The following is a 60,948-nucleotide window of genomic DNA, read 5'->3' as shown; positions in this document are numbered from 1 at the left end:
AAGTGCATTTAAAGAAGGCATCTTCCCTTATGTTAACACATTCAGTACTTAACCCCTTTAGAGCAACTCCCATTTTTGGAGGACTGGGTCAAAGTGTTCTACCTGATTCTGTACACAGTAACATGAACATGGTGAAAACAGACAATGGAAGGATTTTTCTCCAAATAGAAAGAAACATGGAAAAGGTCACAAATCTCACTTTGCAGAGTCCTTCAGTTTTCTTTCTTTGTTTTTAGCTGCCTTTCTCCACATGCAGCAGTCATCCTCAGGGTAAGGTGACAGCAAGAACTTCCCACGCTCCTGAAATGCAGCTGCTTCTGCTCCTGACAAAGTCCTCGAGGATGATGATGAGAGACTGGGCAGTCACCAGTTTCCAGTGGTCTGGCACAGAGCAGCTGAGTGTCAGGCTTTCTGCTTTCCCCAGTTAGAGGTGCCCAGATCAATGACAATCACAGAGGACTGTTCAAAGTGCTGAGCTGGAGTGGTGACACAACTGTCCACTGTTCTGTGGACACAGTCAGTGGCTGGAATGAAAATCCAGCAGATTTTCTTGTCTCTTGTGTTCTAGAAGCTTTATTTTTTTTTTTTTTGCCATCTCTCTTGGCAGAAATCTGTCACTTGTATTACAAACAATGCTGCCACTGAGGGAGTGATGCTTCTCTTGACACATCTCCAGCCGCCCAAACTGTTGGCAGACCTTCCATTTAGGCAGGTGCTCTAAAAACAAAATAACTTATTTTTATAAAAAAACAGACAAAAAGCTTCCCCAGAAATAATCATTCCTAGCATTGTTTTTCCTACATAACCAGTGGAACAAGCTGCAAAGCTATGGAAAAGACATATTCATGCTGCTGAGAGAGAACTGACTGGGGCAAAGTCCTGCCTGGATACCCAAGACACTGAGGGCTTTCTGTCCTCATGCCACAGTCTGGAAGTGCCTCTCTGTGCAAATGGAAAAAGTGGTCTCTTGTTAACATCCCCCTCCCTTGGGAAGGGATGTCAGTGTCACCTTGGGTTCATTTTAAACTATTTCAGAGAATGAGGTGCACAAAGCCCAGCTGTGGCCAAGGGAAAACAGCTTCCCCAGGCTTCTCTCCTCACCAGAGCATCCTGCCCCACTGACTGGAATGGGTGTCTGCAGAGACTAACCCCCCCAGGATGGAGTTACTCTTCTTTACAATCTGCCTTCCTCACAGTTTCCAAACTCGTTTTTTTTTCTTTTTAACAGCAAAGTTAGTTTCAGTAATCTCATCCTGGTTTGCAGTATTCAGGATTCTCACTGCCCATGAAACAATCTGACCTTCTTCATAAGGTGCCAGAAACAGAAGTACATTTACAGCAGTATTGAAAAGCAAGATGCTGTGGCACACCACCCCCCTGGGTGCACCTCCCCAGTGCCTTACCCCATCTACCACATATAACTGGCTTGAAAATACCAAATGATGATTGAATAAGGCTAGAATTTCTCCTAGAGCCCATCTTTTGTACCGAAGTAGTACCAGCTTTATTTCTAAGTAATTTCTGCCAGATTTTCTGTTAGGAAAAAACAATCAAAAAAACTGAACTGATGGAGACTTGATAGCTGGACAAACTCTCTGCCTCAGTGCTCAGCTACCATTACCCTCAGACATATTCATCTAACATCTAGCTTAAATCTCCTTTGTTAAGTCTGTTGTGCCATAAGTGCAGTGTCAGCTGGGTTAGCACAATAACTAACTTGTCCCATCCTCTATAAAAGCACTCTGAACAGAGTTGCTATTGTGTCCTCAATCAGCCTGGCCTTCTCAGCCTAAACAGACATAACCAATCTCTCACCAGAGATCACATTCCCTGGATCATTCTCATTTCTCTGGTATTGGTCCAAGTTGCCCTTAAATTGGGATGCCCAAAAGATGGCCCTCAGAGGTGGGACAGCTTTTGTCATCAGTGAGCCACCAAAGCTGCTGTGCCACATCCTCTTCCACAAGTGGTGTGGAGACATGTCAGGGAAAAGACAGCATGTGGAAGTCTTTGCTTTGTTCTTTGTGAACAAATCACGCTACAGCAGCCTTCAATACAAGATAAATATTTACTCTTATTTATGTCACAGAGGTTTTTTATGGGCTCAGTCCAGGGATCTAATCAAGAAGGGTATAAGTAAGTCTGGAGAAGAAAAAGTTGACCTTAAATTAACTGCTTTTGTTACGTTAATGCAGTTCACAGGAACAAAAGGAGAAAATGTCTCTGTTTTAAGGAGAAAATCCATCCTCCTCCACAGATTATGCTCTGCAGGAGGGAGTGCAATGCCTGTTGATGTTTAGCAAACACAAATGTTGGCTGCAGTCTGGAAAATAACTGACCATTAACCCAGTTTCCATGACTGCCAAAGAAGTTCCAGAAAAGATTTTTTAATTTGAGGGTCATTTTGCTTCTGCTTGATGCTATGAATTGGGTACATTCACAGCATCTGCTACAGCAAACTATGCTTTAACTATTACAGTTTTGGTGAAACCACAGTATTTTCTGCCTTTTCTGCTGACTTGTTTTCTCCAGTAGAAATTACCAAATGAGATATAAAATAGGCAGGTATTTCACCCTCTCTGTACTCTTGCAAGTCCTCTGTGCTAGTTTGTTTTTCCAAATCTCTCTTTTTTTTACCCAATTTTTATTTTTCCCCTACTATAAATAATAAATGAATTAGTAAACCAGCTGGCCTGAAATACTGCAGTCTTGCTTATAAAAATATGAACATGGTGAAGGTCTGAACAGCACTTTTTTTTCTAGGAAAGGAGAGGGGTTTTTTTTAAAATTGGGTGTGTATAGGCTCAGGTTCACACACATGAAGCAAGATCTTCTAGGATGTACTGCCCAAAAAATGCTTCAGTTTGTATCATCCAGCAAGTCTAATCTAAAGGCTTGTGCTGAACTTGAGTGCTGAAGCTATGAAGTTAAGTTGCTCTTGAGACAAATAAAATAATATATTATTAATACTTACAGCTGAGTCCTCCTTGGTCTTCATTTGGTTGGACATCTGTTGAAACAAATGCATGGGTTTCAGCATGCAGGATAGATAACCACAGTCTTCAGACAAATGAGATTAATATTAAGGAACATCCACTAAATCTGAAGGTTCAGTGTGCTAAATGTTCTGTAAAATGCAGTCCAATATTCTATTTGCTTACAACCCAGGCTACCATTTCAGGAAGGATAGGTTTTGGGATTGAAGTGATTGCCTTCCTCCCTATCTTGGGACAAAGTCCTGCCTCACTCTTGGGTTGTTTCTGAAGGAACAACATGATTTCTACAAGAGCTGTTGCAGATCCTGGACAAGATCACTACCCTGCTTTCCCCTGATCTTTTCTGAGGTACCCAGGCTTGCTGGCATTGAGGAAGAGGGCATGGACTGAAAACTTGGATTGTCTTTGTCCATGAAAAGTGTGGTTGTCCTGGCTCCCTTAGACATTAACTCCTGGATAGCTGCAAAGGGGCTTAGAGCAAGTACTCAGGTACATTGGCAGACTCAGTCTGGTTCACAAGATGTCTTTTGGAGCTTTTTAGAGTCACACATGGACAAATCCAGCTACACAGGAGTACACATGTGACAGTGAGACAAGCTACATTTCTGCTTGATCCCAGTGGGATCCTGACCCTTCATCATCCAGCCAGTGACTCTAGAGCTCTCAGGACTGAATTATGCTCTGGTTTCTGCTTCAAACTGTGCTCAGCTGAGTGAGCTACTGACCCCAGTCCTGTTTCATGCCATCTGTCCAGAAAGAGCCTGCAGGGATCACAGCTGACACACCATGGCCTGAGCAGGCACAAAGTCTGAGTTACTCTCACATCCAGAAATTACTTCCTGTGAGGCTCAGACACAGGAGGAAAAAACCATAAAGAATAACATATCCTGGGGTATTACATTTCCTCCCCAGTGCACCCCAAGTTTTTAAGCATGGCGTGATTTCCTGCTGCCATGTGCAGGCAGCTTAGTCATACTTTATTTCTTCCTGTTGGAAAACATTAAGTACTTTGGCAAGTGAAAAAGAATTCTTAAAATTTGGTCATGCAAATGAAGTGTCTCGTTACCTGTGTACGACACTAGATTAGAGGACCTCCTCCTCCACAGCCAGCAGATTAAAACAGTTAGAAGACCTATCAGAATGACAATGGCAATGATGCCAGCTGCTTGAGCACCTCGTCCTTTTTTTTCTAGGTTTTTGTCACTGTCTGTGCCAGAACCATTGCTTCTCTTCTGCTGCGTGTCTAGAATAAAATAGAAAAGAATGTAATAAGGTGTAAATTTTCACATTTTATACCAGGCAAATATTTCACCACATTTTGCATGCATAAAGAAATTCGGAAGGACTAAAGATTTGTGCTATTCATATCACTGTGATTCTGGTGATTCCTTCTGGGCAAGACACATCTCCAACTAATTATGTCTAAATACCAGTTTACTCTTCCCTGTCATCTTATTGCATCCATCCTTCTTTCTTCCTTTTTCTTCTTTCCTTACAGCTTTGAGAGACTGTATGTTTGGGCTTGTATCTAGACTCAGTTGAAAATAAATCTATACAGAATCTGTAATGTAAATCTGATGGTATTCAGAAAGATGGGTGAAAACCTGTTTCCCTGAAGTTAGTGAAGAATCTTCTTCATTCATTGCTGCAAACTGAAGGTTTCAGATCACATCTCTTACTCTTTCAAGTGTGATGGTGAGACTTTGAAAAAAACCCCAAAAAATAGTAATAAGAAGGTCTTTTCCTTCAGAAGACAATATGACAGAGTGCCATTAGGAAACTAATGATGAGGTTACTTAATTTTCCTTTAATTTGGGAAGGAATTTTAATTTAATTTCCTTTAATTTTCCTTTAATTTGCACCAGGGTGCAGAGACCTGTGAGAGAAAGATGTGACTGGAGGCAGGACCAGGAACAGCAACGAGATCAAACAGCCACCTCCAGATCAGCCTTCCCACTCCAGACAGATTCTCTACACAGCTTTCTGGAAATAATGAACTGCAGCAGTGGTACTGTAACTATAAGGTCTTAATAGCTTTTTTTTTTAAAGTAACTTTCTGGTTTTGTGAACAGATGAGTGACTAAATACTTGCTTTTACTATTAATCATCACATCAGCAATAACCAGCACATTATACTAGTGCTATTAGGTACATTGTTCTATTGAGCTCGTATTGCTCATTTGCTGCAGACCTAGTTTAAGTCGTGCACTGTATTAAATTGAGTTTTGGAGACTGAAAATTGAACTTGGAAACTAGGCAGAGTAAAAAGCAAATCTGAGTGTTGCAAGGCCATTGGGTAAGGGGTCAGAAATCATGGATCTGCTCTATGGTGGGCCCTAAAAAACAACCTGATTCCCCAAACCATCATGTTCCTGAGGAACTAAAGGGTAAAGCCCAGAGACTGCCTCAGATGCAAGAGCTTCTCAGTGCTGTTGTCACAATACACTTGCTGGGGTATTCACTTCAGTGTGGAAGAATTAAACATCAAGTCCATGGCTAAGCATAACTAGAGCTTGAAACAAAGCCTGGGATCTTCTCAGCACTTTTTGGAACTACTGAATTAATGCATAGCCCTCGCTAGTGCACATCTACAGACAGAGACACACTAGTTGATGTTCCTGCCATCTAGAAAACGTGAGGCCACATGAAGGGACTTACAGTTGGCTGATAGATTTTCCTGCAGCATCTCATTTTCTATGGAGCACTCTATTTGCATGTTAGAAGTGGCTTTCACCCTCAGTGTGCTAAAAACGCTGAAAGTGCCATCGCTGTGGGGTGTGATCTGTAGTTCTGATGGATTCAGGCGACTGTTGTTCACTTTATTGATCCAGTAAACTTTGGGCTTTGGGTATCCATTGCCAGACCTGCAGCTGAAGGTCACCTCCTCTCCAGTGCTGCTACTGTTTCTTATTGGTCCACTGAGTATTGGTTGGCTGTAACTTGCTGCAGAGTAGGAAAAAAAAAGCAATAGTTGTTGACATTTTGAAACATACTGACAAGACAAAATTTTGACGTGGCTTCTGAAGGAGAATGGCTGGATTTCTCAACACCCTTATGACTTGAAAGGGAAACACCTGCAGATTTGGTCTGTATGCCAGAGAGCTGAGAGGATCACTGGGAGGGCAGAAGCTTAAAGCCAAACCCAAAGGAAGAAAGGACCAACTTAAGCTGCTGTCACCCAGTCACATGCAAGAGCCCTCATATCCATGAAAAACAAGAAGAAAAGAAACAGACGCTGAGTAAACATTTGTTACATGTATTCTCCAATGTTTGCATTTTCTGTCTGTAACATTTAAATTAAGCAGACTTCATCTCAGGAAAGGGCAGAAGTCTGTTTCAAAGTTAAAGGTGTGCTTAAATATGACATTGAAATAGCGTGAATTTGAAAAGCGGAAATGAGAATTTGGGCAAAGTGACACAAGTTCTTACCTGCTAAACTGAGAACCACTTCTGCCTGGTGAATCACTTGGGTATATTCAGTTTTCTCCTGTACCACACATTTGTATGTATGTTCATCTCTCTGGCTGACATTTAGTAATAGCAGAGAAAAATCACCATTTTCCAACCTATCCCAGAATAATTGAGTCCTGTCTTTAAAGTGAATGCACTGATTACTGTTATTGTCTTGGCCAGAGATCAGTGCATGTACAACTGAACACTTTCCTTGATCATCATCAGCTAATTGCCAATATACCCGTAGATTTTTTAATTGCAAGTCTCTTTCGTTATAAATGCAACTTAGTGTGGCGTTGTCTCCAAGTTTACTGATGATGTTCTTCTTCTCTAGTGCAATAACTACAAGATTAAAAGAGAGAGAGAAAAAAGGGAGGTTATGTGGGGAAAAAAAGTAACTATTTTCAAGTACATTCTACCACATATAGACTCTAGTACTAGTTTTATAGCAGGTGGGTGAGTGTGCTCGCTTCATAGTCATTCCTACCCCCCAAATTGCCAGTGGCTAATTCTCTTCATGTCCATTTGTCTGTGCATTGTCCAAAGGGACCTCTTCCCTGAAGGCCAACCAATCTTAATCATTCCCAGCCCCATGGATACCCACATTTCACTTTGCCCACTGACTGCAGACACATGCTTTAATAATCACTTCTTTTTTTTTTTTTTTTTTTTTTAATTAAGAAAAATGCCAAATAACTCCACTTAAATCACAAGTGGAAACATTGATAAGAAAGAGTGCTGCCATTATTTTGAGACCAACATAATTAAGAAGGGGAGTAGAAGCAGTGTTTCTCAAAGCTGGCATGACAAAGCAACCACATTTTACTGCTACTGTTGGTGGCACCCTCTCAACAAACACACTCAGCTGACAAATCAGCCTGCCTAGATACCTCCAGTGACACATTCATTAGACATTTACATCTTGAGGGTCACTTGACCCAAAGTCAGGATCGTATGTGGCTTTCAGAACACATTTCCTGCCTTCTAGACATGAGAAAGGCATCCTCAGCTCCAGGTGAGCAAGGTAAAGGTGTGAGGTGGCTGACAAGTGATGCAGACAGCACAGGTCAGTGAGTCCCACAGGGCTGGGCAGCTCTGGCCACAGCCTCCCTGCTGAGGATCCATCACCTCCAGCCCAGCAGCCAAAACCTCACTGGTGCAACTGGTTGGTGGCACCAAAGCAGTGTATGCGTTGTAAGTGTCAGGCTGGGGGGCAAGAGGGGGCCAGGCATGGGGCTGGATGGGAGAGATTACAGCTGGGGGAAGGGATTACGTGGGTGGATGATTTAGGAAGATGAAGGAGTGAAGGTTTGGAAATGTGGAAACAGCGTGTGGAGGGAGGTGACAATGTTAAAGGGGGACCTGTCTTTGTGAGGGTGTGGGGGTGCACTGGACTCAGAAATAGCTCGTCTACACAGCTGAGTTGGGCACCCTGCTCTAAAAACACCACTGAGGCAGACACAGCACTTGCAGGGAGAAAGGCAGGATGTTTACCAGGCATGTAAACCCTGTGCGGTGGGACTGGAAGTAACAGGCTTGAACTGCAACACAATTTCTTGGCTCAGACTTTGGGAAACCACTTGGAACAGCAGGAAAAGTAATGCCCTGGCACAATGAGTGCACCTCCATCACTGGGCAGAAACAGGCCAGCCAGCATCTATTGAGACTCAGTCTGGTACAGTTTGTCATGATATTGGGGCCAGGGAGTTTCCTTGGTGACTTTATTGAGGCCCTTCTCAGTGATTAAGCAATAACAGAGGAGAGAACTCTAAAAACATTTATATATCATCAGGTGATGTGATTTAAATCTACCTTTGTTTTGCAAGGGATATTTTAGAACTGTAGTAAAATTATTAATAGCAGTAGTAAAATTACTAATACTGGCTACTTGATACCATGATGCATAATTCTAGCCTTGAGTATACAAGCATGTTAGATCTGCTTATCAGCAGCTCTTATTAATCCACTTCTAAGGCCTTTTGTTGACAGAGATAAGAACACAGGGAGGTCTCTGAAGCAAGCAAAGCAATCTGAGCATCCATACGGTCCCTTGCTGTTCTCTGCAATGAAACTGATAGAAATTGATTGTTTCTTCCTTCCCTGATGCATGTCAGAGAAACATTTCACACTGAGGAATTTTTCAATATCTTGTAGAAAACACACAGAGGTTTGTATTGTTCATTTTACAACTACTTTGTGCGTTTGGCCGAACATATTAAAGGGAGAGCAGTTTAATTTTTAACTGAGTTTTTCTGAACTTACCAGCTCTCAGGATATGAAGGAGCAGTAACAGAAATCCATACCTAAGACGAAAAGCAAACAAGTGTTACAAGTGACTTTGCATCTCTGTTGTTTAAATAAGCAATAAACCCAATATTGAATGTTTTAATATAGTGGCAGAAGTAGGTAAATTAGGTACTGCTCCTGTGTAATGCCCCATTAAGTATTTGCATTTTTAACAGCTGCAAAACTTCTGTTTATACAAGTCAGCAGTGGTTTGGTGGCCAAGGCCACAAATAGCAGCAAAATGCACTAATATTGGAATCAGGGCAGAGGGCATGAAGCTGGTGTTGTGCCTGTCTTCTCTTGTGAAAGAATCAATGGGCTTGCTGGACAAACAGGCTCTGGAGCCTATCTGGGTCACTGGGAAGGACAGTGGCTGCACAGGTCAAAACCCAGGTTCTCCAATCTTTTGCTGAAACTCAAGGAGTTATGGTTTTATCTGGTTAAAGGACAAATAGCAGCTGACCATGCTGCCCACCAGCTTATGCACTCAGTAAAAACGTGTAAACAGGAAACCTGCTGATAGTGGAGAGCTGTGCAAAGGTTTTTGCTGGAAAGAATTTGGTGTGTTTGATTACTCAGGAGGGGCAAATCTGTGCAGGAGTTACCCCAAAGGAAAGGATGCCATTAGAAAACCCAGTTTAACCCATCTATAAAGGCCAAGTGATTTAACTTTCATCCCATGGGGGTTTAAGGCACATAAATGGACAGCACTTCTGTATGAGTTACTTTAAAATAGCCTTTAGCCACCACATCTAGTTACACATTGTGCTCTCCTTCCTCCAGACTGCTGTAGGAAGGGAAAGGAAAGAATGATGGAAAGGTTTTGGAATGTGAACTCTGTGGCTGCAGTTGCTCACCTTGATATTACCCCAGGTGCAATAAGGTTGCAAAGCTGAGCTGGTGGGCGGAGTGACAAGAGCACTGGCCTGTTACCAGCATACCCAGCTGGCCTTTGGCAAGCAGGCAGGATTGTGAGGCCACACTGCCTGGGTACAGCTGGCTCCCTTCCCCTGGTGTTCTCAGCCCTCAGCCAGGCCCAGCACTGAGCCCAGGGCTGGGGCAAAGCGGACAGCTGCTCCCAGCAGGCCGTGTCCACCAGAATGGAGCTCCAGGGTCTCCCACCCACATTGGGAGCTGCCATCCCTCCAAACCAACCCTGCCCTGCCTGGCCCTCTTCCCTCCACACCCTAACCTAAGCTCACTCCCCAGCAGCCATTTCTCACCTTGCTGTGCTTTACAAAACCCCCTCTCTTCCAGGCTTCCTGCCCTTTCCCCACAGCTTCAGCTCCTTTGTCCGGCCAAGCATAGGAATTCATACATCACTTCCCAGACACAGCTTTGATTCTGCCCAGCTTTACTCCTACCTCCTGCCTGGGAACAACCTGGGGCTCCTCTGCTGCTGCAGAGTGTCTCTAATTCCCACCTGACCCCCAAGAAAATTATCATCTTCCCAAACATATTCAGCTTCCCATGCAGAAAGCAGAAGACATTCCCGACACAAAGTCTACCTCTGCTTGAAGCCCCATTTCCGGAGACTGAGCTAGAGAGACTTTAGGGGTGAACCAGTCTGAATTGTATTACTTTTTGTATAAAGAAAACACTTTATTTTCTTTTTATGTGTCCTTTGAAATGATTTGATAGATGAAGCTTGAAAAGTTTAAGTGGATGCCCAGAGTGGAAAATCTCTGCTCTATTACTTCAGAAAATCTGCAGCCAGTCTCAAAGAAAGTCTCCCAAGGAAGCACACCTAAACATTCTGTTCTGTCTCTGACAGTGGCTTTTACACATGGATTTGTATTTTATTCCTGCTGTATTTTTTTATACTGTGCAGGAGTCATCACTTTTGTGCCAGCCTTGTAGACATTTGTTTTGGCAAGCTCAGCTCATGTAGTCCTCAATCTTTCTTAATCCCATGTCTGTGTTTGCTTTATTATTCCCCACCCAAATTGGAAGCCATGGATATAGCAACTCTTTTGAATTGAACAAAACCAGTATCTGACTGATCTTTATGGGACTCCCTAGGGAATTTCCCATGGTAGGCATTTCCTAATGCCAACAAACATTTAGATTTTCAACCAGAACTGATTCTCATATGTATTTATACAAAGTGGATTTTGATTTCTTATTTTAATAAGTGATGCCACAGTCAAGGTTGGACAGGTCCAGAGACACCTCATCCTCCTACTTGGAGGAGGTTGCAGCTGTGGTTTTGTGGGGGCAATGTCAACCCACAATGTTCCCCTGGAATAGCTTTAATTCCAAGCTTCTATTGGAAAAGGGGAGAAATGTTCTGCTGGCAGAGAAACCTCCTTTTTGCCCACTACTTTCACTCAGCTCAGCTAGTGTCCATCACACTAGCAGTGAGCTTAATTAAGTGCTGGCATAGCTGCACTACCTTCTTAGGTTCTTGCTTTCTTAATTTTTAAAAAACATTCTAATTTTTTTACTTTTTCAATTCTTTCCCACACCTTCCTCTTCTGCAAGTTTTTTAAAATGCCATGTGAAACAGGAGAAAGTTGCACTTCCCCTTACATATACATTCTTGCTGGGTGAGATGATTCTTCCTACCAGCACCTCAACTCTTTCATCGCTACTCATCTCAGAGCCATGGGATGTTGCTGATGTGACACATTCTAGCCAGGCAAGGAGATATCCTGATGCTTGCAATAGCAACTTCGGGGTCTTTGCTCCACTTTGTCCCCTAACCTTGTGGCGACACGGCTCTTCCCTTACCAGCAGGTGCCCTAAACAGGTCACCTGCGGAGCTTTCCTAACACCTGCTGTAAAGCAGCGCTACCGTGGGCTACTCAGCCCAGGTGAGTCACGTCCCATCGCAACCCTTCAGCTGAATATATCCATAAAAGGCCCGTTAATTGCCTGGAGCCCTCGATGGCCGCGGACGGACAGGGGACCCCTGCCCGGGCTGACGGGGGGCTCTGGCAACACCCGGCTCCCCCCGCCCCGGGTCCCCGCCCGCTCCCGCGGCTCCGGGAGCGCTGCCGGCGGCCGGGATCTCTCCGCAGCCGGTCTGGGGTCCGGGGGCCGCCCCTGACTCCAGTTAAGCAGCCCAGCCCCTGCCGGCGCTTTCCCTGCCCGCGGCAGCAGCAAAGCTCGCCTTTCCCCAAGGGGGATGCGCATCCCTGCCCGGGAAGCGGCCGCCGTGTCCCCCCGCGCCCACGGAGCGGGACCAGCGACCCTTCCCCCGCGGCCACCACTCACCCTCGCGGCTTCATCGTGCCCGAGCCGTGCCGAACCAGCCGTGCTGAGCCGAGCCGAGCCGAGAACCAGCTGCCCGCCTCGGGCCGTTCCCTTTTCCCTCCCACGCCTCCTTCGCCGGGGATTTCCGCCTTCCGAACGCCTGGTGCGCTGCGCAAAGAGGGGCCCGGCGCAGCCCATCCTGGCGGTGCCGGGGCTCAGGCACTCGCCCATCCCCACTGACCGCTTCCCAGAGCCTCGCTGGTGCCGCTGGATGGGGGATCCCGGCTCCCGCAAACCCATCCTCCCCGGAAATCCATCTCCGCCGCGGGGAGGACGCCGGTCCCCGTCAAGCGGGACGCCCCTCACCGCTGCTGGGAAGCACTGGGGAGCCAGGCCTGGGCTGCTTTTGCCCTGGCACGGAGACAGCAGAGTCCTCTTCGCCCTGCGAGGCGCTGGAATCGGTCCCGCAGCCCCGGGGGAGGGCAAGGACTGCACCCGGTGCGCTCCGGGATCTCGAAGAATCCTGCCTGGGAACTGGGAAAGTTGTGTTTCAAAGTACATTAGGTGTATGTTTGCATAAATAGCATATATATTCTATATTTATATTTTGTAAATAACTACATGGGATTTGACAGAGAGCACAAGCGCACCTGGAGCTGTCGTAGGTGTGTTGGTGAGGGGGTGTTTTAGCACCACCCGGCTGTTTGCAAGCTGCGGTTCTCGGTCTCAGCAGTTTCGTTTTTGGCTCCTCATCAGTGGCTGTGTTTGCCTTCCTTGTTGTCAGGAGCTTCAACCCAGCTGGGACCCCTTTGCCAAGGGGAGCGTTTGTGGCACACAGCACAAAGCTGCCACAGCATCAATGGTTAAAGTCTGCCACGCTCATGTTTTATTTTTTTCTTGATTTTAGTCACCCCGGGAATGCAATTTGTGCACAATGAACATGAAACTCTGGGGCTGTGCAAGACCCGCAGGTCTCAGCGCCATTTCCGCTGCCAGCCAGCAGCAAGAAGGGGGATTTCAGGTTTGGGTCTTAAAGCTGACACTACTTCAGCCTCTCTGTGTTTCACTGATACCTGCACATCATTGATCAGTTTGGAAAGGTAGGCTTAAATCTGTGCTAAATTTAAAGAAAGATAAACATTCCTATGGAATTATGCCCTGAATCAGAACATATTTGCAACGGCAAATTCATATCTTTCACTGAAATATTTTCTGATGGGATATCTTAGTTTGGGAACTAGTCTTTTGATATTTTAGGTGTTGTTTTAATAACAGGCATTTGGTGAATGGGGATGAGCATGGAATCAGTTTTTTGTGGCTAAAAACTTCCTGACTTTAAATGCTTGTGACTTTATATGTGGATTTTTAGAGTTCTGGATATAAAATTGTTCTTACTAAGATGCATAGTTTGAGTGAAGTTTTCTGCTGTTCTTTGCAATGGTTTTTATCCTGCTTTTTTTCATACATGATAAGAGCAGCCTATTACTACACATATGTCCCAATTTTGGTGGAAAAGAATTTCTCAATAAGCAAGAAAGGCGAATATGTCTCCATAGCCAAGAATCTCTTTAGGATTTGGAAAGGTCAGATTGCAAACCTCTTTGCTGCCTGCATCAGGGTTTTGAATGTGCATTGCCTGATGAATTTTTAATCTGTAAAGCAACCTTGTCTTCTATTTCCCTTCTATATGATGTTCATGAAGGCCCAGCCTTAGGCAGGTCCTAAGTTGCCCCTACCTGCACAATTCCTCAGAAGACTTGAAATATAAGGGTATTCTTCTGCCAGTGACTCTATTCCTATGGCACACATTAAACAACCCTGTGGTTAATAAAAGCAGGTTCTCAGCGACAGATCATTGCCATTACATATAGGATGTTTTTTGGGGAGTGCTTCCCTTTTTCTTCCTGCACAAGCAAAAAAGGAGAAGCAGCTGATATGGTTCCTTGTATTTACACTGAATAGCATACAATAAAAATGTATTTTTATTCTTTTGGACACAGATTTGTTAATATGACATTTGCTACCAATAAGTCAGGGTATTTGACTCAGGGTCAAAACAGAGACCTCAGTGACATGATCTTTGCCCTACAAGTATCCCATCAAAGATAAGGTGGGCAATAACAGACAGGGATGTTGGAAAAGCCTATGTGAAAAGTTTTCATCACATGTGGCTCCTCATCCCTACCACCATAAGCTTATAGAAAGATTCAGACAGAGACAGCTGAGTTCCTAGAGTGATTTAAAAAAAAAAAATGTTGACAGCTGATTTGTCCTCTCTTTTGTGTGCAACACTTTTTCAACCCTTTTTCTCTGCCTCCACAGAAGCTAACAGAAGCAGCAAATGGAAGGAGGACATTGCATCTTAATAGAGGGTGAGGGGAGAACAGTGTACAAACACAAATTGTTTCCTTAACTAATGGAGACAGTGGAATAAAACAGCAAAGCTGAGTGCTAAGAACAGTCTGACGATGAGGGAAAAGATGCAGTTGCAGTACTTTGTGATTCTGAGGAAAATAATTTGACAGAAGTGGATTAACTAGGAGGAAATAATTGTCTGACTGTTTGCTCTCTAGCTCACATTTTGTTGTCACACCAGGCATTCAGGGCATTGGCCAAAAATATCACTTTTAACACCCAAATTCCTAGACTGTTCCATGCAAAAGAAGTAACCTGTAGCCCTGTAAAACACATGTTTTGAGAAAAACGTGCTCTGTGTGTGGTAGCAATGGCAATCCATTTATTTATACCCAGAGAAGGAAAGTACTGTATTGTACTTAGTTACATTTCTAGAAAGGAGCACTGGTATTCACAGTTCTTTATTAGTTGTGCATGTTGAGATTTCCTGTTTTAGGAATAGCAAGGGAATAACTAACTTGGCAATACTTTTCCCTGCTCACTGTGTGTGGGCATGTTAAAAAAAAAAAGAAAAAGGATTGACCACAGTATGTCATTGCTGAAAATGTCTCTTGAGCCTCTTGTATTCAGGCCATATTATCCTGTGTGGAATGATTCCAAAGAGAAGAGTGCTCTTGCTGTCTGAATTGCCTTCTGCTCCTTCGCTCCCTTCCATTTTTACCGGATATCCTTTGCTCTGATCTTTTGCTAAGGACACTCGATAATGCATCAAAGAATCTCTTCGGGCAGAGAGTTTACAAGTTTCAGGGTTCACAGGTTCATTTAGAGTGTGAAATGCCTTCTGGAGAAGGATTACTTTCTTTTGCCCAGGTTCACTACATTAACTGTAAGAATGACAAGAGAGGGAGCACAGCTGAATAAAGTCAACCTCAAGCCAGAGGCAGGTGCCTTCAGCTGAGGAAGACAAGGAGCAAATTGTCTGAAACCATCCAGCAGAAGTTTTTCTTCTCCAAAAGGAATTTGTTAGTTTTTAGGACAACTTCTTCAGCATGGCATTTCTGATCCCACATAACACACAGGGCATTGGAAATCCTCTGAGAAATTAAAAAAAATCCATGACAGCTAAGCCTGGATCCCAGTGACTGGCAAACTCTCTACAGTGAGTATGGAGAGGGAGTTCATGGTGCATGCACTGGCTGCTCTCTGGTTAGAACTAAAGCATAAAGGTATTTAGAATCTATCAAAACTAATTTCAAACCTCAGCCTTCCCAAACTGTGGTAAGATTAAGTCCATAAAATGCCATACAATTAAGTTCTATTTTTGTTTCTGATCATGGTGATCTTCTGTGAGGAGAGCTAATGAAATGTTCAGAGAAAATGCATAAGAGCCATTGTGGCAATATCTGAACAGGTGAAACATTTTTCAAATGCAAACACAATTATGTAAAGTCTCAAGACTAATATTTACTCTAAGAACATAAAATGCAGCATAGGTATTTGCTGTGCAAATCAAAGATTTTTGTTTCATATCTCACTGAACATCAAGAGTTTTAAGATTCAGATTAAAAGAAAAATATTCTCTGTCATTTTATAGATATAATTGTAACTTGCTTATCATCATCATTATGTCAACATTGCATTGTTAAAGTAAATGAGCTCTGATTTGGAATTATAAAACATATTAAGCATGGGTTTGGAAAATGATATTTTGTTTCAAGTCTAAATGGGCCTTATAGAAAGCTATTTTAAGAACAGGTATAGTAAAAAATAATCTTAATACTATGTTAGAAAGCAAATATGTATCTGTCCTGCTATAAGCCATTGCCATGAAGGAAAGAATCTAGCAAATTTTGGAAACCAATCTCTGATATGAAAATATTCCCTTTTGAAGAAAAACACAGCTGTATTCCTGGATACATTAGTATCAGAGCAAAACAGTGACCATCACATACCAAAAATTATGTTTTAATATTGGGTTTAGAAATAAAAAACTTAGAAAAGTGTTTATTTCTCCTCATAGCACAGTCAAATAGGAAACCATGTAATGCAACAGGATATGATACGGGTGCCAAATAGTGAGAAATGGGAACTGAAATCTGTATGACTTAATGCTGTTTATTGAATTATTTGATAAAAAATAGTACTACTACTAGGATTTGATGAGAACTGTAGTTTCATCTTATTGTAAAAAGCTGGTTTGGCCCTTAAATAACTAAAAAAATTCCCTCTGATACCACTTGCAGTAGCTGTAGGGTAGTGTGGCATTTGGGCTTTTGAAAATGTGGTTGCAGGACAGATGAGTGGTTGGGCTGAATTCCCCTAACAGCCCTGCCTTTCAGGAGGTGTAGTGGTAAGGATGTTAACATTGATTCCATAATGGGTTAGGCAGGTCAGTAGCTGTCAGTACAATGAGTACAGGTGGGGCTGTGAATGCTGCCTGGTTGTGTGTGTGCCATGCCATGAAACACAGCCATGGATGTGCCACCTCTTTCCTCTGTTCACAGCAGGACAGGGCACGCCCCAGAAAGTAAAAAATGAGCAATATTGCATGGCTCATCAGCTGGTGATCAGCTGTCCAGCATCTTCCTCCAGCCCCTGGTGCTGAAATTCTTGCACCACTGATTGCATAGATGTAATATTTTGTAATGTTTTAGTTCTGACTTTCCCAGCCTCTTTACTTCTTTTTTTCCTGGCGCTTATCTGCATCTAATATTGCAATATGGCCTCTTTGTTCTTTTTCCATTACTGATGTTGGTGTGATGTAATGCAAGTGAGCTTCGGTGGAGCAGTGAACGCTGCTTGTACCAGTTACAGCTCAGAGAGAGAAGTGGTTTTTATTTCTCAGCTTTGTTTGTCTGATTATTGATTACCACTTTATTTTGCCCCCTTTGAGAGAGAGAAAGAGAGGAAGGAAGGATCTGCCTCAGAGCTGTAGGTGCTCCTGTGACAGGTGAAGGCAATAATGTGATCTTTGTCTAGACACATTCCAGAGATAATTCACTCTGACTTTCATTTCTGAAGGAGAAATTTTGAAGACTCTGCTCTTTTGTAGGAGAAGAAGTCATGATCTGCCAGAACTTGATGATATTTGAGATGAGTTTTTGCCTTTAATGATGCAGAAATAATTTTTCCTGGGGTAAAGAAGGATGTGATCTGGCAGGGTGTCAGCTGCTCAGCGAACTCTGCCCATTCTGATGTTACTTCCCTGAAATACTCCAGAAAGCAGTGAAAAGGAGATGAACTTTGGCACACATCTGCACACTCACAGGTAATTCTTGCCATGCAGCTGGTGCCCCAAAGGTCTGTACACCAGCTTTCCCCAGAGCAACTTTCTCATTTGCCCAGACCAGATTGGGGCAGTTGCTCTGGTACCCAGGGCCACACACTGAGCAGGGACAGGCAAGGGAACAAGGACTTCTGCAGGGGGCTACACTCTCCAAAATCTCTCAGAGCCCTCATCAGCACATTGTGGCCACCTCCAGTAATGTGCAGCTCTGAGTCTGGGGACTCTGCCCAACCCAGAGCCTGATCCCAAAGAAGACTGGGATCCCACTGTTTTGGGCAATTCAGGAACATGGGCTACAAGCTCTCAGCAGCAAGAGGCAAGGAGCTGTCACACTGACCCTTGGGTGGTCATGCTGTACAGCCAGCTCTGTGAAGCAAACACTGACTCCTGAATTTGTGACAGCTGAGGGGACCTTGCTCGAGAGGATGCTGGACACCCCTGCTCTGCCATCTGGCTCCAGCCCTTCAGCTTCACCAGGCATCAGCATTTCTGGGAACTGATGTACCCACAGCTCCTGGGGCAGTTGGTTTCAGCCACAACACTCCCTTTGCTGCAAAGAACAAAAAAACCCCCCCGAATTTGCTTTCTGAACATGCTGCACTGCTATGATAAGAAAGCTGGCTGGCCCCCAAGGCTGGAGACTTCTCTGCTGCCTCCACCCAGGCTTCCATCAGATCTCATCCTTCTGAACCCTAAAGCAGTAGCAGAGGAAAGAGCGGCTGGAGACTCCGGCATATTTGCTCCCACGGGTCCCTCACTCACCTCCTGTCTTGTTTTGGATCTGTGTTTGTTCTGGTGACTTTGCAGAGGCCAGAGGACCATTGAATCTGTTATTTTGGCTCCTCTAAGCCATCAGAGTCAAAGGCCCCTGAGCTCTTCAGCAAATGCTTGGCTAGAGCATCGCCTCCAGAAGGACCCCAGGTTTAACCTACAACCCCAAGACAAACACATCCACATGGATCTGTTACGTCAGTCAGTGGTTCCTTTCCAGACCTTATTGTTCTTACTCTTAACAACTTCTTCCTCACTCTCCCATGGCAGTGGCCTGGATTTGCTTCCAGTCTTTGGTTTCCCTTCTCGTTTCTGTGCTGGAGTGAAGAGCCTTGCTATAGTGGCTACCTCCTCTCTCCTCTCCCTCAGCCAGCCATTTAATGGGCTTTGTGCCACAGCATTGCACTGAAATACATTTCTGTTTGTTGTGAACATTGACCTTTCATTGCATTTCTTGCTTTTTTGCAGCTTGAGAAATTGTTGATATGGCCTACTGTTCTTCACCAGTACAGCAGTGCAGCTAAAGGTGGAATAGAACACAATTTCAAAGGCAGCAATGAATGAGTCAGTACAAAAGGACTGATGGGCTTTAAAGGTGCAGAATCAGATCTTTTGCCTCTGCTCCATCAGAGGAGCAACATATCAGATGAATTGTAAGTCTATAAACACTTCTGTCTATTCTTAGCAGGGTACTGAAAGTGCTGTCTTCATTGCACTGTTAACAGACTGGCTCTTCCCAAAATGTTCAGTGGAAAATTGAAAAAGAAGAACAGAAAGGCAGGCAGATATACAGAACCCTGGTAAACCCATTTTTAAGAGCAGATGACTTGCATAAATAAGGCCAAATTAAGCTCTGACTTAAATGTTGTTGAAACTGATTCTGTGAGAAGGACAGAGAAGAGTTCATCTTTCCTCCATCATCTTTATAATACTACTGTGCCTCAGGAAAAAAAAAATCCTTGTTCCTGTGGTGATCCCCAGTTTTGTTATTAAAAAAATGCAAATAATTTACTCTCGAGATCAGTAGATAATTTTTTAAAAGAGTCTTAAGTACATACATTTGAAATATTCTTGGTTGTACAGGAAGATTTTTTTTTTAAGTGTGGTAATTCATGCTCTAAGTGGAAACAAGGAAATGTTACCCTTGTAAAGACAAATATTTATTTCATTGTTGAAAATGCAGTGCAGTCATTCAGCCTTTGAGGTCTGAGATTGTTGAGAGATGTTTTAAGATCCTATTCCAAACGTTTTAAGAGATTACAGGCTTAGTTTTCTAGAGCACTTGTTAAGAGTAGTTTCTCTGTAGTGTGAATAAGGAATTGTAATGCCTTTCATTCTCCTCTTTGAGTGTGTTTATGTTAGCAGGATCTGTCTAAGTCTGCCATCCTGCAACAAATAGGATTAACAGACTGTCTGCTCCTGCTGTACCTCAGATGGGGTGCAGAAATATGCATTCCTCTTCCCCTCATGAGCACGTTTGTGTGTGTTTGGCACACAGCAAGACCACGAGTGAAGGACTGCTGATGTATGAGCAGCTGTGTCCCTCCTCTGTCCTCCCTCTCAGGTTCTCGGGAGATTTCGTAGGAGCAAAAAAGCTGCTAAGCAATGTTTGGACCTTCTCTGAGTGACCGTTTTAGGGATTGATGCATCTCAGTAGTGGTTGTTTCCCTTGTTCCAATCAGTTCTATTTTATTTCCCAAAGTAGGACACTTCAGAGTTTGTGCTGTCACACATCTGCCTGAAGAGTTGTGTTTGTTTAATGTCTGTTGTTAGGATTTGGTGTATTTTGGCTGTGGGAGAGAAAACACCAGATGATTTAGGAATTTCAGGGATGAATTTGCAAGGCAACTTATCTACGAATCAAAAGAAAGTTTGAGATTATTTTTCTTGCCCTAGTGGTTTTCACTCCCACTCAGTGTATAATTTATGAGCTTTGATAGAAAGGAGCATTGCCCTTACAGCTCATAAGAGTGCTCTAGAGAAAGTATTGGGGTTTTTTAAGTTTTGTGAGGTTTGTGGTTTTGGTTTTTTTTTTTGCTTTTAAATGGACCAGATTGAGCATTAATTTAATTTTAGGGGAGGGAAGGAATCCCTGTTCTCTTGCATGCTGCTCATATATCTACACAGCAGATGTATGCAATCCATATTTTGCTCTGCTTTCAGAATATCAGGACTATGGCAAGGGAAATGCATGTATGCATTCACATGTGCATGGATCCATAAGAAATATAATATGACATTGTTGAGAAGCTGTATCTTTCCCTTGACCATTTTCTTCATGAGAACTTCCACCAATGAGCACAGGAGGTTAGAAAAGAAAGCAGCAGGAATGAAAAGCACATGAATACACTGGCAACACAACACACATCACTGAGGCAACTCAAAATTCAGCGTGCATTTATCTTTTACTTTGTTCTCTGCATTCCATACAGAGATTTTCACCCAGATTCCAATTTGCTGGAATAAAAAATGCGAGCACACATAAGGTAAGAGTGATCAGTTTCCCTATTCGTGCTAATTTCCCCACCCAACACCTGTTTTCCCATGCAGGGCCATGCAAGGTTTTCCTGGAATCACAGCTGGAAGGGTCTCAGTGGAGCATGCACGCAGAGCCGCTTCCTGTGCCTGCACTCCTCGCATGGGCTGCCCAGGCCTGTCCACCCACACAGCCACAAAAGCAGAACAAGCTGTGAAAACAGACAGAAAATGGTGTATCAGCTACTCAGTGACACAAGGGAAGATGTTGTACGGAGTATGGTGCACTCCTAAATAAACACAACCAGTAGTTGCAGGAATCTGTGAAAGTGTGTGAGTGCCTACATCATCTGTGGTGAGAGTGATGAGGGGCATCCCTTCCTAATGGGAATGTTGCTAGCAATGGAAATAATTTAAGAATACTTGGGATAATTCTGTCCCTGAAAGTTCTGCTATTTAGACCACAATACCAGATATACATCTGACATGTATTACAAATGTTTTTAACTTTACTACCTCCTTGGGAGTAAACAAGTCTCCTTATTTCTAAATGAGATTCCATGCCAGTAAATTTTTTTCCCAGCCAATATCAGACTCCAGTAAGTTGTCTGGACTGTTTATGTCCTCATGGCTCCTAAATATGTTTGTTCCCATATTACTCCCCAACAGTGTGTTTTAATTGTTTCTGAGAATCTTATCTTTTGGTTCATGGCTATGGCTTTGTGTGGAGCCAGCTCAGTATGGTCTTGCCCAAGCAGAAGGCATCCATTTGGCATTCCTCTTGTTCCCAATGGAAGGATCAAAATATTTGGAAAGCCATTAAAAGGAAAGCGAGCCTTGCAGGGGAGAACATCCCCTGCTCTAGAACCACAGCCCCGAGCATTTTCTGTCTGAGTCATATTTTGTAGAAAATGTTAACTTTCTGCTGATCAGTGGTGGCCTGAGAAAGTGTCTAAAAAGCATATCCTGAGGTTGCTATAGCGATTGGTGGTGGTTCACTGGGTTTGTGCTGAAGTCCAGCTGTTGAACACAGGGTTGGCTGCATGTCTGGGCTGCCTTTGAGGCTGCCTTCAGAGATAGGCAGGGTTTTTACTGTGCTGATGGGGTGTAGCTGGGAAGTGAGAGGGCTGTGAGGCTGGTCACTGCCTGCACTCACACCTCAGCAACAGGCTTTGCCAAAAGGTGATGGACTTTGAGCCAGGGACGAGGCCACGAGGTGAATTTGTGTGGAGCCAACATCAAGAAGCAACAGCAGAGCTTGGTCTCCTCCCAGCTGGCTGTGGTGCTTGCTTTGAGAGTGTTTTGAGCAGCCTTTCCTCAAGTGCTGAAAGCAATTATCTCTAATAATTACGCAGTAAAATAATAGTGTAGCTATAATTTAATGTGATTGCTTTGGTTCTGTGTCTGCTTCTCATCTGTTGCCAGACTGGATGTGAATTGAGGTTGCCCAGAACAAAACAGTAACATACAGAATTGTCCTGGTTACATTGACTTTATATTGTTTTCCTGTCAGCTCTCAGGAGAGTATATTTTCTGATTATTATCTTGTTTCTATTCAGATGTGGAAAACCTTGCAATTACACCATTAGAAACAAGATAAAACACTTTCAAGTATGTTTACAGGATGATTTTTAAACTAGTGGACTAAAAAATCCTGTTCCTTTCTTGGATTCGCAATCCTGTATGGTTTTCTCAAAATGAGACACATTTTGCTATTCTTACCTATAAATAATCATTGTTTTGGGAAGTGTTTGAAAAGGTTAAAGAGAAAGAATATTTTTGTATGCTAGTGTTTATGTAAAAGACCTGATGGATACTGATGGAGGTTTCCACCCTCCAGGCAAGTAGGCTTTGTAACTGAGTACACACAGGGTTCAGTGGGACTGCCTCAATAAGGGATTTACAGATTGAAGACCTCAGTGGTCTACAAAATCACCACAAAGGTCAGCATAAACAGTCTCTGGGTAGCTAATGAAATAACATAAAACCAATCTCAATTTCATGTCAAATAAAGACAATAATGTGGTTGTGGAGGGGAAAAAAAAAAGGTGTGGTTTTTTACAGCACCGTGGAAGAAATATGAATAAGGAAAGCTGCAGTCTAGATCTGAATCAAGATCATTAAGAGTCAACAAGATCTTATTTATATAAGTGAAATCTAAACCAGGATTTAAGAGTGAAATGACACAGAAATCTCATAAATTTTGGATAGTCCCTGACCTGAGAGACAGCCTGTTTTAGCCAGTTTACTTATCTACTATATATTTGCAACTGTTAATTGAGCTGTTCTTGTAGCACTGGGGGGATTATTAGTCCAAGCCAGGGAAGAATTTGTTTGGTCCATATTTTAAGTATGGCAGCAGAAAGTGTTATCAAAACTCTATTGTATTAAGAATGTTTACTTTCCTTTTAAAAACATTTAAAAAGAATGTTTTCATAGTGACTGTGGTAGAAGTAGATACTGAAACTTAGTCATGATTGTGCCTAAATAAGCACTATCTGTGTGTGATTTAGCTAAAGAAAAATGTGACTTTATTGTCTTCTGTCAGCCTTGAATAATTAAAATAAACATATTTTGTTTATCAAGGGAAGAGTTCAAAATGTATTAATAGGATTTTCATTGTATACCAAGTTTAGGGCAGTTGTGAGAAACCTCTTTGCAGTTTATGTGACAATTTCATTCATTCTGAGATGTGGTTCAGGGAAGAGAATTGATCTAAAAAAAAAAAATCCCAGAGATTCTGGGAATGCAGGAAAAGTGAGGCAGACTTGTCTAGAATATAATTAATATCTCTGCTGTCTCAAGAGATATCTTTGGTTCTTTCAGCCTCAGGACAATAGTATGAAGTTTCAGACAAGGTGAGAAAAATTTTAAAAGTCCCAAGCCAAGTCCACTGGGCAATCAGAGGATCAGATCTTAATATGGTGCTAAAGTACCTACAGGTAACAGGGTAAGATTTATTCTTCAATAGTAACCTGAGAATGATAGGAATAGCTGGCTGTTTCACCAGAAAAAGTAGGCCCAGAAATGAGAATTCTTGAACTTACATAAACCCCCTGGCTGGTCACCTCTGAGCAGAGGATGTGTTGTTTCCGTGATTATCCAGTTCTGGATGTTCTCTGTGTGATATCTCTGTAGGGCCAAGGCCTTTGTCTTTCAAAAGAGAAAAATGCACAGTTGTGTGCAACTCTCAGGCTACAGTGTCAGCCAGGTTTTAGTACTGTCAGGGGCAGTGATGCCACTAGACATAATCTTTGTACTGTGGGCTGGATAGGGCAGTTCCCTTCTCTGGTGAAGAGACTTTTGCTGAGGCCAACACGAGCAGATGGCTCTCATGCTTTCTAAGAATCAGCATCCCAATTCCACGGGGATAGGCTTCTCCAACAAATAGTACTCTAATAGTGGTAATAAATTTATAATGCTTTAGCTTGTGTGGGTGGCTTACAGTTCTTTTAATATCAGATATAAAGCTGTTTCTGGTGTGAAGAACTGTAATTAGGAACATCTATTTCTCACAAAAGCATTGAAATTCTTGAAGAAATAGGTGCTAGAAAATGATAAAGGCGTACTAAAATCTGAATGTTTTCACTTTATTAGTTCATATTAGTGCATCAAAACTAGAAACACAGTCAGATGCCTGTGGCATGCACAGACTCCGTGGTTGCTTTTGTGCTGTTTTAAAGTCACTTAGTATTAATCTATAACAGACTTAGGCTAAGAACTTTGTCTAAAACTTCCCACAGCCAAGGAAGTTCAGATATGAATCTGAGTGTAATATGAGATTAATTTGTGCAAGATGGATTCCAGGCTTCCAACATCAGCCATTTACTTTCTCTCTCATCCTTGTAGGTCCTCTGCTTCAAACTCTGGGTACATTCAAGCTGAGACCCTCCCTTCATTTTTTAATCTGATGAGTGGTTGATGTTTTGGCTTAAGAGACACCGCAGAGGCTGCTGCCCCCATCTAGACCGGGAGCTGAAAGAGCTTAAAGAGCAGGAAAATAAACTGGGGCAGCCTTTAAAAAAAGAAAACATTGTCACTCTGAAGAACAAAATGTGCTTCAGTTGGGAAGGACCTAGAGTCCAAAGTATGAGCATGAGTAGTAAGGAGAAACAGTGGGTTTTCTGAGAACTTGCAAGGACTTTAAAGAGGAAAGAAACTGGTTGTTGTTGCCCATTAAATCAAGATTATCCACATACAACCACAGAAATGACCCTCCAACATTGTCAGGAGCTGGTGGACACTCCAGGCCATGGGGAGGAGGTGGGAGAGGCAGAAAGGGCACGGGGCACACAAGGCCTCACTGACTCAAGCTCGTTAGAAGAGGCTCCCAAATTCTCTCTTTTGAATATAGAAAGATGTGGCAGTGCAAGTTGTTTGAGAGCAAATATGCCACTTCTAACATGTATAAAGATTTTTGTAGGTTTGGCTTAATTATGTGTATTGGGGAGAGCGTGCTGGGGGATGCTCAGGGTCAGCACAAGGCCACAGACCACATGGAGCAGTCACTTCCACCAGGTTTCTTTCAGACCCTGGGTTTGGATGAGATCCAAGAACAGGCTGAAATTAATTTTGGGATGTGTTCTGTACTTGTAAGTGACACAGGGCCCTTGAGGTGTGGCACTGTGTCAGACAACACACCCTCTCTTGGACTCTGGTGGTGTCTACAGAAACACCAAAAAACCCAAAAAGAATCATTTGCTTGGGGTTAATCAAGTCTGTACATTAGTTGCTCCAGAGAGACCCTGAAAATAAAGTAAGGGAGAGAGAGGGTTGTGTGCTGTGGCTCTGGAGTTGTTCCCACTGTTGCCAATCCCAAACCAGGTTGTCTGTGCCCGAGAGCCATGTCCAGTCATTTCTTGAGCACAAAACCACTTGCAAAACACTTGCAAAGCACTTACTACTTTTATCTCAATCTAAATTGACCCAATTGTAACTTAAAAAAAGAAAAGAGGACTGGTAGAAGGTCTAGTATAAAAAAATTCCATTACCTAGAGCCCCAGATTGTGAATTGCTGTGCCACAGAAATGCATGGGGTTTATACCACAGAGCTGCTATTGGCACTGGCAGGGAAATGAGCATGGATGCAGTCAGACACTGAATTGCACAATGTTAACACAGCTTCCATATAGATAAGGATTTTTCCAACAGGCATAATTAAAAAATAGTCTAACAGAATAATTTATGTTTTATTGGTTTGCATGAATGTGGAAGAAAATATTCAGCAGTTCCTGATGGGAAATATAAGCTCCTGGAATGGAGGCAGTGGCAGTGAGCCTTGTATATCATTAAATCATGTATACTCTTAGAAACTTTTTTATTCAAGCAACTGCTTCTATTCTGGAGATATAAATCACAGTGCCAAATTTTATTTATTTCTATGCAAAAATTGACATGCACAGAGTCAGTTTTCTGCTCCCTAAGGATGCATACTCAATAAGGAGGCTTTTTTTTTCTAGTAGGAAACTCCAAAAATTCTGGGCCAACAATGCTATATATTGCTTGTGTACTTGCTTTTCCCATAAGAAACAAAAGTCTGTGCATTATACAAATGCACAGAAAGGCACAGCAGAGAACTAAGATAAAAAAAATTATTCTCCATGTCTTTCAATTAATTTTTTTTTTTATTTGCTTGGTTGTGGTCATTTAGAGGAAGGCTGGAAAGATGATTTAAAAGTTCAGGGCTAATACACCCTATTAGAAATACTATATTGCAGGAGAACCTGGACATCTTTTGCTAAGTAGTTCTGTGCTAAAAGAAATCTTTTTGATTTCTTGTCAAGTTTTTTTCAGGCTAACTGTAAGGCATCAGAAGGGGGACAGCTCTGTGTGCTTACCATGCGGTAGCACGAGCAAGACCTACTTGTAATGCATGTGCTGTTTCCTCATTAAAACCAGTGGGGCAGAATTTGCTTGGTTAATCCCTGATTTCATACCGTGTTTGTTTGTTGACCTTAAGGCTTGTCAGGTGTGCTCACCTTGCACAGCATTATCAAAAGGGAAAGGACACTGGTTTGGGCTGTCAGGCAGATGAAGGCAGATAGCTCTCAGGATGATTCTGCTCTGAATTAAGGGATTGCGTTGCATAATTGTCTGAGTGCTTGAAGTTGTCCGCTGAGGATAATAAAATGTACTCATTTGTCGGGAGCTTTTGCTTTTGATTTCCCAGGAGGACAGGTCTGGAGTGGTGTTGCTGTGGCTGTTGCATCATTGCTTGGCAGCTCCTCTTCTGGGGGAGATCACTCCCTGCCTGCAGGCAGCCTGCCCTCCCTTAAATGAATGATCCACCAAACACACATGTACCTCTGTCACCCCAGCTCCTCGCGGCCTGGGAAGCTCATGAAACAGTTCTGTGGGCTTTGTATCCTTGGAGCAGCTGAAACTGTAGGTAACAACTCCAGAGTTAATGGTTTTACATCACGGTGCTTCACGAGAAGGTTTCATTTTCTGAGTGCCACACTTCAGCCTGTGCTGCGTGCTGCTCACACCTCACACCTGCCCACAAACCAAGCCCTGCCCTGCAGGGTGGGCAGGCAGCACATCCAAGTGGAGGATTTGGTGCCCAAAGGTGGGCAGTGGTGCCAGGACAGATGACCCTGGGCATCTGGGGGGCAATGTGGACGTAGAGGAAGCTTGGATGCACCTGGGGACCAAGGTGTCTCCAATGATATGAAAGTGTTCTGGCAATTGAATCACCCTCCTCATTTTCCAGCAGTGAAAATGGCCTTCTGTGAAAGTAGCACGATCCTCCTCATTATGGAGAGGAACTCTCCAGACAGGCTGCTGGCCCTGGATAACAGAACAGTTGCATTTCATGTTAATTGAAACTGATGCTTGAGCTCGGGACTCCTTACTAAAGCTCTGAGCAGCACATTTACGTGGGTGAGAGAGGAGCCAGAAAGGCAATGTGGTTTGTGTCAGCTTCACCCTCCTATTGCTCAAGAGCAAAATTGCCTAGGAAAAAAAAGAAAAAAATCCTCTTTGACCCAAAACTTAGAGCATTCTCAGTGAGGATAGAAGGATTCTTGTCCACGGTGGGGGGCCCTGGGAGGAGACAGTTGGAGAGTATTAACTTCATTCCTGGGAACAAGCATAAGAATAGTTGATGCTAAGGAATAAAAGATCCTTCCCACGCTTCACTTTAATCCACTGCAACTTTATTCTGCAACTGGCGGAGCTCGGCTTCCCTCTCCTGGGGACAGGATGGATGGTCAGGAGCAGGCAGAGGATATTCCTTCTCCTGTTGCTCCACTGTGGAATTGTTTTTTTAACTGCTGGATACATGTGGCTTTGTACTCTTAAGGGGCTTGTGAAGGGCAAGGTGATTTGGAAATCCAGCCTATTGAAATAGGATGAAATCTGCTATGGCAATATTTTTGTCTCTTAAAAAATAATTAGTGTCTAGTCATCAAAGCCCACAGCTGCTGTTTTGAAATGTTCAGCGGTGATAATCTGCATTGTTTTGGTGCTGTAAATAGAAACCCTGTGTACACCTAATAGAGAAGCTGTATTCTGGGTCACAAGAAAATCCCTTTGCCTTCTTTAACTTGAAAAATCCCCTTAAAGGCTGCAAACAGTGATTTGAATGTTCGAGGCTAATTGATGATGATTTCCTGTTAAGAAGAAAGAGTGCAGCATCTGTTTCGAAAACAAAGGCATGTGTTATTGTAGCAATATGGACAAAGGAAGACAGTGTAGCATTGATCAGATTCAGTAATAACATCAAGCCTTTCAGTTAATCAATCAAAAAACAATGAAGATTTATACCTGAACGTAGCAGCACATCAGCTGTGCAGGTTATTTCTGATTTCAGTAGCCTGTGAGTGTTCAAGCACAGACACAACGCAGCTGGTTACTCGTGGCTTTAACACTCATGGAAGTGTCAAGGGCATCCAATCACTTAAGGCAGTGGCACCTGTTCATATGAAACAGCAAAGTTTCAGGTTTCAGAGTTGTACAGGTCCATTTTCATGAAGGCTCAGCTTAAGTTTTTATTCCTCCTTTTAAAATCAAACCCAAGGGTATGAATTTTTTATCTCAGTTTTTCTTGTTTTTTTAAAGAAGCTCGTACACATCCCACCTTTGATAAAGTGGATACATTTAAATGACCAAAAGCTCGGGAAGATTAAGAAAGAAACTACTATTTCTTTATGCAAAACTTGGTGTATGGTAGTCCTGGAGGCACAAGGAAGTTTGTATTTTCATTACTGGCAGCAATGCAACATATGTTCACAAATCTACTCATATGTTTTATTTTATTTTCTAAGAGAGCTTCCAGAAAAGTAAGATTATCACTTATTTGTGGAATTTGTGACACTTATTTGAGGAATTCAATTTTTTACTGAGAAAGGGAATTGGGGTTTTAAATCCACAGCTTCTTCCTTACTTCTTACCAAACTGCTGTCCCACAGGTAATTTGTCCTAATATATTTGGTGAATAGCAGGTACTTAAAAATATGTATTTGCACAAACCTGAATTAGAGGCTTAATAAAAAAAAATCAGAAATTGACCATGTATTAAGTGGGTCATTGCAGCACGTTTCCACACAAAAGGTTTGTCTCTCATTTGGGTTTGTGTGGCTTTCTTTTTCTGAGCTGTGGATTTTGTTGAGCTCTTGTGCCAAGAGATATGAAGGGTCAGAAATATCTCTAGCATATGCTCTAGTGGAATTACCTCATGGCTATTTTTCCAGACTTTTAACATGTAAAATAGTTGACATTTTACAATATTCTCAGTAGACTCCTGAGTACCAGCAGAAAGTCTGTTTGCTTCCCCAAGTCATACCAGCCAAATCATGATACACAGAAAACAAATATAAAGTATCTATTTAATAAGGGATGCAGGATATGAGCCTGGAAATTGCCAGACTAGATGCAAATTTCAAAGAAAATACAAAGATGTTATTTGTGTCCTATGTATTTATCGAATTCAAAAGTAAAAATTTCTTCCTGTGGCCCCTTCCTGTTTAGATATTCAATTCTTGTCCACAAAGACTGAAAAGCTCATAGTTCTCCAGTAAGTAGCTCTTATTAATGCAAATTCATCACGTTTGCTAGAAAAGAAAATCCAAGTCAGGGATGCACTTCAGTGTGTTAGAAGACGTATTTCAAAAGATGTGAACTTGGCTGGAGTATTACAAAGGTTCCAACATCAGAAATTCTCAGTTCTACACAAAAACAATCTGGTGAAAAGTACTTGTTTTTGTTAAGATGTGCAAATTGCTATCTCATACAAACCAGCCTAAGTTGTCAATTATGGAAATATTTACTCCCAGATGTGCCAGCTGTAACTCTGCTCCCAAGACCTTCATTTTCCAGTGTTACCTGCTATTGTCCAATCCAATGGCCAGTCCTGCATGATTTTTTTTTTTTTTTAAAGCAGGATGCTCAGCTTGCAGCTTTGATTTAAAGAAATAAAACTGAACCAAACAACCAAAAAACCCTCCACATTAAATGTTTTAACCAGATTGATTTCCCCTTGGTCTTAGATACCTTCTGTGTCCCAACAGCACATATTTGGAGGACCAGTTGTAAAATGCCCATGGATGCCCCTAAAAGGAGCCACAGGCAGCAGTGACAGATCACCCTGATCTCCATCCTTCTCCAGAGCTCCAGCTAAAACTTTGTTTTTCACAAAGTCTTGCAATTCTTCATTAGGTGCTGACAGTGGCATCTGAATATTTTCAAAAAGATTTCCAGATGATACAGTTTCCAGAGTTTATAAGCTTTGGAGAATTGACAGCATGGATCAGGTTTAAAACAGATGAATTGAGTGTGAAAGAATCTGTGAGCCTAACCCTTATGAGAGCTTCTTTCTCTTACTGTACTTTTTCCTCTCTTTAATAATCCCGTATTTTTAGTTTCTTATTCAAGGAATGGAACTGAAATAAAGAACAACACTAGTGGGAGCCCTTGACTGACTGGACAGCACTGACACAGCCCTGCGACAAGGCAAGGGGGAATGGCCTCACACTGAAAGAGAGTGGGTTTAAATTAGATATTTGGAAGAAATTCTTCCCTGTGAGGGTGGTGAGGCCCTGGCACGGGTTGCCCAGAGCTGTGGCTGCCCCATCCCTGGAAGTGTCCAAGGTGAAGATGGATGGGGTTCTGAGCAACCTGGGATAGTGGAAGGTGTTCCTGCCCATGGCAGGGGGTTAGAACTAAATGATCTTTATTTTCCCTTCCAATGTCCCAGGGCATTCTATAATTCTATGATTTAACTTTCCCTACTTTCATTACCCCGGTTTTTAACCCCTGCTGTAGTCTGCTGAATTTTGGAGGTGTTTTTCTCTGCAGCAAACAGGAAACTTTGTGTTTCCACCACCTGAGTGCAACAGTTTCAATCCATTTGCAGGGTATTTTACTCGACCTGTGCTTCCATTTTAAGGGGTGGTGGCATGAATCTCCCGGGACTATTCCAGCCACCAAGACAGACCCAAGGCAGACTCACTCTTCCTACACCATGCAGTAGGACCCCACCTATCCTTTTGTTTTCACTCTCCCAAAGGCTCTCCTCCTTCCATTCCCCAAAAAGATGTGACATTATTATTTCATAAGATAATGCAACCATAAGAATATGGCTAATATTCTTGGAATTTCTGTATTGCCTGAGGTATATACTATTTAGTTTTTTAGTGGTAAATGCAAAAGGATTTTTAGCTCCTAGAAGTGATAGATTCTTGGTGATCTGTGTAAAACCATACATTTCTTTAAGCTAATTGAATTGTCAAGAAATGCCTGAGCTAATTTTATTGTAAATTTTTGCCTTATTAGAAGGTCCATATTCATGTCAGGATTTAATGGTGAAGATTTATTTTGATGTCTTTTACTCAGGATAGCAAACAGTTACAGTTTCAGTCATCTAGACTGCACTTGATTAAAACATCTGTGAACCTGAGTATATTAATTAACTGTTTTCCTAGTTTGAGGATGGTTTTTTGCATATAATTTCTGCCTGAATGGCAAGTCATCTTCCCATGCAATATCAGATAAACATGGTTCAATAATCCTGTCACTTATTTTCCACACAATTGCTCTTCTGCTTTTGTGGTGTGTTTTGCTCCTCAGTAATACCACCGGTCGATATGAAATCAATTATGGTTTTACATAGTAGAGTTGCAGGTTTTTTAAAATTTTCTGGTATGAAAAAGATTATCCAGGGCTGTCTTCACAGCTTATTATAAAATTCTGCTCCAGAAACATCACAAATTTCACTTAATGAATGAGAAATATAGTTGTTTGTCACTGTCGTGATTTCCTCTGCAAAAACCCAAATATTACCCTCATTCATCAAGTAAACCTTAATTAAATGAACCTCACAAAACCCTATCTCAGCAAGGCTCTTGTGAAATTTATTTTATTTTTTGAGGCCCTCAGCTGAAATGTGCTCTGCAGCTGCAAAATGCTCCTCTTGTCTATTGAGCAAACTCTCTATCCACTGCCTGCTGCTCACACTTCAGGTTTGGTTGTTTTTTTTTTTGGTGTCGTAAAAAGTGAAATTAAACCCATCATATTCTGTGTCATGTCCTGGGGAAAGTGCTGGGTTTTGTGCTGGAGGGATCTGTTGTACCAGTAGAAGTTGATAACAATGATGTCAGGAAGGACTGAAAATAAAATGAGGCTAAAGGTAGAATGTTCCACTGGAATGAAAGAATACTTTTCTGCTGTAGATGAAGAGCTGAAAGATTGTTCATGAGGGGTAAAGGTACATGTTGGGACCCTAAGGCTGATCTATGATCCAAATGCATGCCCTCATCCAAGAAACTGAGGCAGACAGCAAATGTCAATTCCTTGCATCAGTTAAAGTTAAGACCTAATATATGCAACATTACAACATGACCTGTTATCTCTACCACTGCTCCAAGAGAAAAAAATGTAGACAATTAACTCCAATGGAGGTGATATAAATATTAATCCAGGAAGAGTGACCAATGATAGATCATGTGTTTTCTCCATCAAGGTAATGAAAGATTTAGGGTTGACAAAGATATTAAGCAAGGGGAACTTTCCGATTGCATGCAAATCAATGACTTGGTGGGAAAACAGTGCTTCAGTTGGAGGAAGCAACCTCATGATAATTTTTGACCTTTCACTTTGAAACATATAGAAATATTTTACAGGCAATAGCATAAAAAATCTTAGGGGAAACAGGTGTAGCTCAGAGTGCCCAGTTTTTCACTAATTTAAGGTCCCATTAAAATCAAGCAGGGCATCAGAGAGAAGTTTAATGATGAGGGAGAGATCATAGGAACTAATGAGTACTAAATCAACACATGAATTGTTCTACTGATACAGCAAATTAATGTGTGTTCTGTTGCAGTGAGTGAGGTGTGTTCTCTGCTTCTCTTGTATTAAACAAGTAAATAAAAAGAGAATTTATAAGTGTTTAGTGTGACCCAGTGTGGGAGGCGAGTGGTGCATCCCCAGTGAAGAGTGCCCACTTTGCCTCTGTTCTTTCTCTGCCTGGAGCTAAATGCTGTGGTGGGAGAAGCCAGGTGTGAATATTCTCATTGTGAAACTGGTACCAAAGACAAACCTTGATGTAAAATAGCTGGCTAGCAACTGACATGGAAATGTGCAGGGGGAAATCCGTCCCTGCAGGTGAACAGCTTTGTAAAGTATGTCCTCGAAGCTGGTGTAACCTGTGTTGCAAAATGGACAGGAAAAGGATGGACTCTTCAATTAGAGAGGAAAAATTTTGCCCACTCCCCCCCATATGTACACAGACCACCTTAAAAAGACCTGGTTCTGATGAACTCCATGGGTTGGCAGTCCTTGAGGCTGAAATCCCACTCCTGTGTGCAGGCAGTGGTGGGCTGAGCTTACCCAAACCAGCGAAAAGTCTCAAGCTCAGACTCTACACAAATTAGGTCGTTGATATCCAAGGTTGTTAATTAGGATTAATGGTGTGGTATAGTAAGTTACCTGTTTACAGCTGTTCCCAGACTGCATCCATCCAGGATACTGCATTCCCCTTCTCTTTCCCACCCTTCTCCCCTTCCTCCACACCTCTTCCCAGCTGCTCTGCCTTGGGTGTCAGCACCTCAGACCTGCCCCACTCCTCTTTCAGCTCACCCCTGTTTGTCCCTGCTGCTCCAGCCCAGCAAAGCTGCTTCTGCTCCTTCCAGGACTCAGTGCTGCCCTTCCCTCCCCTCTGCTGCTGATTTGTCTCCCCACTGGCAGCTGGGATGTCTTATCACAGACCAAAATCCTGAGTTGGGCCAGGAAACTCAGGTCTTCTGAGTCCCCAGAGAGGCACCTAATGATTAAATATTTAAATAAAGATAACATGATTCCTAAGCCAAAGAGAGAAGCACATACCTCATACCTTACTTTATGTTGTTAGAAAGATTTGGGTCCTGCTTTAGCGAACATAAAATGAACTTCTACAAATAAATAAATGTAGAAATGTATATCAAATACCTACACTTTAACTATACATGGGGTTTGAAGGTTTTTTTGGTTGGTTGGTTGGTTTTTTTCCTGCATTACATCAGTAAATCTTGCTCAGGCCGACCAGAGCACATTGGTTGGCTCTGGCATGTTCCTGTTGTGCATACGTGCACAGCTCACGTGGTGGGGATCCCTTCCCTGCCCCCAGTGAGGAAATGTGCCTGTTTGGGCACTTCAGGTCACATTTCTCATGGTCATTTTTCATAGAATCACAGAACATGCTGAGTTGGAAGGGACCCATCAGGGTCATCAAGGACACCCCAAGAATCCCACCACATGCCTGAGAATGTTGTCCAAACACTTCTTGACTTCTGTCAGGTTTGGGTCCGTGATCACTTTCTAAAACTGAAATTAAATATCATGATTTGGTTTATCACCAGTTTCTTCCTTTAGTGATCCCACTCTGGCTCTCCAGTGTTGCAGTCCATTTTAGGTGGTGCTCCATCCCTCTGCAGCTGTGTGACTGCACCTGTATGTGCTGAAAGCCAGTCCTACTCTGGAAGCTGTTAAATAGAGAATATATGAAATAAAAATTCAAGTGTGAGATCTATTTAATCAGCGCTACTTTATGCTGCCAAGCAAAAGGAAAAAAGAAAGCACTGGAATCATGTACCCAAATTTTTCACAATTTCTGACAACACTGAGAATGTCTTTGGTTTCATAAATGAATGACTTGAACTGTTCTTGCCTCCAAGGCAAATCTGTGAAGTATCAAGAAGGAATGATGTCTTGAAGATACACTGATGGGTAAGGAGGATATTGCTGCATGATGACTGGCACTTGTGCTCTGGAAACAAAGCAGTGCTATTATAATGAAAGCAGAATCTCCTGAAAGCAGATGTGTTAAGGGGGAAATTGCCCTTTTTTGCTGTATTTTTCTCTGAAGGAAGGAATAATTCATTATATTACTGTGGTATCTTTGCTGAAGATATTTTCTCATCAGTGCTTGTCAAATTTTGATTCATAAAAGCTGATTTTTCTTAGAAACCTGCCTTCTTTCACAGCACCATCTGCTGGTGCTTCCTGGATCCCGTGGCTGCTGCTGGAGAGCTGTATTCCTCTGCATTCTCCAGAGGAGTGGAAGGGCCTGGTGATGTCCACTGCAGCTCGGCTGTGTTGTGAACCATAACAACATTTCTGTAGCTAAACTTCTGTTCAGTATCCATTCGTCCTGCCAGAGTCTGCTTTCTGAAGGTAATTCTTGTTCACGTTATGAAAACCTTTAAAAGGAGCAGGAATGTTTGCATTATGGGGATAATGCTTGAGTGATGATTTGTGGGCTCAGCCTCGTTAAGTTTTGTGTAAATCCATAGCTCTGTGGCTCTGCAGGGAAAGAGGCTGTGCTTTACCAAATGTGAGCAAATGTGTTAAACAGGCTTTGTGTCGAACTTGTCAGATTTTCAATTAAGTCTTTTGTTTAATGCATTACTGCCTCTCCTCCCTGCTCAAATACAATTTATTTCTTTCATAAACGTGAATGAGTTTGCCACATTTGAGGGAAATTAGTGATGACTGATCAATTTTAAGAGTTTGTATGTATGAGATAATTTTAGGTCTGAATTGTGTTGAGGTTGTCAAAGAATATTTTTGTGGATTCTAGCCTTGAACCTGTAGATGGGTTATGAAGGTCCAGTGACCTTTTCTCAGTCAAAGTTATCTTTAGCTTTTAAACCATAGCACAGTTTTGGATGCCCTGTGTCTCAAAAAAACCGAAGAACTCTTCTATTTTTAACCACAAGCTTATTTAAATGCTTTAAAGGATTTAATACTCATATTTTAATCATGTTCATGACTTAGTTGTTTTTAGAAAGAAAACTCTAACTGAACTCTGTGATACAAAGTCATCAAAATGTCTCCTAAAAATACCTACAAAGCAGTTAATGTTCTTTCTAGCATTTAAATGTGCCTGAAGACTTAACACTGCATTAAAGAAATGAAGTACAATTAAGAGTGCAGGATTATGTAGAGCTATGAAGTAAAAGAGGCTTTTGAAATAACCATTTTGTAAGCAAAATGTTAATTCTCTCTGGAAGAAGATGGTGTGAATGGTGTCTGAACCAGCGAAGTCTCTAAGCCAGTGGTGCATTGGAGCCCCATGCCCTGGTTCACTGGCTCCTCTGAATCTCTGCCCAAAGAGCCCCAAAAGGGACTGGTAAATCCTAGAGGTCCCATTTCCCATGGCACTCCTTCCCTAATGCAGCCTGGCTGCTGTTCCAGCAGAGCTGCAAGAATGGACTTAAACTCATCATCTTTGTACAGAGGTTTGGCCTGGTGCAAAGGCCCAGGGATATCCTGTGCGGCTGGATTGTTCTCACAGGCCAGGAGTCCTAAGAGAATTAGGCCTAAACAGAAAGATGTGGGGTCTTGCACCTCCAGGAAGCTTTACCAGCTGCAGGCATCTAAAGCGAGAAAGGAGAAGAAGAAATCTGAAGGTTTAAACAGAGAATGTTGGGAGGATGACTATGGAAGGTCAGCTCGTGAATCCACATAAAATCCTGTTCTAAGTCAGGTGCCACAGTTTTCACAGCTGTACATTGTATATCTTTATTTCACAACACTCCAAGCCACAAGTTTTAAGGATGGGATCTCTCTGTTTCAAGGATAGAGGTGCTTGTGCATTCAAGTAGGATATCTAAAATGCAGAAGAGAATGGAACTGGTATCATCTGCATCCCAGCTGCACAAGAAATCCTTTGCTACAACCTCCATGTCTTAGTACAGAGAGTTTGGTGTGCCACTTCAGCTGAGTGAAGTTCAAATACTTCATTGTACTGTATTTTTGCAGAAATATGTTTCCAAATGTTAGTCCCAACAGTTAATTCAGAGGGCTTGAGGTGGAACACAAGTACAGTACTTGTCTTTCATTCTCTGTCAAATTCTGTGTGTAGGTGGCAAGCTCAAGCAGCACCTGCCAACTACTTATTGGTATTGGCTTGGTTTACATTTAGTTTTGAGGCTTCCATTTGCGTACTACTTTGTATCTGCTTTCAGAATTGTATTTTAAATCATGAAATTTTAGATTCAACAAAGTACACAGTCTCAAAGCAGGAGTTCTAATTTAAAACCACTTTGTAATAAACAAAAGGAAAATTGGTCTGAAATCAGTTACCAATGCACATCTTGGTGGCAAGACTATATTTAAGATATGCAGTGTATCAGCCATTGAGTGTACAGGAGAGACTAAAGAGTTATATTAACATTTTTCAGACTGGCTTTTAGAAGAAGGGTTTAACAACTTGGGTTGTACCCTCAAGGTAATTGTTGAGACCTGAACTCTCATCAGAGTGTTCAGTCCCTTATGCTTCAAGGGGTATGAGCACAGAAGTCTACAATAATGATAGGTTTTCTGTGACATTTTTAGAGAGTGTGTCTTAGCTGATAGCTGCAAAAATGAATCTGTTAGCTGATAACACTTTCCTCGTTCTTGCCACTTTTGGTACCACATGTGAAATTAGCTTATGATTCCTTTATAGTTTTATTTATGTGAGTTCTGACCAACGGGTCCCTCTCCTCAGACTCTGTTGCTGATGTGCACTTTGCAGTCACCTTCTGCACAGTCACTATTGCTCCCAGCTTTGTTTTGAACATTGTGTTCATCCCTATCAAGAACCATCATCCCTCTTCTTATTGATACATGTGTCTAAGGGGTATTTGATATGCCTTGGGAGGTTGGTGTTAATGTACATTCCACAAGTAATGCAACATTTCCTTGTCTACCTTCCCTGCCAGAAAAGAAGTTTGCTTTGTTTTTTTGTAGTCGAGCTGATGCCAGATTTGCTGGATCTTCCATTTGTGAATTTGCATTTTGAAAACTTCTTTACTCAACAATGATCAAAACTGTCACAGAGTTTTTACATGGGGAACATTTTAAGGTGTTTTCTTCTTTATATCAAGTGGTATCAGATTTGACAGTTATTGGAAAGACCTTATACCACATTAAAGAGCCTTTTCTGGAAAGCTTATTCCAAAAAAAAGTGGCTTGCCACACAAATTGATTACCATGAATTATCCCAAGGCTTAGGTTGACTTGAAACAGCTGAGTGGAGAACAGACATCACCTTGGAGCCAAACCTGGTAGCCGTGAGGCTGGCCCACAATCAGTTAATTTCTCTGTATTCATCTCCAAGTGCAATTCATGCCTTATACTTTGCACATTGATGCATGACAGAAAAGACAAAATTTTGTCTCCTATTTGAGACAAAAGGCGATTTTTCAACTGCCCCCTTCATAAGGGATTGGTGAAACCAGCATGGAGTTGTACAGGATCCCTTGGCACCAAGTGGAGGAAGATTGAGAGGGAGGGGCTGGTCTGCAAGCTGGGAGCAACAGAGAAGAGTCTCCTCATCCTTGTACCCAGGATCTCTCTGGCACAGGGGAGTGCAAACAGGAAGAAATTTGAGACAAAAAGTTCTGCTAAGAACCAGACAGATGCATATGCCTTCCTTCCTTTCTGTGCTTTCATCAACTGTGCCCAAGTAGTTGGTTTGCCACAGGGATGGCTTAGGTTCTGCCAGAGCAGCTCTGGATCAGGGAGGGAAGGTTGATGGCTGTATCTCCTTGCTGATGCTCTTTTGCTGCCTGGTAACCTGTCTTCTCATTTCTACACTGCGAGATACATCGCTTTGGGAGAATTCTTTTCATTTTTAAATCTGTGCGGGAAACAGCCCGGTCTGTGGCAGTTTTGAGGGAGCGTTGTCACATCATAAGGTGCAGTTCTGGCTCTTGAACCAAAGCCTAACGCTCCAAGCACATACACACCATATTACATGTCTGAACAGCACTGTACTTGTTAAATATGAATATTTCCAGGACTGCTGCCCAGTTCTGCAGATACAGCATTCTAAGATTATCCATTTGCTGTCTTTGCATCAGCTGTGTTCATTGCAGGAATAGAGAGTATCTATCTGCCAACCATGGAAACTCTGAAAGTCAAGCTATGCTCTTTCTGGCTTGTGAATCATCACCTGTAACCTTGACTCAGCTATCACAGGGGAACATTTAGGCCATGGTTGACATATATTCTTCTGATCAAAAAGATTCTCTATGGTGCTATGTTATTTATTATTTCTTTAAGAATGCCTGTGTAGAATCCTACCCATAATCTTTCAGCCATGATAGTTCAATGGAGCTAAGGGAATAAAACAGTGGAAGATTATTTTTAGTCCCTTCAGAGAGGGAGATTTGACATTAACTATGTTTTGAATGCAGATATATATAAGTATGTTTTGAAGAAATCTCACTTTTCTGGCTATAGTTAACTGAAAATCAAAATAATATATTGTTTTAAGGTGTCAGCTTTTAGTTCCTGTGAGATATGATGTTCTGGCTAGAGGAGAAAATGTATATGACTGTGAGCTGCATGTGACAAGAATACTCCAAGAGATGGTTTTCTTCATTATTAATATATCTTTTGGATATTCTGTGATTATATATAACTATAAAAAGTGTGTTTTTCATCAAAGGCAATTATGCCAGTTAACAGCATGTTCAGGCTATGTTAATTGACTGAACAGTCTTTGCCCCTTTCAAACCTGTTGCTTGGATACCACTTTCTTTGAACTATTATGTACCTTGCTGAAAATTAAATAGTAAAGAAAAGGTTTTAGCAGCTCTTTCCTTTGTCTTTTCCATAAACTCTCTATTATATAAGACTTTCAGAAGTGGAGACAAAGAGTTACGGCTTTCTGGCAGCAAAGTACTGACAGAAACAGCTGGAAAATGCAACTCATGCACAATCTGAATTCAAGCCTTTGTTTTCTAGATATGTTTTTTTTCTTTCATGCAAGCTTTTCCTTCCTTTTCCAAGAGAATTCGAACTTGAGATGCAGTGAAGCAACTCTCAAATTGCAGTCGTCCAGAAGTAACTGGGTAATGCATCCAGGTAAGTCTCTCACTAATGAGAATGGTTTGTTGCCTGCTCAGTTTTATTTACTCACTAAAATATGTAATCTGAAAGTGTGAAGTAGCATTTGTGGTCTGGAGTTTTTGTATAATGAAAGGTTTTTTTGGTCTCCATCTAAATGCCAGGTATTCTATTATATCCTGCCACGAACTGCTGTGATTTCTTTAAGCTGCTAGCTGCTGCTTTGTCTATATGCAAAATCCTCTCAGAAACAACAGAGGTGTCTTGTTGCAAGGGCTTAGATTTGCCTACAGGATTCATTACCTGGAAACCTCTAGGTTTATCTACCTAGTTTCACTTCACTCTGATGCACATGAGAAGAAGGGCTGGGGGTGAATAATCTCGTTGGCTCAGCAGGCAATGTCTTTAGAATCACCTTTTTCTGGGATCATTTTATGAGCTGAGCTGAGCTTAAGCTGAGGGCTTAAGTTATGTGACGTTGCTACCAGAAAACATGAAGGCTCTCCAGTGAAGGTCCAACCTCTGATCAGGGAAGTCACTTGTCTATTGGAAAGATGTTGACTCAAATCCAGGCATAATGTTTGGGCCTAGATTAGGAAAAGAGATATTTATTAGAGATTTGTCCCAATGAGGATGTTTTTTTCTGCCCACTGGAATGCAAGGAAAATCCCCTGCCCGTTCCCTGTGACCCTGTGCCTTGGGGGAGTTGTCCTGCTCCAAGCCACAGACACTGTGCTCCTTCCAGTGAGGTGCAGGGATGACTGTCAAGGACTGCCACAGGCTCTTGAGAAGCAGCACCTACACAGTAAGTGAAAAGTCAGGACTCTGGTGCAGCTCATTTCTCCAGTGGGTGATGGGGCAGAGTTGCAAACACAGCTACAATCCAGTTGCCTCATGTATCAGCTCCTCTCTGCTTCCTGTAATCATGAAAATGAGCAGAAGCAGAGGGGAAGTTCTTATCTGGATACAGGGTTGGATCACAGACATCTCCCAGTCTGGATCTGGGGATCTGCCCGTGATCTCTAGCGCAAAGGGAATGTTTTGTCACTTTATGTTCATAGCTGAGCCATTCAGCAGCACTGCCGAAGTGACTCACAGCAGTGCTGAGATCATGACTCACTGCTGCATCCTCTCTGGAAAGACACTAATCCTCCTTTCCTGCTGCTTGGGCTGGTTTGGGAACCACAACATTAAGCACTGAAAGGCACATTTATTAAATGGCACATGCCAGGACTGGGTTTTGTTTGTAACAGCGAGGAAGTACTTTGTGGCCTCTCTGTGTGGACTAGACGCTGACACATCTGGCACCCAGGCACCAGAGGATGGAGGGATCTGGGCATTTGTTTCCCTGGTTAGATCTGGGTGTCAAGTCTATTTCAGTCAGTGAGTCTTTGGGCTGGGTTCCAGAGTTTTTCCTAACTACCAACATCTGTCAGATGTCAACTCCCTGAATCCACCCTTCCTGGTCATGCTATTTAAGGCACTTGTATTCTGAATACTACTACTAATACTACTACTGCTACTACTAAAACCCTTATAGATCTTTCTCTGAGTAATTTGTCCTCAAGGGACTTGGAAGTCCTCAGGTTTCCTCCTGACCAGTGACAGGATGTGATTTATCCACTAGGAGTCATCCAACCTTTAGCCATGCAGGCCGTCTAGCCAAAAGCCTTTGGGATTGCTTGTGGAGCAGCTGAAGCTGTGAAGCCCATGCATGCAGTGAGTGGTACCTCTGCTTCCATTGATTATTGGTGCAGCTCTTGCCCTAAAGTGGGATATTTCTGTTCTAAACCAGCACTTGTTGTTGTTTTGGTCTCCTGGAGCCTTAGCTAGAGCAGGAATCATCTTGCATGCTCTTCATGTCTAAAGACATTTGAAGAAAGTATCTTTATCAGACCTGATCTCTCTTGGGCTCCAGTTAGAGTCAGTGGAGGGAGCAGGCATTGCTGGGTGTGATTTACATGTAAATCACATGTGACGTGCTTTATCTTTCCTCCTCAGGATGAAGAAGTTGTGTCCTGGAGGTACCTGTTTCTCTCAGTAATTTGTAAAATAGCTCATGAGGAGTCTGTACTGAGTCAGGTGACCAACACCCACATTCATTTAAATACACTCTCAAGATGAAATTTATCCATGGAAATGCCAGTTAACTCAGTTACCACAACTCTCTCCCAGGGCTTGGCCTTTGCATTTTTTTTAATTAGTTAGGGATATGGTAATTCTCTTTTTTTAACCAGCAGAGTAACATATGTGTGGTTTCTTCTTCCTTAAGGGAGGGAGGCACATTTGTACCACTGTCCAGTACTGGTGTGGCTGCACTGATTCACTCAACTGTGCCAGTGTTTCTAATTATAGCTGTTAAAAAATCACAGAAGTTTTTCAAACAACTCATCTGTGCAAGTACCTACACACCCTAATCAACCTTAGCTGGAGGAATGACCTCTGCCTTAAGCCTCATTAGGGCACCAGAATGTGCAAGTTTCAACAATTTCTATTCCTAAAATATGAAGGGATGTGGGGCAGGATCCTTTCTAACAAGGAGAATGGGTTTGTAATGTTTGGTTTTTGTATTAAAATGTTTAGGAGTCTTGGAAGAAAAATTGTTGCAAATCAAATACCAATTTTTCAGGGTGGGAGGGATCTTCAGTTTCTGCTTGTTGTTGAAGTTTTTGAGTATTGTTTTCAGGGTGAACACTGATAAAATTAAAACCAGCCTAATTTTTTCTTAAGAAGTGTCTTTTATGAAGCAGAATGGTGATAAAGCAAGCGGTGGTAAGGCAAAACCAGTCTCCGCAACAGTCTCATTTTTGAAGCTTTCCAGTGTTACAGAAAAAAGTGTAAAATAGAAATCGATATTAATTTAAAAAATATTATCTCCCTAAAATATTAAATAATGATGTATTTTAAAAGCAGAAAAAGTATAAGGTTGGTATTTTACTGAAGTGCTATGCAGCCCTGCTTCATGTGACAGGTGATATTGGAGGCTGGGCATGTGCCAGGCAAGGATGGTCAGGGCATCCTGTGAGCCTGAAGAGAGCTCACGAGGCCCTGCTTCCTACCAGCATTTCATATGGATTTTGTTTTCACATGAAACTGTGTAAAGGTGGTGTAGCAGATGTTGGACTTCCAGCCATTAACAATTTTCACCTTTGATGGCACAAGGCTGTTCCATCCCACAGAAACACGAGTTCGCTTGAATTCCCACGCTGCCCATATGCCTGCATTTCAAAGTTTGCTACCTTATTAACTGGTGAAATATGTTCATTATAATAGTAGCAATGAGAAGTATTTAAGTGCACCTCAAGCAGTCAAACCCCAAAGATTTAAATCTGCAAAACCCATCTGCTCCACACTCAGGAACATAAAATATGAAGGTGCAAAGGATTCCTATGTTAAGTTTTGCAAGCACTCACTTTCAGGATTGGGGACGTTGGAATTTCACTTGAAAGTGCAAGACAAGCCTATTTTTTTTCATTTTGGTCTTCAGTTTGACTGGGCTTTATGAGTTCATGGGTCCTGACTGCTTCTGTTTGAGCTGATCATTCAATTCTGAAAACACTCTAAGAGCTCTCTAAGTTCTAGAAATTTTAGGTTCAGTTCCTTTCTCTAACTGAGAATTATCAGTAGTGCCTATCTAATCTGCAAGTCCATTTTGCGAGAAAGGTGGCTATATCAGGTATTAACTTTAAAAATAAGGATTTGGATCTGTGACTCCCAAAGTTTGGAGATGTTTTCTCACAGATGAAAATAATGTATCATTCAAAACACAGGTCTTTATAAAATGAGTATATTTGCTCTCCCTCAAATATGTGTAGCACTACCAATTTAAAAAGTAAGATTTTTTTTTTAAGACTATGGGGAAACTCCTCCTTCCTGTTAAGAGGCATCATGTCCTCTACTGGAAGATATTTTCCTTTTAAAACAGCAAATAACATTTATAATAAATATCTAGATTTGGAGAATGCCTTAGTTGCTGGAGCTGCCAGTTTTCTGAGCAGTGTGAACTCCGAGCTTTTAAATAAACTGAGAATGATTTAAAAAAAAAGAGAATGCTTTCATTGTAATCAGCTAAATTTTCCTCCCTTCAAAAATCTGTTACTAACAAATAAAAAAATTCTATCAAAAGAAGTAATAAATGTTCAGTTTCTTCTCTGATTTTTTAAAAATATGGGATATTTCTGGTGCCTGTAACTGCCCTTTATGTGCAGAAAGATGCTATGATCTGATGGCTTGGATGCTGACTTGGTTCCCAGATAACCTGGGTTCTCCTCCCACAGGTTTCCCAGCTATTGCATCAAAGAAACGGCAGCACAAACACCAAAAAGTGATGCCTCAAAATGCAGAAAAAAATCAGGATAGAAATTAATTTGCTCGTCTTTGATACCAAGTTTTTCTTCAACACCTACCCCAATGCCTTTGCTACAAGGAGGGGTGGGTGTGTCATACTTGTAGCAAGGCTGTGTCAAGGCAGAGCTTTGTGGTTTTTTAAGAGCTGTTTTAATCTGTTCTGGAAGTCTGTTTTCTGCCACAGAAAATCTAATCACACTGTTCTTTGCACGAGTGGTTTAGAGAATCCCTCTGTGTCTTTCAACATGGAAATGCTTCTTGCACTTACACTGCCTAGCAGTGGTGTAGTGCGTGGAGGAAAATGCAGCAAGAGGAGCAGCCTCCTCTTACCTGCCATCCTGGCCAGCCAAACTACAATTTTTTCCCCTTTTCTAAGTCTAAATCTTGTTTCTTGGTGGTTTGCAGATACTTCTCTTTCTTCCCACATAAATTCCAACAGTATGACCAGATGTCTACTTCATTTCTCTCAACACCCTTTACAGCCCTAATCTGAAATGTTAACACCAGCCACAAAAGGATCATATGCTCGTCGTGCAAATTACCTCAAGCAGATAGCCAAAACATTATCTCATGCTGGCCTAGATGTTACAATGCTTTCAGCTAAAATGCTCCCTCAGGATCCTGGGCAGATGTCTCTGGGCTTTTTGACTGTTCTCTGGGATGGGCAAAGACAAGGCTCTGTCATTTCCTCATGGAGGAAATGTGTTGTTGGAACACAGGCTACCATAAGATCAAAAATATATTTATTGGTTGCACCCTCACCCAGAGGGATGCAAATACCAGCCACAGAGGATGTCCCTAAAGAGGAAGACTTCATGTAAGTGGATTTTAGGAGGGAGAAGATGATCATGTTGGTATCAGCCCAGCTGAAAAACTTGCTGTTTGGAAATCCTGCCACCTTCACCTGTTGGCAGTGGGAGCAGAGCAGTCCAGGGCTCACCGGCAGCAATTTTGAAGACCACAAGGTTTATGCACTGAGAAACTGAGTCTTTAACTCACCTTGATAAATTCTTGAAGGTTGGGTGCTGGGCTGTGGCTGTGAAACATGCTCTGCTCACCTAACACTGGCCTGCTCATCTTCCTTTTTTTTTACTTTTTATGTGTGTTCTTCTATTTGTAAAACTTTTAACTACATTGAACTTTCTGAGATTCACGGTCAGAAAGTGCTGCTTTAAAATTGAGTAGTTATTTCTGCTACTTGATTATTTTTTTTTCCCAAGGCCTGGGTGAGATTAGAAGTTTGAGTTTGCGTGCCAAAGTTGTATTATTGTTTTGGTTTTTTTTCCTAACCACTTCCACATGCAATCAGGTTTTATTGCCAGCTGCTTGCCATGGTCGGTCTCTGGGGAATGTAGGCTCCTGTTGTTAAACTCATAGCAGTTGGTTAGTTTAATTTTTTTTCAAATCTTAATTTGTCAGGTTTGGATTTCCACCAGTTGTCTTTACCCAGCCAGAGGTGGGCAATGGAATAATGTGTAAGAAGGGCTCATCAGAACCTCAAATTCCTGTAGAGGGAGAAATGGGCAAGTTTATCACCACCCTCACATCCCTTCTGTATTAAAATTATGTGTCTTGGAATTTTTCACTTCCCACAGAACAGGAATATGAAATTTCATTTAATTAATAAAAGAAAGATTTTTATTTTTAAACAGGAAAGGACAGAGGTCCCCATGATGATTGCAGCAGGGAGCCTGTGAGCCCAGACATGCTGCTCACCAGGGAGGCTCCCAGGGAGTCCAGGAGCTAGCAGGAAACCAGCCAGGTTTCCCTAGGAAGTGTGTTTGCTCACTGTTAGAAGATTTGATTCAATCAATCTGTTCCTGCAGAATATATATGCATATTTTTCGGGAACTGGCATTTTCCTATGGAAAAAAAGAAAAGGTTTTGCTGAGTTAAAATTGGAGATTAGTGAGCATGCTTTTCTAGCTGCATTGGTGAGAAAGCCACATGTACTTTGTAAATGTATGACAATCTAACACACAGTTAGGCAGCTGTACCAGACCTCTAAAATGGGGCCTATGGATGACCTAAAATTCTCCTCAAGGATTTTTGTATTGTTATCTGTCCACCTAAAGCCAGCACTGGAATGAGCAGACTATTGGGATAATTTTCTACCTTGCAGGGAAAGGCTTGTGGAAATGAGACACCAGAGAAAGCAAAAGAAGCCAAAGCCAGATATGGTGAGAACATGTGTACCCTCTTCAACTCTGCATATTCAATGGGATAGCTGTGGGTCCTGTACATTTCCCTGGGGAGTTTATTCTTTTAAAACAACGTTCTGGTTGTGGGCTTGATCCCATGGTGCCAATAGCTGGAAGACTTAAGGAATTGGGTGTCTGCTCTGGATTTAACATGAGTTTTTGGTACCAGGTGACAGAGCCCTGACCACTGGCTGCACGGCTTTCCCCAGAGAACTGACAGTGTTTTGAAGGCCAGTGGCCAAGCTGCTGTGGTGCCAGCATGGGTACCACAGGAGGGACAGAGTGGTGGTGAAAAGAAGGGTTTGGGGCTGAGGGGGTAGCGTGGCCAATGTTCAACCCCTCAGGAACTGCCAATGGATATTCCAGAGGATGACACATGGAAGGGCTTAAGTGAAATAAGGGCAGAAGCAGAGTGTCTGGCCCCAGGCACCAGAGAAGAGCTGAAGCCATTTCTCCTGTCCTGGTAGGTATTATGGACAAAGGCCTGTGGGTCCCATGTACTATCCAGTGTCTAGGAATCTAAACACCAACGAAAAAAAATATTTTTTTCACGTGGGCTGTTGAACAGAGACAAACTCTTGCAAGAGTTTGCAAATGGACACTTTTCTGCCCTGTGCTTGCTCAGAAGACTCTTTGTAAGAACAAAAGTCTGTGGTAAGGAAGGAAAGGATTTAACTCCTGAGTGAGCTCTGGAGATCCTGCAGCATTTCCTACCCTTGCCCTCATCTTGCCCTGTTACTGTGGCTGTAGGCTTTTCTAGAGGAAAACTGGGTTTACATGGGGCTGCATATCCAGTGCTCCCAGCTCCATTTTGCAGGGAGCGAAGAGGAGCTGTGGTTGTGGAATATAAAGCCTGTATATGGCTCTGTTTGGTAAGGCAAATGTGGGTGGGAGGAGTAAGACTAGAGCTCTAATTCTCTGTGTGTGGAGGAGACAAGGAGACTGAGTCCCTGGGAAGACAGAGCAGTGTCACTGCCTGATGTGAAGGTTTTACTGTTTCATAATTTGATGAAGTCATCTAGTTTCTAGATGCAGGAAATAAAAGACTCTTTGGCTTCATTAATTTTTACACACATAAAGCTGTTGCATTCATTGTCCTGGCTGAAGAGAGCTGTGTTTAGTGCTCAGCTGGAACTTGGTTTGTATTTCAGTGGAAATCCCTTGTCCCATAGCACTGAGCCCCACCAGTGACTCCGTGCTGACTCAGAAGAGAAAGTTCCATTCGCTGAATCAGCCCCAGAGCTGTGGGACAAGGCAAGGTTTTCCTTGGCTCTCTCCATCCAAACAGTGATCAGACCTGTTGATCTACTCCGCTTGCTAGGTGGGATGAGGCCACAGCTCAAGAGGCTGAAGTCACGGACATATTTGTAATGAGAAAAAAAAAGACATTTTCACGGACTTGCTTGTTTGTCCAGGATGTAGAAGGAGGTTTGATGCAGGGCACCCAGATTTGGAGCTCTCTGGATACTTATTTTAGAATTTTCTAAAGGGAAATTGTCATTCACACTTCAGAAATGAGAAGACACGGGTACACTTTGGGGTCTTCTAATTGAACTATTATTCTAATATTCTGTCTGACTCATATTCTGTTTTCCCTGCATGAGTCTCTTTCACAATGGTGGGTTTTGAGTTTTGTGGACTTGTATATTTTTTTAACTCACCATTATATCAGCTGCAGTGCTTCTCATAGGGAGTAGTGGAAGATGCTAAAAGTTATTTTATGACTATGTAAGAGCTGGTATATTACTCACCTTTCTAAAATAAAAGTCATATAATGAATTATGTGGAATGATGCTGAAAAAGGTAATTTTAAGTTGAAACTTCACAAAGAAATTTTGTTAGATCTGTTATTCTGCAAAGCATTTCCCTGCAAAGGTGACTGAGAGAAGATCCTTAACACAATATTTGACTACATCTGCATGGAGTATGCTCCTTCAGCAACAGACCAAGGAATCCAGTCCCTTTCACTCTTGCCATCTGTGACTGCAGCAAAAAGAGTTGAATATTTGCTCCCTATGTATTTAATGCCTCGATAAATTTTCACTGGGCACTGCTGACCCTGTCAGCCATCTGTTTTTGGTACTGGGCTGCCACACAGTGGCCTCCTTCAGAAACCTGAAGAATGGGAGGAGGTAGGGGGATTTTCAAGTTGATAACAAGAATGAGCTAATACAAACGTCATGACTCAGTTTACAGTGGCTGTTAATTCCTTACTGGCTGGGGGAGCAGAGTTTTATTTTGTACAGTCCAAACCACAAGAAACAAACATGAAAACACCAAAAAAAAAAGAGGTAGGAAGCTCCTCAGTTAACTAACAAAAAGTTCCGTCAAGAAATTTATAAATGAGTTTGCATGAAAGTAGAAGAGTTTTCTCTGGTTTACTAATAATTGCTTTATTTTATTTGCTACTTCCTCTTTTCTCCCTAGATACAGACTACTAAGATTTGAAGCGTTTTCAGATGAGCTCACATTGGGAGGATGTTCAGGGGGGAGATTTGGTTTTGTACTGCTGGTTAATGGAAGCACAGCCACTCCTCAGGCAGTGGAGAAATCCTGTTTTGATCCAGACTTGGAACCTGTGTGATTTTAAATTTCAACTAAAGTGTTCCTTCACACGGGTTCTGCCTTTGTAAAGTGTCATGGAATGGTTTGTGGTGGAAGGGGCATTAAAAACCATCTTGTTCCAAACTGCCTGTTAGCAGCAGGGGTGCCACCCACTATCCCAGGTTGCTCAGAGCCCCACCCAGCCTGGCCCTGAACACTTCCAGGGATGGGGCATCCAGAACTTCTCTGGGCAACCTGTTCCACCAGGAGGGAGGTAGGATGGGCTCGACTTCATCCATTAGGATCCTTTTTGGATTATTACTTTGTAACCCCGATAAAATGCATGGGGTTTTGCTGCTCTATAGGTTGAGATTTTACACTCTTCACTCCCCTATGACTTCCTCATTCCTGGAAGCAGGTAATCCACGCCAGGTGGTCAGTCCTGGAGACTTCTAATGCACCTGACCCTGAGAGGCTTCTGTGGCAAATAATCTGAGACAAAAGAAAATCTGCCAGTGTCAGACAGTCTGAGTGTCTGTCATTCCAAATATGCACTTCAGACCATCGGGAACCCTTAAATGACAGAGAGGATTTAGGAAGTTTGGACGTTAGTGGTGTTATGTGCCTTCAGTCAGACAAGGTGTGTTGGTTCAATAATATGAATTAATGCCAAGTAAGGAAGCAGAAAAGTAGGAAAATGAACTCTGTCTGCAAGAAAATACTTTTAAATCTTAAAAATAATTTCATGTGATTATATGTCAGGTTTAGGTCTATTATTTTATATAATCATCTGTGATAGGAATGTTCTGTACCTGCTTGTTCTAAGAATAACCATCCTGTGCACTTTGATTTGTCATAGTGTAAAGAGTCTGATGTTGTTTACAGTAGGTGGATGTGAAATATATTTCTGTGAAAGCTCTGGGATCTTCCTTTTAACACTTGCACATTAGTGCTATTGGAGTGGTGAGTCTTTCCTTGGTGAAATTATTGCTTGCTTTGTCATTGTGCTTATAAGGCTGATTTTATTTTGTCATAAATTCCAGTGCAGGCAGAGAAGCACAAGTGACTGAGGCAGTTATTGCAGGCAAAACTGTCCCTACCTGGGGAATTTTTATTTAATCTAATTTATTGCGAATTAACACAAACTTCTGTTCACCTTGGTTCTGATGTTGAAAAAAGGGAGAAAACTAATCAAATAAACACTTCAGTAGAAAACCTTCCTGCCCCTTCCCCAGGCTCAGCAGAAGCTTGATCAGCATTCACAGGAGCAAAAGCCTGGATGTAACAAATGAGAGCCGGAATTGAAACTGTCGTAAAGGGACGTGGTGGGGCACCAGCTTTCCTGCATGTGTATTTTCAACAACAGCAACCACTTGCTGCAATCTAATAGATGTCTCTTAATGGTCTGTTTATCTGAGAAATGGAGAACAGGTTAATTTTGAAAGGAAAAGTCCATACTGGGCAAGTATGTGCACTCAAGATCCCAAAAGGAAGTGTACAGAGGAAACCAGATTCTGTATTCTATTCAGTGAGGTTTTTAGGGGCCCTCCTCATGAAAATCCCAGTGCAATTAGCCAGAAAAGAGTTTGTCAGAAAAATCTGATGAATTTTTTATGTGGAAATATGCCCATGTGGTATCTTTTTCAAGCAATTTCACAAATAATTTAAAAAAAAAATTCAATTTTGGAAAATGTTTCAGAAGAATAAGATGGTGCAAAAAGAAACTGCATATTTTTCTTGAAATTTGATTTCACTTTTTTATATGTGTTCTGTTAGTAAAAATGTGATGAAACTTTCAGCACAAAGAAGCTTTAAGCAGAAAGAAGAGCAAAGCCTTCAGTGTGTATTGAGTTGGTACTGTCATTAATGATTTTCAAAACTGAATAAAACTTAGATGTTTTATGAATTAATGGGAGTAAATATATTTAATTCCTGAATAACCGATTTCCTATATTTCCATTTGTTAAATAATATAAGAACAGTATATATGAACTAAAGTTAAGAATTTATAAAAAATAGTTGAAAATTCCTAGCTACTCTCTTTCAAAGAAACAAATTTCAGTGGTTTTATTCCATGGGAAAGTTCCTTTTAGAGTAAAACCTCATTGAAAAATATGGAATTTCCCATGAAATAAATGCTAGATTTTGAGAAACTTCACAAAAAAGCCATGAAAAAGTTCAGTTGCCTGCTGGAGAATGGGAGTTGAGTCCTGAAATCTCTGGGCGCTAATGAGAGACTTCTTGTCTGGATGAGAAAGAAAAGAGAAATCCCATCATTGGGAACTGGAATGTCCCTGGAGGTATCACAATGTGCTCTTTGAAATGCTCATCCCATTGGTCACGTTTGGGGCCCAGAATTTTTGGTGGGATGTTTGGGGCAAATGGAGATTATGACACCCATGTCAAAATCCTACTGGCTTGAGAGAGAGGGTGCTTGTGTGGGAATGCTGCTATCCCAGCTGATTTAGGACCCTCTCATCTTCTCCTGCCATGGGAGTCTTAAAAGGTTTGGGAAACATCTGCCAGATATGCTCTGAGTGTGGGGGATCCCTCCTCAGCACAGGGAGAGGTTCCTAAATGGATTGTGAATTTTCTCCCTTTATTTCCCATCCGAGGTGTCGCAGCAAGCAGGGGATGTGGGGCCTCTCATCGGTGTGTTGTTCTGTGGTGCCTGCAGCTGAGTTTGACTGGATGTGGGTTCTTTCCAGTCCTGTATTGCCATGTTTTTGTTGGAAACTTATTCCTTCAAACCATATCTTCATCAGTATTCCAGGGCATTGCTCCAGTCCCGCTCCTGCCTTCTCCCCCAGGAGTTTTCCCCCGAAATGCAGAGGTTTCTCCTGGATACCTGGTCTCTGGCAGGATCTGCTGTCAGTGGTTTCTGTTCTTCCAGAAAATTGCCTCCTGGAGCTGGGGTAGGAGACTGAGTAGAACACAAACCACAGAGAAATAACCTGTGGGTTAATCCAAACACAGAGCTGAAGTGGTGGTGGCTGTAAAATCCATACGGCAGGTTAGAAAAACAGTGAGAGCAATGCCATTTAAAACAGTGTCAGCGTGCCTGGGGTGGTGGAAGGAAGGTTGCTACTTACAAGCTCCTGGAGAGAGAATAGGGTTACACAGGATTTTGGATGGTTTTCCCTGTATCTCCTGCAGTTTAGGTAAATGCTGACTAGAACTGAAGGATGAACACTTGTATTCCTGGCTGAAAAGACTGGGAAACAGAGGCTCCCAGCTCCACTGGGATGTGCTGTTTGCAGTGTGGGTACAGTCCTGATCTTCAGTAGATTGAGAAAACCCATGTTTGCAGCATAATAAAGCAGGGACTGTCATGGAATCAATTGCAGTAAAGGAATGCTACAAATTCTGGCCCTGCAGTGCTGTCCTTCCTCACAATCTGCCCTTCCAGTGCTTCTATTCAGTAAGTTCAGGTCTGAGGAGGTGCCTTGCTTTTCTAAGCAATAAATTTTTCTTGCACTTCTTATCATTCCTATAATGGCTTTTTGTAGCACCCAGCTTCTTTCTTCAGCTGGAAATAGGGCTATTCTAAGTGTAATTTTGAGAAGCACAACTTAAGAAATTTTAACTGACACCACAATGCAGTATGTGTTCAGTGTCAGCAGTATTTGGTGTGTCACAAAATATTCCTTTGGTGGATTTTATTCTGTCTGTCTAATGTCTGTGTTGCTGTCCCGACCCCTTTGCCATCAGTCAGGCTGATTTAATCAATTTAGAAAACAGGGGAGCACTGGAGGAGTAGTGTGTCAAACCAAGCAAAAGCAGAAGTGGATCTCAAAACTCTATACAACATCTCTAGAGATCTCCTACATCATAGATAATGGCTCTTCATGATCCTTGTGAATTCAGAGGTGTTGGCAGGTGAGTTTTAGCTTGTTCAAATTTAAGAAACAATGTTATGCAATATACAGAGCTTGAGAGATTTCTGAAAGAAGGAATGTGTTAGTAATGACCTTGGGTTATTTCGTTTATATGAGGAGCATCCTGCTGCGAAGGTGCTACCCTTTGTAGTACTATTTTTTTAAATAACACCAGTATTTTTTACAGTATGATACTCCCATGTTCTTCTTTTTCAGCAAGAAGCCTGTGCCTGATTTAATGCAGAGGATAGCTCAGAGAAATGCATTTCAGGGTTTCTTAGCAGTGGGCTTTTTGCAGTGGAGCAAAACGGAGCTAACAAAGTTTTATCTAGAGAGAAATGTATGAGACCCATTTTAATTGGCTGAGTGTCGTTATGGGTGCAAAAATCCAAAGAGTCACAACTGAATTAAGTAAATCACCTCACCACATCTTTTGATTTTAAGCCTTAATGCTTATCACTTCTAGAATGGTCCCCATCCACCATGTCCTTTAAGGACTGCAGAGCAAAGATGACCCAGCCAGCAGTGATGGCAATCCATGGCTTTTGCTTGGACTTCCAACCCTAAGGAATTACAGGCAACTGGGGAAAAGTGTAACTAAGAAGGAAGTTGTTGGGTTTTTGCTAGAGGATGTATTTGTTTGAATTGACTCAAATTTCTTCTTTCTTCTATTTTGCTGCAAAATATTACTGCCACATGTTATGTCCTTTGGAGTGTGATCCAACAATCAGAGTAGGAAAGAGAAGGGTGATTTAAATGCCATAATGAAAACAAAACTCTCTTTAAATGCCAGTATAGGGAATCTTCCAGTGGAACTTCTGCTGGACTCCCTGCAAAAATGGTCCAGCCCCATGGAAAAAATGTAGCTGAATATGATTATGCAGAAGAGTAAGGGATTTCCACCTTTGATCACTGGCTGATCATAAAATACTGAATAAAATATTAAAAAGAGTGGTAACAGTGGATTTAGGACTGCAGTTTTATAATCAGTGAGAAGCACAGTACTTTGCCATCCTGGCAAAACACAATGCATCTTTATTTTTTTCCTTCCTTAACCAAGGAACGCAGCGTGTTTGACAGCTCACAGCCAGAATGGGTTTGCCTTACATGAGGAAAAAATAAACGTATGTGGGGTGTGGAGGTGGTGTTGTTTCCGTTTAATTTGTGGTGGGGTGGTGTTGTTTCTGCTTAATTTGTGTAAGGTTAAAAGCAGGTATTTGGGAAGTTATTTGCCATCATTTAGAAGGTGTTACAGGGAGGTCTTGAACAGGAAATTGTGAAAAAAAGTTTGTATGCCTTTGAATTAATCCTTTATAAATAGGTGCAACCAGAGGGGTTGAATAAAGGCTAGGATTTATTCGCACAGGAAAGTAAATTATGCATGTTATATGTATAAAAGAAAAGGAGAAGAGCCATGTGGCAGGGAAAATGTGAGATGTTTCTGTAAAAGGCTGTTTTTTACTTTTGCACAAATGTGGCACAGTGTTGACAGCGTGTGTGACATCATGTGATGTGTATGATGTCAGCAAGTTGGTGTCATGCAATTGTGTATTTTAACTTGCATTTCAACAAGAAAAAGACAAACTCTTGGATTTTTGTTTGAAACATTTGGATTTTTGGTGAAACATAGCCACTCCAAATTAAAAGGCAAATAAAAATAGCCCACAGTCCCCACCAAAATGTCTTGCTCCAGTTTGGGGGAAGCTGGTCTCCATCACCCAGCACAGGGAGGCAGATGTAGGTGCCAAGGAAGGGATGCTCTTCTCTCTGCTTTGTGCTGAGACAATTTCTCTGGTTTTAATGACATTTCTCCTTCTCCTGCCCAGTGAGATCAGAACCAGTATCCAGCTTAGAATGGCAATATGTCGATGAAGTTGCTTGTAGTTAATCCATAAAGTAATTCTCTTTCTTAGACATTTATCTCTCTGCAGTACTGACTTGGGTGATAATGAGAGGGAAAAAAAGCACCCCTCGGGTAAGAAAGTGAATTTTTTCATTTCACACTGCTTCTGAAGAGCTTCCTGGTGCTCTGCTGGCAACAGAATGATAATTTTCCACTCTGCTACTTCTCAATGTAAGACTAAAAATTCTGTTAATGGTGAGCTGTTATGTTAATTAGTTAATCATTTAATTGTTTCTAAAAGCTGTTTCTACTAGTGCAAGGTAAAGAGATATAAATCTAGCTATGCATATTTATTTATAAATCTGGAAGAGAGGAGGGTTTATACCTGGATGTATGTTTCTAATTGGAGGGATTTTCTAAGAACCTGATTTACAGAGAAAAGATATTGACAACAGACTTTAAGCTTTTTCCTTTTGGGAACTCAAAATCACTAATTACTCTTCAGTCCTGCCTCTTGATTTCTTTATTTTTATTGGCCTTTTTTGGGAAGAGAATATAAAATAACTCAAGTATGCTGTGCTTTAGTGGTTCTAACTGATTATAGTTCTGCACTTAATTAATGAGAAATTATGGTAAATAACTCCTACTGTTCGGCATTCATTGAAAAAAATTCCTGGAAATAATGGAGACCAGATGAGAGAGAGAGAGAGAGAGAGAATTGAAACTCAAAAGTGGGCTGGTGGGGCAGCTGCTTTCCCAGAAGCCATGTTCTATAACCCCATATATGCTTCTTACAGGTTATTTATTTAGTAAGTAGAAACTTTTGAAAGGAAAAATCTGTACTGAAGAGGTTAAAGTCTGATCTTACATCCCTATTGTGTATGACAGCCTCACCTTTTAGTCTCCAAAGTGTGGCTGATCTTTCGAGGTGCTCTGCAAATGGGTAGCTTGAATTTGTGGTGGCAGGGGAATTCCTTTGGAATCCAGGTGATCCCCATGGGTTGTGTGATTCCTGATGAGGGGATACAGGGTAGCTGTGTGCTAAAGGAGCACAAAAACGTAGGTATGAGCTAAGAGTTTTTATAGATTGTAGGTAGAGGAGTAATGTTAGGTTTTTAAAAACACTGAGTGTATCCCAACTACCTCAGTCATAACCTGGTGCTGAATGTTCTATAGCATCACAGCACATGATGCTCTTTGGGTGTTACAAGAAAAAAATACCATCACCAGAGCACACTCCACCTTCCTTTAGTGTTTTAAATTTTACCACTGGGTTTTTTTTCATGAGGTTCTATTGAACTGAGCTGTGCCTATGAGCAGCATGGGTAATTAAGCTATATCCGAAGTGTATTCAGGCTCCAGAGATATGCTACATTCAATAAGTTCACAGTGCATTCTTGAAGTAAATGAAGCAAGATTTCTGCAGTCTACTTGCTGAAAAAATGCATTATGCATTGCCAGCTAGCTCTACCAGCCAGGTTTAAGCTGTTCATACACTGCTTTGTTTGTCTTACTTGTGACTTTATCACTTTACAGAGTAAATTACAGATGTCTGAAAATCAAAAACCTCCCAAATGCCTGTTGAGAAAATTTAGGATAGAAACCAACATGAGTGGGCAGTTTAGGAGTTCGCTCCTGTTATATCATTGAATAAAATCGGTTTGATGTCTTTAATGAAATGAGACAGTCTGAAGGCAGAGAATAGCTCATGTTTACACTGTGGGAGCATTGGAGAAACCGTCTGTTCCCAAATTCAGGGTACAAATTGTTTTGCAGCTCAGGGTCAAGAAGAAAATACCCTCTTTTTCCCCTCTCCATATCCTGCAGGATGCTATGGAACAATTAAGTTCATTGGGGGTGGGGGGGCAGGATTAATCCTCTTGCGGAAACATCTGGAATTGGTAAATAACTGAGGTAGGAGATCCTCTTAGAACAGAATATGAAGGATTTCCACAGTGGAACAAACCAGCTTTTATTCTTTCCTTTTCTCCTGTTCTCAGCTCTTTGTTAAGTGACAGATTTTAAGACCTGAAACATAGAAAAAGCGTGTCTGTGCTTAAGGGGGAGATAGGAAGGAAGAACTTCAGCCAAAATGAACATTATAGACCAGACAGAGGATATGCTTATTCAGGATGGGATGAAAGAAGAAAATACCTCTCATGGCATGAGACCATTTGAACTTTCAGATACCTGGAAATAACACTGGTAATGGCAAAAGACAGTGGAAGTTTCTTCTAGAAAGTAGAAAAGCAGGGGGTGGATGGAAGGGCTGGTTTGTCTCAGAAGGACATTTCCCCAAACACAAGTTAAAAATCATGAGTAAATGGGAGATACTTGCTGCTGACTCGGAACCAACACCTCTTTTTGTCTTTGTTCCTCTGTCATGGCTTTCAAAATGTGTGTAACAGATATATATTCAAAAGTGCTATTTTTTATAGTCCCTTATATATCCTGCCTGAGAAGTTACTTCAGAGCAGAAAACCTGAAACTTCCTGAGCCTCAGGCAAAGTGGAGCCATATATGATAAACTCCTCTGCAACTGTAATTTTACATGGCTTATTTGGCTCGTGCTTATTATGATTTCTGCCTGGTTTTCTGATGAGTCCAAACAGAAGAGGCTGATTCCGTGGTAATGTTCTCTTCCAGCAGAGTGTAATAGATACACCAATACAATAATTCTTCTGCAAGAAAATTATTTGTCTTGATGTTTTTGCATCAAGGCTGAGAGGAAGCAAACCGACTGTGTCTCAGCTGATGTTTTGAACTGACTGAGACCTGCCTGCCAGACTTAGGAAATATAATAAATGGGACTTGTGTGGTAGATATTATACTATTAAGCTTCCCGCCTATCTCCTGCCAAAAGCAATTTCAATTAGAGTGCTTTATTTCCAGGACTTCCCCCACCCCAACCTTCTCCTCAATGTATCTGTATTCAACAGTGGTGTTATTTTGTAAATATATGCACGAGTTTAGCACAAACTAAACCAGAACTGACTGTGCTGGAGAAGTGAGAGTTCCCTTCAGGCATCTACTAAAATCCCGTTTTTCCCCAAGAAATTATGATTTTTTTTTTCTGCTGAAAACTCACAGTATGTGGCATCAGTGATAAATTGACTTGATTTACTCTAGATTTGTTAAATAACATTTTATTTCTATTGAAATCGTAATGTTGGATGCAACCTGATTCTTTCTAAATTACTCTGTTCTCAAACTTCTATCAGCATGTTTAATATAAATTGCTATTATCAAATTAAGATGTTACAATTTAAGAGTGTCTAAAACGTTTTGGGGGTTTTTTTTCTGTCATATGTAAAGTAAATATTGTGACAGCTGTCTTACTGCAGATGTCTTCATAATCCTCCTGGTAGGATTTCATATTAATGAGACTTTTTCTGCCTGTAGGTTTGATTTCATGGATGTAGGGCTGCTGCTGGGTCCCTGCACTTGCCACTATTTGCTTGAATACAACACCAGCCTATAAATGTGCTCCTCTGCCTGGGAGCTGACTCAGGCCAGGACTAGAAAGTTGTTGTGTGTCTTCAAAAGACTGTGAGGACATAAACACAGTCTCCTCACGAGTATCTGAACCATTAGAGCATCTGAGATTCTTCATAAGGCACAAAACACAGCCCCAGCTGGCCCCTTGCACTGGCCCAGGGATTTCTATTTGATTATTGACGTGGCTTTTGTGAGCCACTTCAGCCAAATTTCCAGCTCAGATGTTTGGGTGAGATGTGGATGTGAGACTCGAAAGCCACCTAAGACTACGGTCTGTCTCCTTCTCCCAGAAGCTTTGCTTGAAGCATTCCAGGAAAGAAAAATAATTCTCCAAAGGGTTTTCTGATCCTCCAGAGACTGATTGGTGTGACATCGAGAAAGAGCAGTTAGCTGTAGTTACTCCTTATAAATTCAGGAGAGGGTGAAGTCAGTTCTCTGTTTAACAGTAATTTTATTTAATATTGCAGTAAAGAGTGCTCTTTTTTGTGATGCCTGTAAAAAGTGCTATAGAAATGGAAGAGTATTTTATATTCTCAGAGATACAGCAAGATGCATAGAAACAATTTCTCTTTTTCCAGGTTTCACATCCCATTAGATGTGAGGGAGACGTAGGTAACTTCTTTTAAGAAAACTGGGCATTTCAAAAACACTCAAGAACCAGGAAAGGACTTCAGAATAGAGCAAACAAAAATGAAAGAATATAGCAGCTATTTCAAAAGTGCAGCCAAAAATAAATTCCTGTCAGGAGTATCCAACCTACTCAGCCTCAATCTGTGGGGCAAGGAAGGATGCTGACAACTAAAACTTACAGCAGCTGAAAACCAGAAGTAGCTAATAAAGCAAAGTTATTAGCTGTGGTTTGCTACGATGCTTTAACCTCCCCAAAAAAAGCTGACCCAACAAACTAAAATTCCTTGTCGCCATCTACAATCTTTTTACGTTACCACTAACACTTTAGCAAATAATTAGGAATTCCTCTGGTTTTCACTGTCACTGTATGAATCATTTGGTTTAAATGTGGGTACCTTAAGTGAGTCTGAATGACTCTGCTGGAATCAGCAAATTAAGTAGACCATTTAATCTTCTCAGCAGCATTTACCTGGCTAGAGGAAACCTGGCACAGACATTTTGAATGTTAATGGGAGACTTGTAAAAATGAAGGTTCTTCTCACTTTTGTAAAGGTCAGCAGAATGAATGGCACAATTCACATCACCTGAAAAAATGAAAACATCTTGCAAAGTGTCAGAAGTGAAAAAAAATTAGTGTTGGAATGGATAAACATGTGAAGGAATTAAGTGAAATGGGTACAGAATTTGCTTTGGGTCTAGGGATGAGCAAGCAGTGGGATCTGTATAAGGAAATCAGTTGAAAATGTGGAGATAAACCTAGATTGGGAAGGCTAATTCTAAATAGATAATTGGTCTGTAATATCTTCATTTCCCCCTCCCCTTTACTGAATATGGGGTCATTGGTCAACCAGCATTTTTAATGAGTATACATTACACACTTTAAAGAATCAGTTGTGAGGCACAAATAAAGAAAATCCTGTGAATGGACTCTAATGGTAAAATACGTAATACTCATAACTACTAAATGTTGAAAATCCCACCATTTTTGCATTGGTAATAAAATAGGTGAGCTTGGAAACTAGATAAAATAATTAAACGTGGGATGCATTAAACTTCTGTTTAAGTATCTCCTTTGAAGTAGTTGCTATTCTTTTGCTTAATTGAAAAAAAAACCTCTGCTTATTTTCTGAGAGGTCCCTCCGTGTGTTGCATTTCCCAACATACTTGTGTTTTCATGATTTTTTAAAATTATTTTCTTGAATGGTTCATTTCTGGTTTTTTTTCTTTCAGTTTTTCTTCCATGCAACTGCTTCAATACCATTTTCCTGCCTCCCTGGCCCCAGGCTCAGCAGCATCTGTAGGTCAGCTGAGTTTTGTGCAGACTGGTGAGGAATTGCTGTAGGCAGCAGAGTTTTGTGTGGAAGGAAATGCTGCAACTGTTTTATGGGAGCAGATTACATTTCTCACCTGAGGGGCTACCAGTGGTTAAATTGGTTCTGTCGAGCTGTCTGTGGGTTCAGAGCCCTGCATTTATTCAAAGTGCTCTTAACCAAAACCAGCATTTAACTTCTTTGCTTATTGGAAGACTTTGAGCCCATCTGCTCCAAATGGGTCTTTAGGTATTGTTATTTAAATATCAGCAAGGGATATCACTCAAGACCGGAGTGCTCTTGCTCTGATTTCTGTGAAAACACAGACAAGGAAATATTCCCTGCCCCAAAGAAATGAAATGGGTAAGACAAAGCAAACAGAAGTGTCTGGAAGGGAATGAACTTGGTTGCAGTCACACAGTGAATAAGTCCTTGGCACACCTCAAGGTCTCTTGAATTTTGTGTGGTTGATTTTTTTTTTTAAATAAATAAATGCAACAGTGATTTGAAATGGTATCCACAATGTCAGAAATCCCCTTTTCATCTCTTGTTATTGGTCCATA

The 60,948-nt window shown here is 41.7% G+C and overlaps 1 protein-coding gene across 1 annotated transcript; it reads right to left on the bottom strand.

The window, feature by feature from the left end:
- Positions 1–607: 607 nt before the first annotated feature.
- Positions 608–11,975, bottom strand: ICOSLG (inducible T cell costimulator ligand). The gene is made up of 7 exons (XM_082278139.1): positions 11,955–11,975; positions 8,712–8,752; positions 6,426–6,791; positions 5,655–5,939; positions 4,063–4,239; positions 2,975–3,010; positions 608–717 (listed from the first exon to the last, which is right to left on the bottom strand). Coding segments are annotated over exons 1-7 (921 nt in total). The 5' UTR covers positions 11,969–11,975; the 3' UTR covers positions 608–715.
- Between the last annotated feature and the right edge of the window lie 48,973 nt (positions 11,976–60,948).

The sequence above is a fragment of the Coloeus monedula genome (genome assembly GCF_965178545.1).
Source record: "Coloeus monedula genome assembly, chromosome: 3".
NCBI lineage: Eukaryota > Metazoa > Chordata > Aves > Passeriformes > Corvidae > Coloeus > Coloeus monedula.
Note: the sequence above shows the minus strand (reverse complement) of the source record. Positions and strands in the feature narration are given on the sequence as shown.

Bases quoted from the DNA above. Each gene is read 5' to 3' on its own strand.
- ICOSLG (XM_082278139.1), bottom strand. The intron at 5,940-6,425 runs GTAAGAACTTGT...CCTACTCTGCAG, and splicing joins AGTGGTTCTCAGTTTAGCAG to CAAGTTACAGCCAACCAATA. The intron at 4,240-5,654 runs GTAAGTCCCTTC...ATTTTATTCTAG, and splicing joins GGAAAATCTATCAGCCAACT to ACACGCAGCAGAAGAGAAGC.